Source organism: Curcuma longa, chromosome 4 (genome assembly GCF_044706935.1).
Source record: "Curcuma longa cultivar G26 ecotype Majalengka, Jawa Barat chromosome 4, ITB_CL_G26_1.1, whole genome shotgun sequence".
Lineage (NCBI taxonomy): Eukaryota > Viridiplantae > Streptophyta > Magnoliopsida > Zingiberales > Zingiberaceae > Curcuma > Curcuma longa.
This window is the reverse complement of record NC_133864.1, coordinates 13,519,889-13,579,087: the sequence shown is the minus strand read 5'-3', so window position 1 is coordinate 13,579,087 and position 59,199 is coordinate 13,519,889. Positions and strand designations below refer to the sequence as shown.

The 59,199-nt window shown below is 36.5% G+C and overlaps 6 protein-coding genes and 1 long non-coding RNA gene across 11 annotated transcripts; 5 read left to right on the top strand and 2 right to left on the bottom strand.

The window, feature by feature from the left end:
• Nucleotides 1–3,307: 3,307 nt before the first annotated feature.
• LOC141827355 (two-pore potassium channel 3-like) lies at nt 3,308–6,500 on the top strand. Of its 2 annotated transcripts, none has more exons than XM_074714577.1 (2): nt 3,308–4,576; nt 6,119–6,500. In XM_074714577.1, the coding sequence occupies exons 1-2, from the start codon at nt 3,321–3,323 to the stop codon at nt 6,264–6,266; spliced, it is 1,404 nt and encodes a 467-aa protein (XP_074570678.1). In that variant the 5' UTR covers nt 3,308–3,320; the 3' UTR covers nt 6,267–6,500. The 2 variants fall into 2 exon arrangements, with proteins under 2 accessions (XP_074570678.1, XP_074570679.1); XM_074714578.1 differs by having other exon boundaries at nt 3,308–4,580; nt 6,119–6,260.
• A 6,032-nt stretch (nt 6,501–12,532) lies between these two features.
• LOC141827831 (bifunctional nuclease 1-like) lies at nt 12,533–20,079 on the bottom strand. Its single transcript, XM_074715160.1, has 10 exons — nt 19,983–20,079; nt 17,963–18,266; nt 17,310–17,480; nt 17,182–17,231; nt 17,040–17,096; nt 16,675–16,740; nt 16,524–16,598; nt 13,900–14,018; nt 13,133–13,224; nt 12,533–12,846 (listed from the first exon to the last, which is right to left on the bottom strand). The coding sequence occupies exons 2-10, from the start codon at nt 18,255–18,257 to the stop codon at nt 12,794–12,796; spliced, it is 978 nt and encodes a 325-aa protein (XP_074571261.1). The 5' UTR covers nt 18,258–18,266; nt 19,983–20,079; the 3' UTR covers nt 12,533–12,793.
• A 5,940-nt stretch (nt 20,080–26,019) lies between these two features.
• On the top strand, nt 26,020–27,195 carry LOC141827331 (bZIP transcription factor 44-like). The gene has a single exon (XM_074714553.1). It carries the CDS (start codon nt 26,559–26,561, stop codon nt 27,030–27,032), a length of 474 nt encoding a protein of 157 aa, XP_074570654.1. The 5' UTR covers nt 26,020–26,558; the 3' UTR covers nt 27,033–27,195.
• Nucleotides 27,196–27,522: 327 nt separating this feature from the next.
• LOC141826722 (myb family transcription factor PHL7-like) lies at nt 27,523–31,702 on the top strand. 3 transcript variants are annotated; one of them, XM_074714008.1, is made up of 8 exons: nt 27,530–27,674; nt 27,758–27,831; nt 29,028–29,248; nt 29,725–29,801; nt 29,893–29,935; nt 30,049–30,106; nt 30,777–30,846; nt 31,035–31,702. In XM_074714008.1, the coding sequence occupies exons 3-8, from the start codon at nt 29,038–29,040 to the stop codon at nt 31,488–31,490; spliced, it is 915 nt and encodes a 304-aa protein (XP_074570109.1). In that variant the 5' UTR covers nt 27,530–27,674; nt 27,758–27,831; nt 29,028–29,037; the 3' UTR covers nt 31,491–31,702. The 3 variants fall into 3 exon arrangements, with proteins under 3 accessions (XP_074570110.1, XP_074570109.1, XP_074570108.1); XM_074714007.1 differs by having other exon boundaries at nt 27,758–27,836; XM_074714009.1 differs by lacking the exon at nt 27,758–27,831 and having other exon boundaries at nt 27,523–27,674.
• Nucleotides 31,703–31,855: 153 nt separating this feature from the next.
• LOC141828112 (protein DNA-DAMAGE INDUCIBLE 1) lies at nt 31,856–43,470 on the top strand. Its single transcript, XM_074715481.1, has 17 exons — nt 31,856–32,071; nt 32,153–32,185; nt 32,269–32,396; nt 33,800–33,908; nt 35,047–35,163; nt 35,504–35,554; nt 37,467–37,481; nt 39,720–39,782; nt 39,857–39,901; nt 40,046–40,107; nt 40,408–40,501; nt 40,800–40,892; nt 40,980–41,049; nt 41,187–41,263; nt 42,341–42,398; nt 42,575–42,600; nt 43,128–43,470. The coding sequence occupies exons 1-17, from the start codon at nt 32,006–32,008 to the stop codon at nt 43,254–43,256; spliced, it is 1,236 nt and encodes a 411-aa protein (XP_074571582.1). The 5' UTR covers nt 31,856–32,005; the 3' UTR covers nt 43,257–43,470.
• A 1,022-nt stretch (nt 43,471–44,492) lies between these two features.
• On the bottom strand, nt 44,493–54,911 carry LOC141828586 (uncharacterized). 2 transcript variants are annotated; one of them, XR_012601782.1, is made up of 4 exons: nt 54,775–54,911; nt 54,049–54,158; nt 53,531–53,641; nt 44,493–44,900 (listed from the first exon to the last, which is right to left on the bottom strand). It is a non-coding gene; the product is annotated as an uncharacterized LOC141828586 (long non-coding RNA). The 2 variants fall into 2 exon arrangements; XR_012601783.1 differs by having other exon boundaries at nt 44,493–44,825.
• Nucleotides 54,912–55,741: 830 nt separating this feature from the next.
• LOC141828076 (mediator of RNA polymerase II transcription subunit 22a-like) lies at nt 55,742–57,829 on the top strand. Its single transcript, XM_074715433.1, has 4 exons — nt 55,742–55,917; nt 55,998–56,063; nt 56,131–56,400; nt 57,607–57,829. The coding sequence occupies exons 1-3, from the start codon at nt 55,759–55,761 to the stop codon at nt 56,368–56,370; spliced, it is 465 nt and encodes a 154-aa protein (XP_074571534.1). The 5' UTR covers nt 55,742–55,758; the 3' UTR covers nt 56,371–56,400; nt 57,607–57,829.
• Nucleotides 57,830–59,199: the final 1,370 nt, after the last annotated feature.

Below are 59,199 nucleotides of genomic sequence, written 5' to 3'. Positions count from 1 at the left end.
CTTCCAATAACAACTATGATCAATTTTGTTCCTAAATCTTTCTAAAAATGAAACAGTAAAAAGTGTTTAAAAACCATAAAAATTATAATTGGGAGGCATCTTTCTGGTGCAGAACTGGAAATCGAGAGAGCTTCATTGAATTATCAACTTATGAAATAATAATAGTAATAATAATAAAATGAATGGTCGTACAGTTTGAGAAGTTGAATCTGGAAAAGACTTGTGAGTTGTATAAATTGCTGTCACCGTTCCACGTGCGGTGCCTTGAGATCGATGCATATTAACGTACTTTTTATTATTATTTATAAACTGGACTTCGATCTCTCCGCTTTGGATTCCAGTTGTGGGCCTTGTGGCTACTGGAGTGACTGTGCTAAGAGCAACTTTAATCCATCCCCAAAAATTTAAATTTAATATAAAAATTATATCAATTCTCTTCAATCAATTCCAAAAATACATCATCAAATTTGATGATACTACAGTGCATCACCAAATTTGGTGATGTCATTTTTATATTTTATTTTTTGTTATTATATTATATAATTAAAAATAAAAATAAAAATAAAATAATATATATTATTATATTTAAAAATAAATATAATATATATTATTAAATATCATAAATAAAAATAAATTTATAATTATTATTTTAATTATTAATTATTTATTATAAATATATTATTAAGTATTTATTATAAATATAAATAAAATATTAATTTTAAATATAATAATTATCATAAATTAATTATTAAATTAAAATATATATCGATAATTAAATTATGAATAAATGAATAAAAATAAATAGAATATTCTAAAGAATATTCCTTTTTGATGTAAAATAGTATGAGTGAGTTGGAATTGAAATAGTATTTGGTGTTGAAATTGCACCATTTTGGTGTGAAAATGATATCAAATTTGGTGATATGGATTAGAGATGGTCTAAGTTGGTTGAAGAAAAATAAACGAGGGCGAACTGGTGAGACTGCTATTAACTTAAATTTGATCGTAATCCATCGAAAAGATTTACTTGGACTTAGGATGGGAACGAGATTTAATCAGGTTCAAATTTATTTAATAAGATAATCAAATTAAATCAGATCAAGTTTAAATTAAATAAGTTATTGAAATAATTATTTAAATTTGACTTGATTTTTTTATGATTTTAAATTTGATTCAAATTGGACTTGAATTTAATTCGTTTAAATGTTATCAAACTCCTAGTTCAAACTTATTTGATTATTTAAATTTTTTTTATATTTTAAAATTTATTTGATTTGTATTCAATTCCATAATATAAATTTATTTATTCATTTTAAAAAAAATTTATCTAGTATATTAATAAAAATTTTTTTGATAAATATGATTCACTAATAATATTCATGAATATTAATAAATTGAATATATATGTGTTTAAATTTATTAATTTAATGAGTTATTAAATTTATTTATTTAATTAATTAATCTTTTATATATTAAATTAATATAATAAATTCTTACTAAATTAAATATCAAATTTAGTTATGAATATTTTATTCAAAATCATAAATTTGGATAAAGTTAAATGTGGTTAGTGTGTATCTTTTTCAAAATGGACCGACTAATTAATATTGTGGCGAGTTGTCTGCTTTTGTTTCGTGTGAGTTTTTGTAGTAATCCATGGTTTACTTGATTTTTATGATTTCCTTTTCCTGTTCTTATGAGATTTTATGATTATCTATATTTGCATAAGTTGTCTTTCACCGTCGCGTAAGTTGTCTTTCGCTATCAGCGGAGCAATTATGAGATCGTTTCCAATAATTCCATTCGGAATTTGGCCAGAGTCCGTAGGCTATGATTGATTTTAGTGGCCCCGCTGCAACGGTAATGATGACGATGCTCCATGGATTCTTAAAGTATTACGGTTGTCCCCGGGGCAATGATGCAACGGTAGGACATTCGGGTTGTGATCTTTAGCTACGAACCAGTGGTTTGATCCCTAGTTATGACGTATTTGTAAGATTTTTTTTTTCCAAATGGAGAACGCAATCAAAGGATGCTGGGCATCTGGATTGAGCCGCCGTATGTGCTTTACCCTGGTGGTCAGTGGAAAATTTTCGTGGGATCAAATCGACCATCCCCGATTAAGTCTATGAGACTGACTGAGATTTATTATTATTTTTAAGTATTACGGTTTGATTTTTGATTGGAGCACGTGTATACTTTATTTGATAGTAAAATTATGAAAAATATCTTAAAATATAATTATTCAAATGGGATTGGATCGGATAGATCCCACTTGAGACAACCAGCTGCATTACAAACCATGGCTCTAGTACTCAGGTAGAACATGATTTTCTATTCTGTAAAAGATGGAATTCGTCATTGTCTCACTTCGCTAGAATTCGAATCTTTAACAGGATTCGAACCATCTCTTCTACAAATCTGCTGCATCATAACCAACTCAGTTATGCCTCGAATACTAGAACATGACTTTCTAGAATGATAGATCGATTGTGGAAATTGATTGTTAATGATCTTCAACATGAACACTTTCAACATTTTCAATGGGCAAATCAAAAGGAAGATCATCCCTTTCCTAAAATATTAAAATTTCAATGTTCTTGTTTTGTGCTAACTACGTAGTCATCTTTCTACCGTCATACTTTATTTCATTATTAATTTTCTATAAGTTAAATAACAATCTATGATAAATAATTGTTTTCATAATTTTTTAATATAATCTAAATATTTAAAATCTTGAAAATAGACTGTCTTTAAATTCCAAATTATAATTTATATACATTTAAAAGTAACCTATAAAATATTCATCATATTTAAATTTTAAATCTAAATCTGCTCTGAGTACTTTCCTATTTGACCACTGACCCACAAAAGGGATTTAATGGTTTTTTTTCACAAAAGCAATGGTAATGGTTTGATATTATTGTAGATTAAATATTGTCATTGTTCATTGTGTTTACTGATTTTAGTTTTTTTTCTCCAAATTTCAGTTGCTAAATATAAAATCAATTAATTATCTACTATTTTCTCTCTTTTTCAATTTCTTTGAGTTATAGTTTATTTTTGGGACATAATTCAATTAATTACTATGACATAAATTTATTTTAATAGATAAAGATCGAATCGATCGTATTTATTATTTCATAAATAATTATAAAATTAATCATATGAAATCGCTGAAACGATGAACACCTGCACTTAATGAGAAATTGATAATCATTAATATTAATCGTCCATTAAAAAAACATTTAAATTATTTGTTCTCTTCTCTTGGTCAAGTTCGTCTTCTTCCTCATTTCCATATCCATCGACGAAGCAGCATGGACACAGAGCCTCTGCTTCCGGTAAGTATCGGCTCACCGACACCGTCTCCCACTCCGTCGCTGCCCTTTCACCGGTGGAGGCCTTCCGCCAGTTCCTCCACGCCGCCGTCCTCCGCTCTGTGCACTCTCCCTGAAGACGGAGAGATTTCTATCCCCGTCGTCTCTTCCCCCACTACCGCCGCCTCTTCTTCCCTCAAGGATCTCCTCATCTTCGGCCACTTCCCCAACGGAATCGACGACCAGCCCGACGCCTCCGCCGCTTCTCCCCCTCTTCCCGCCTCCCCTGTCCCCAACAGTCCCAACCCTAGCCCCTTCTCTTCCGCTTTCGCTGCCGCCGCCGCTGCCACCGATGTTTGGCTCAGCGATTCCTCCTCCGCGCAGTGGAACACCAACCTCCACCGATCCCGAACCGCCCCCGCGATGGCGACGATCAACGACGTCAGCCCCTCCCACTCCCAGCCCGACACCCCCGGTCGACCCCCCATCATCAGCCAGGCCTTCATCCTCCTCGTCGTCTACCTCGCCTTTGGAGTCTCCATCTATATCTTCAATCGCCATCACTTCGCTGCTACCGAGACCCACCCTGTGGTCGACGCACTCTACTTCTGCATCGTCACTATGTGCACCATCGGCTACGGCGACATCACCCCCGCCTCCTCCTCTGCCAAGATCTTCTCCATCTTGTTCGTGATCGTCGGCTTCGGTTTCGTCGACATCCTTCTCACCGGCATGGTATCCTACGTGCTCGACATCCAGGAGTCCCTCCTCCTCTCCGCCGTCAACAACCCATTGAAGGTTGATGCCAAGAAGAAACACAGTAACAAAAATTCTCACGATCAGCACCAGCGCGGCCACGACATCACCCGGACCTACATCATCGATGTCAAGAAGGGGCGGATGAGGATACGGATGAAGGTCGCGCTCGCACTCTGCGTCGTCCTGCTCTGCATCGGCATCGGCACCGGGGTGCTTCGCTTCGTCGAGCGGCTCGGGTGGATCGATTCGTTCTACCTGTCGGTGATGTCTGTGACCACGGTGGGGTACGGAGACCGAGCGTTCAAGACGCTCCCGGGCAGGCTGTTCGCGTCGCTCTGGCTTCTCGTGTCCACTCTCGCAGTCGCTCGTGCATTTCTTTACTTGGCTGAGGCGAGGATCGACAAGAGGCACAGGAGCATAGCAAAATTGGTGCTCTGCAGGGACATGACCGTCTCCGAATTCCTTGCTGCTGATATCAACAACACCGGATTTGTTACGTGAGTGAGTTACCCTAATTTTTTGATGGTTTCTTCCTTGGTTGATATATTCCTGCTATTTTTTAGTTGATTAATTTCGTACTTGTTATATGTGCAAAATGAAGTTGAATGATTCCAGACAAAATTCAGGTAATGCATGCTGTTGGTTTGAGGGATCTAATAAAGCAATTGAAAGAACATTTAACATAAGGATTTGCTTCATTGATCTCCACTATACATTTCACCTCTGGCTTTTCTGGATCTGTTTGATCCTTTGACACCTTTGTTGAGAATTTTTTATAATGCTATCTATCAGTCCTTCATGCTCAGTTGGTTGCATAAAGAAATGGAAGGTTTATGTTAAGCTGTGAACAGAATTTAGGTGACTAAAAGTTGGTTGGATCAGAATTTTAGATTAATTTATTAGCATATTCTTATGAAGATTCAATAAAATTTGGGGAGTATGAAGAAAAAGTATAAGTTAGCAGTTCTTATATTTGTCTCTTTTAGTATTTATCTGAGAAATGGAGGAGATGAGAGAAGTAGACGACATTAATAGGGAATACAGAATACAAGAGTAGTTAAACACTAAGTCACTAAAATTGTTTCCTTTTAACACAAACAGCCAAAGCCAGAAGGTATTTCTAGAGGTTTGAAATAGTTGTGGAAACAGTAGGAATTGTGAGGATCAAGTATTTGCTACAAAAACAGGATGATGTTCTTATTCACTTCTTCAGCAGCAATTATTGGTCACCTGGTCATTTGGCTTGTCCAAGATCATGCATTTCTATCAAACCAGAGAACTGGAAACTGAACGAACTGATGTTTTTGTCACCACTGAAGAAGAGACGGATTTTGAAGTCTCTTGCTAGCAAGTTGGCTGACAAGATATTAAATTGGTGAAGACCTTTATAAAGTGTGATGCTGATTGTCTGTGGGATGAATATTAAATAGTGGCTTCCCAGAATTTCCTTTGCCAAAGTTCCATTCATGACTGAATAAATTTTGAATGCTAGTAGATGATCTTCTACTAACAGTTCACTGGTTCATTCATTGAAGGGCCTTTTAACTTACTAGTGAAACTAGTTGCTATCTTGAATATGATAAGAAGCAACAAGACTTGTGTTCTTCTGTATGAACTATATCCTAAAATCTTTGATACACTAGGTGCTTAAAACTGATTATGAATCATAAGCTACTTAGATGGGCTATTTGTTGGTTTATTTAATCCTAGTGAGTTTGAATTGCCATGCAATGATTTCCCAATACTTTCTTTATTTGTTATGATTCAACTTAGAACTTTCACTCAGGTAATGGACATGTAAATGAGTTTTAGGATATAATCTTTTAGAGTCAACAAATTAGCTTAGGCACCAATATTGTGTATCAAAATTGTTCAACTATTGGTTTTTTTCTTCCTAATTATCAAACCATTCGAAGCTCAGGCATGTATGCTTAAAATATGTTTTCATCAAATTTAATGCTGATTACAACTTCTTCGGTCCGTTGGCTACGCAATAGCTATTTTTTTTTAATCATGAAAACTCAACTTTCACACTGCAGTAAATCAGAATATGTGGTTTACAAGCTCAAGGAGATGGAAAAGATCTCGGAGAAAGATATCATACCAATCTGCAACCAATTCGACAAGCTAGATGCTGGAAAATGTGGAAAAATCACACTCTCGTGTCTCGTTGCAAGTCAGGATTAATATAATTCATTTTAGAATTAAGTATTGCAAGTTGCAGCTTGTAAAAAATTCTCTATTTGGCTTGTGCTTCTTTATGATTCTTCATTTCTTTGTAACGTAGTCAAGTCACTACGGCGATGTATTGTGTCAGAAACCTTGTAAATAGCTAAGCAGTAGTTTTTATTAGTGGTGTAAATTTATGGTTTATTCTATAATTTCCAGGCAAATCATCGTTTGTACTGGACATTCGATTAACTCAAGGAATCACAAACCAGCTGGTTCTATCGGAATCAGTAAGAATGTATAAAATTTTGATATTAATAAGTTCATTCTATTCGAGTTAAATCATGAAGTTTAATCAAGAACAGAAAGCTAGTTCTGTCTAGTTGCGTGTATAAACCCCTGTTGAAATAGAGAAACCAAACCTATTCCATTGTAAAGCCGGTTTAGTCTCATATCAATAACATTGGTTAATGAGAGACTAAGCTCTATAAAGTCTCCAAATATATATGGAAAATATATGACAACGTCCATTTTTTAACCTTCAAATTCAGGGAAGATGGAATGGAAGAAATAGATGAATTTGATCTAAAAGATAAGTCTGTAGCTCTTTGCTCCTCTAAAATGACACTTCACAGAAAAAAAAACAGAAAAAAAAACATTGCAGTCATCTAAAATCTGAGATTTTCTCAAGTTGCACACCGAAGAAAGGAAGCTCGAGATTTTGTATTGGAAAAAAGAAACTAAATTACTACAAACAAAATAGATTTAGATGATTTACAATAATATAACTATGTCCTTAGAAGGAAGAGAAGAATCCACAAGCATGTGAAAATAATGGATCTTAGAAGAACATCAACAATGCTTCACAGACACCGAAATATCAAATCATTTAGCGCAACAAGACTCAAAACCAAGAGGACGGAATACAATACAATTCTACGACACCTTGTAAAGTGTAACAAGAAAAGGGACTTGTTTCCCTTCAAGAACTCTTATGGAATGAAAATGTCTGAGCTCCTAAATAAGTTCTAGAAAAAGCTGTAAATCTACTTAAGTCAGATTGTGCATTCAATCCTAAATTTGTGATGTATATTTCTATTTTTATCCTCATTTAACATGTGAAGAATGAGTTCCACGAAATCAACTTTTTAACACCATAAGACCAACTAATAAGTCACCAATGATCATAGGTTGTGGAAATTTAGTTGATGATTTAAATCATCATCACAAACTATTTCAAATCTAGAAGATAAGTGATTACTAGGTGTGCTTTATTATTATAATACTAATTTTATATTTCATGAACATTCATGATTAGTGTTAGTGGGTCGCAAGAATTTTTTTCCCAAAAAAAGGGGGAAATTAAGTTTTCAGTCCCTCTCTACACTATATGATTTCCCACTACTTTAAAAATATTGAATTATCATGCAAAATCAAAACCGTAAAAAACAAAATCCAATCTAGTTCTCCTCTACGTGAATTCCAGTAGTATCAGCGTACCATAGATGGCATGCATCCTTTTAGAGAGAAATTCTGAGCAAAATTGTATCATTGTAGTATTGAACCTTGTTCTTCAATCCTTATGAATGAAGTAACTTGCTGGTACTTGTCACCATCCCACTAGAGCTTTATATAGATTTGTACGGTTAGAAATACCAAGTAATTAAAAAAAAAGAAGAGAAACTGAATATGAGAATGTCATTTAGCTGAACGAGAAATATGAGGATGTCAATTATAATGACCCAAAATATATGATGTCTGGCGGACCAATGGCTTCATTCCCTAATTCTCCAAGCATGACATTATCTAAATGCATTTGACTAATATAATCAAAAGGATTAGATAATCTGGCATCTTGATGAGAACATGGTTTCTGTAGGGATCATCGTCATTTTGATACCTAAAAATGAGGAATGGAGAATTTAGAGGCATGAAAGTTACAAAGCCAAACTTCATTTGACTACATATTACAGAGAACAACTATACAAGCATTAAATCGTAAATAACTGTGTTTTCTCTTTGTGACTAGAAACTTGAGCATGGTTCAGCAAACCTAAACTCTATTGGGCAAGTGATAGATGAGCAATTATTATGGACAAGAATCATGTAACCATAAACTACCAGACTACCGGTGATAGATGAGCAATTATTATGGACAAGGTTTAAATTGATAATGATATTATCATATCAAAGTAAATTAGCCAACGCTCAATTTGAAACAAGCTGCAAAAGTGATCAGAGTTGTCTACCAGCATGAAGAAAACTTGCTGCATAAGCAACCCTCATAAAATATACGTAACCATATACTATTAATCTTCAATTGTCTCACCTAGTCAATTTAAGTGCAGTTTAAATTCATTGCCAAGATATAATCAACAAAAAAAATGTCCAAAACCTTTAGCTAAAAATGAGACAAATTAAAAAATGATTGACTGGAGGCTTGAGCTACAGGTGGGATACAGCTTCAAAAGCTTCAAGAGCTACCTAATTTAGGTTGTTAGCCCATCACATTTTTTCACATTTGAAAGAAAGAAATCCGCCTTTTATTTTTAATGTCATAGTAACAGAAACTCATCAATGGAGTGCCCCAAAGTGTGTTGGCTACCAGGAAATCAATGTTGCTTTTCATAAGGATGGATCATTGACTATTCCCTACCAAACTAAAATTAACAACTTATGCCAGTCTGAAATTTTTTGTGTAACGCACAAGCACTAGGCATTTTGTTTACTATTTACATTTTGTTATTTGGCTCATTGACCACCAGTAGGTGGAAGCAAACCATTTGTACGGATTATTTATAATGATGAACTCCTTATCTATTATTAGTTATAATTATATAAACATAATCAGTTCCAAACACTTGTTAAAGTTAACTGAAAATGTATGGATATATCCTATGTTTTGTTTCTGCACATGTTCCCACCCTTTCCAATAGTGTTATAGTGGTAATTTCTTATAATTTTTTATTGTTATTATGTTTCATGAGTTTTGTAGGATCTCGTCTGATAAACCTGAGAGGCTAAAAGCAAAACTTATAATTTGTGATCAAAGAAGGTCCATTTATGTACAAGTCCTTTTCTCTTTCATGGCATCTATAACACCTTGCATTCATCCATTGTCACTAGAACATCTCAATTACTTCAGAATATGTACATTCTAGTGTTTGCATAATCTTATCCCACTTCCCAGCATCAGCATTTCATCTCCAGTTTATCATGAAATTGCTCATTGTATTTCTCCAATTTGGAGTCGGCAAGAATAAAATTTGCATAAGTAGCCCATGCATTAAGAATTATATACCTAAGCCAACCAATGGATAACTTAGCTGCCTAAACTACTTCCAACCCGCTGCATCCGATAAACAATGATCATTAACTTCAGAAAAGGAAAAGCAAATGGACTATCAAACTAATTCTTGAATCAAATTCGACTAGGCGATTTTGAATTTGTACAGCAATCCTGATTTTCACGCTTTTAATCTCACTCCGTATGTACGAACTAGGAGTCGCGATCACCATGCATGCATGATGTATCGCAGTTCGTAGTTTGCACCATAATCTTCTATTTCACCTACCTCCAAATCGAATGCAAACAAACTTCGATACCGAGATCAGTCTATCATCTAAATTCATCCAATCCGTACTCAAAACGGAACTATCCTGACGATGGGGAAAAAAAACAGATATATGCATTTATTTACAGTCCAAACTCTGCATCATATTCCATTTCACTACCCACCAAATTGGGACGCAAACACTCTGCCACAAAAAAACAACCGACAGCCATAAAAACAAGTGAATAACCCACTTCCTTTTCTCTCCTCATGCATTTCCGCTTTACCCTAGTAATTCCTCGTCTCCGTCACAAACACATTTACTCCCTTCCGCAAGACCTCCCACACGCCTCACAGAGGAAGGAAGCAACATTAAAACTTACTAGTCTTCTTCTTTTTTTTTTTTTTTTTTTGAAAACAGAACGATGATATGATACGAACACCTCATCGCAAGAAGAAGGACGAGTTCGCTAACCTTTTTTCTCCTCTCGTGCCGCCTCCTCCCCGGAGTCGGCGGAGCGGCATCAGCGAGCGGCGGCGGCGGCGACATCCGATTCGGGAAAGCAGGATCAAGCGAGCGGAGAAGGAGGAGGAGGAAACCCTGGCGACGCCGTCCTCTCTCTCTTACCAGTTGCTCTCGCTGCTAATCTCCATGACTCTCTCTCTCTCTCTCTCTCTCGTGCCTCTCCTTGTTTTTAATGAGGGAGGAAGGAGCTCGGGAGGGGAGGGACAATAAATAGGGGGCAAAGAAATAGTGTCAGCTGCTGCGATCTCTGCTTCGACGGAGCCTGTCTGCTTTATTCCTTTTCCTTGTTTTTTTCCCTTTCTCTTTCTTCCTCGTTCCTCTTCCTTTTTTTTTTCTATTTTCTCGAGACAAGAGAAAAGAAGACGTGAATGCCAATGAGAGAGAAGCCAGGCAAGCCAGCCAGCCAGCCATTGCTGTGGCCTGTGGGTGTGTGTGGGGTTTGCTGGGCGGGTGCGGGCATAGAAGGCAGGGCTCATTTTGAACAGGGCACCGTCGCAAGCTCTGCCTGCTTGCGCGCACGCGTTGACGCGCGTGCAGAGACGAGCCAGCGCGGCCGAGGCGTGTCGCGCTGCGTGCGTGCTGCCTGGCGGTCTCGGGCTGCCAACGGCATGGCCCGGCCTGGCCCACTGCCTGATCAAACATCGTGCAAGCTAGTGCTTGCTTCCGCAGCAAGTTGCCCAGCCGTCTGAACTACTCCAGAGCCTGCAGGCGACCAAATTTACTCGTCGCGCAGCGCCGGTTCACCTTCTGCGAGGATTAGCAGAGTCCAGTTCAGCCATCGAAGTTAACCTCGAGCCTTCAGAATGCCAAAATCCAGGATCTTTCATCGGCCCTGCATGGCAAATGACAAGCTTGGCATATAACTTTGGATGGGGAACAGATTAGATAGAAGGGAAATCCAGGATCAACAGTCACCATCACTCTCGCCTCCTTTTCGCTGCAGTAGTTTTGTTTAGAGCAGGATGGATGGATGGATGGGGTGGTAGTGGTACTGACCACAGTTGACGTGAGGATGGAGTGTAGGGTGTGCTGATACTAGTGACATAGGCTCTGTTCAGGGCACAGTTGAATCATGCCTGACGAAATTGAATCGAGGATGGAGTGAGGATGGAACTGTAGGTACTGCAACTCTGCAGCATGGGTTGATCACTGATGGGTCACCATTTGCCACGATCCCTTAATTGAGGTTGAGCATTGATCGCCTTCATCGTAAATGCTCGTGTACCTTAGCGTTTGGTGGTACTGTAGTTTATAATAGCATTGAAGAATATTTCCAAATAAAAGTATGTTTCTTCGTGTCGCCTACGTGAAGTCGCAAGAATGTTATATTATCTTCAGGCTGCAGACATGATGAAATTTTTCTTAATAGAACAGCAGGAATGCATAAACAAAATAAGATCGAGTTAATTTAGGAACAGTGAGATAGAAAGTAAATCAAATATTTCACAGGAAATTATGGGTGGAATTAATTCTCTGATTGTAACTTCCTCCTTTGTCATGGAATATGGATGCAGACCCCAAAATTGGAGGTCTTTTCCGTTTCAACGTGACTGACGAGAGCGACAAAGATTTCAATAGAAATTTAGCAGAAAATTATGTCGATCAATACAATCAAAATCATGTAAAAACAATAAAAACCAAGTTTATCAAAATTATTGATTTTGAAACAAAATCTTATACATAAGCGGCCATCTTCATCCAAACTCTTAGTAAACTTTTAAAAAACTCGATCAGATTATCACATTCACAAAACACAATCAATTGTAGACGTTACGAAGGAAGACCATCATTTCCAGCAGATAGTGGCATGGAATGGTCAGAGACTACCTTCTCACGAGTTGTCAGTGTGCCACTGAGGGAACATTAATAACCAACCACTTTGCAACTCTGGCAAAACCATACTGAAGGACGAGATGGTTGGCTAGCAGAAGAAATAAGCCTAAAAATATAAAATTATGGGGGCATACTCACCACGTTCAATCACTTTCTCTGCATATTAAACTAAATTCTAATGATATACTCACTGCTCACTCAATCAGTGAATCAGTCCGCTAATTAGTAATTTGTCACTTTTACTTTGAAGGGAAGAAGCTTTTCCCTTTCTCTTTATCTCCTTTTCCCAGATATCAACTGCAATTTGTTGCGAGTTGGGCATCCAGGGAACAGTCCCATTTTGAAATGGAGGTAAAACTAGTAAAAAATGATACAATTTGTCAACACTTGCATGCTAAGTAGCCAAACAGTGGATGTGAAACGTATAGATCGGCAGAGAGCCATTGACTCCCAGCAATCAGGTCCCAACGTTATACACTGATATATGAACATATATCTGGCAAATGCTGCCAACATGGATTTAAACACTAGAACCATATTCACAAGATTGTTGTCCATCTGTTACTTACATCAAGTATGTGCAGTGAAGCTCTGAAATTTCAAACGGGAGTATAGGATTGCAGTGAAACCTCTCATGTCCAGTTCTTTTTCTTCCTGAGCTGATGAAGCTGGTCCCTCCACTGAGCTGCAAGATGTCAAGAAATTAGAATAATAAGCATGGACAAGTTAATAGGCTGCTATGCAGTTTGGGTTGGTTTGGTTAATTTCCATCGCCCCTACTGCAACGCAACGAGCAATCTAAGTGCCTTGGGGGTCAGATTATGTATATTAGAATTTATATGGCCCTTTATGAGGCATTTTTAGACAATGAAAAAGGTCAAAACATCTCAGGCAACTTCTTATTTGTCAACCAAGTACTATAATAGTGTAATCTGCAACATGACAAAGTAATAATAGTAAACGTGTTTTACCAGCATCTTTGTAACGTTCCTCAATAGCTGCAGTCAACATGTTTCGTATCAACCCGAACTCTTCCGTCTCCATGCAGGGCTGACCATCAGGCCTGGTTGGAGAAACAAGTGAATTGTATCAAGACCTTAAGAAAAAGACATGTGAAAAAAAAAAGGCAGAAAACAACGAATTAGAAAAACAAAATGCAAAACGAATTGTCTCAACTGTGACATAGGTTACAGATCTGATCACGCTATTGAACAAGGAAATATAACTGGTTATTACTTTGATCTTTCAAATCGGTTTTAATTGTATAGAAGTAGATTTTTTTTCTCCTCTTTATCCATCATATGTTTATTCCTAATTAATTTAACTTGCCTAATTACAAAATTAGTTGGGTATGATTCAACATGTTCATATCATCTAAATTTATTTTCTCTAATATTAGCATGTATTGGAATAACATCTAACTGCTCCTGCAGAGTAATAGTACTTCTATTTATCTTTTCACTCTCACACATTCATTCTAGCAATCTTATAATGATCATGGAAGAAAAACAAAACTAATTGATCTTCAGCCATTAGAAACAATCCTAGGACCAAATCATAGCAGTGAAACTTTTCCATATGCAGCTTATGATAAAAGGGAATGGAGATAAGTTTTACACGGGGGAGGAAGACCAAAAACTTGTCTAAAGAAAAAAACAGTAAGATACTGCTGGGATGCAAAATTTGGATTGAAAGAAGATCTCTTTACGGTTTCAACATAAATACAAGATGTCTGTACCTATCAAATTCCATAAACAGCATTCCATCTGATGGAGGAGCCTGCATTACTGGCTTGCTAGGCTCAACAACTCTCAACCCATCAATGAAGGCAAGATGTCTGTTGACTTGTATGGGAACCTGCATAAGTGAAACCACACGCAAGCACATACAAACATTAAGCATATCTTCAAATTACATGCTGTACGGAATAAGAATTGCACCAAGCAAAAAAAAATGTTAGACAGTAAGCGTGTCATGGACAGATTAACCAACATAGGTTTTCACTAACAGAAATAAAATTCAAGTTATTTAGTGGCTATCTAAACAATGATTAACTAATCAAGTAAGAAGAAACAAATCAATTAAATCCACAGCACAACTTAGATGGAAAATATTATTTTAAGCAGTCATTTCCAGCATTCTGATGCTTTGCCAATGGATTTTCTGGTTCTAGACACCCATCAGGTTTATGGCTATGGTATGCCAATTTGAAAAGTTCAAGTTAGGAAACTTTCATTCATGCCTTGGCATGAGAAATAGGACTTTTGGACTAATGAATTAGCCTAACTTAAATATACTGTCAAACATAAAAAAGAAAGATTGTTGGTGCAATCGGGTCCAGGTTGACCAAGCTTGAGTTGACTCGAATTGGATTTAGAAGTTTGATCGATATGTTAGTTGGTTGAGCAAGAGTCAAATAGATGATGACTAGATAATTGACGGTGGAGAAGTCCAAGTTGGTCAATGGTTAACCCGACACTTAACGGTCAGAAATTCAACAGGAAGTTGACATGAGATGTGAGAAGTCCAAGTGCGTCATGATTAACTGGACACTTGATGGTCGGAAGTCTAACAGAGAGTTGACATGAGATAAGAAGTCTAAGTCGGTCACATTGACCGGACACTTGGCATGAGAAGTGAAGTCCAAGTAAGCCATGAAGGACCGAACACTTGACATGAAAAGTAAAGTCCAAGTCAGTCAAGGTTGACCAAACACTTAGCATGAGATGGATGAAATCCAAGTAGATCATAGATGGATGAAAGTGGAGGACCAGATATTAAGTGAGTGTGGAAGTCCAAACAAGCAAGAAAGATCAAATATTTGGCATAGGAGAAGTCCTGGCAAGTCAAGGGTGACCGGATGGTAAACGTGTGAAGTTTCGGTAGGTCAAGGATTGATCGGATGTCAGACAAATAAAGTCCTAGTAAATTAAGGACAACCGGATATTAAGCAAGACAAGAATCCAACCTTGGTAAGGCTAAAAGGAGTATCAGTCGATTGATAGAATATATCGATCGATCAATAGACTCTAAATACCAAATTTGAGATTTGAGAGGTTTTTTAAGATTTGCTACAGTAATTAAAGTTTGCTACAATATTAGAGTTGCTACATTGTTTTGGGGTTTGCTACAAATCACATACCTTAAAATTTAGGATTTGCTACAGTAATTAGGATTGCTATAGTATTTTTGGGGGTTTGCTATAGTGTCGGGGTTTAGGATTTCTACCACAATACCAGTCGATTGATGAGTTTTAGCAATTGCTTGTTGGCACTGTAACAGCAAACGGAATATTACAAAATCGATTGTTTAGTTCGACTGTTGAGGTAGCAATCGATTGCTAGGGTTTAGTAATTGATTGCTAGAGTTTAGCAATCGACTGATGGCACTGTAGCAGCGAACAGAAAGTTCAGAAATCGACTAAAAATTCGACTAATTGCCTATTAGTCGATTAATGAGGTTTAGTAGTCAACTGATAGTGGTCAAATTGAGTTGGAAAGAGTTGTTCTACAGGTGCAAATGTCAAATTCAACGGGACAGTCGATTGATGAAAACTGACAATCGACTGATAGGCGGAAATCAACCCAACGACAACTCCATAAAAGAGGATTTCAAGGGATTTGAAGCCGCTGATTTTTTGAGGGTTTGAGAATGAAGTGTTGCTGCATTTCCGGACCAACAAAAAACATCCTAAAGCAATCAATAGTGATCAAAAGCAAGATTTGTGTAAAATAGTTTACTTTCATTGTATTTGCTTTTATATCTTGTATTGCTTGTATTTGTTTCAAGAAAAAGTTGTAAGAGGTTTCTCCACCTCCGGAAGGTATTTGAGAAGGAGAAAATTTAATGGTGCTAGCATCGCTAGAACTAGGCCTTAGAGTAGGAACTAGAGGTTCCGAACTAAGTAAAATCTTGATTTTTATGCATGTGTTTACATTGTTTTACGCTTTTATCTTCCACTGCGCATTAACGCTTTGTAGACGAGCACAACTATCGAACAAACACGAAAGAATCGAAAGGAGCTATTCACTCCCCCCCCCCCCCCCCCCCCCCCCCCCCCCCTTCTTCTAGCTCGCACCGGTCCAAACACAATCCTCTTATCAATTTGCATTAAATAAAGGATGGTCAGCCACAAATTTCATATCAAGCAACAAATGAGTTGGAATCTAATTGTCAAACACCACCAGATATTAGACAATACCAATTTCTGAAGGAAAGAAGTTTGGCAAGTCCAAAGATTGAACCCTTTCCAACATTACGAATATAGGAATCTTAATCAGAAAATTTACAAATCTCTAGATATTGATGCTAAATTATGCTGCAAGATTACCTAGATTCAAGTTTTTGAGAGCTAGAACAAACCTTACATCGAACAGCCAGATTTATGGCATCAGAAGGTCTCAAATCAAAGCTAATAATCTCTTTTTCATTGCCTACCTACACATGAAGAAAGTGTTACTTCAGAATCCATTCACTATAAAGTCGATAGCAAAAACCATATAGTGATATAGACCTTTGAGAGATACAGCTGAGCAAAGTAAGCCTCATTCACTCTCTTGGTGACCCTAACAACTTTAACCTGTTACAAGCAGTGTCATTTCATCAATAGGTTTACAAGAAATAAAAACTTAAAACTGCAAGTGGAGAAGAAAAACAAAACAAAAACTGGCTAATCAGATGCTATGTTCGGTATAAGCAACTGACTTAACTGTCAAGAAAAAAGATCCAAAAGGTACAAACGTGGAGTCTGCACAACAAAGTTTGACTATAGCCTAAATACTACAATATGTTATTGAAAAAATATCTTAGGCACCTTTCAAATTGTACTCAAACACAAAGGATGAAGGATTTCAAGTGACTAGGAATACATCAACTTACCACCCACCCTAGCTCGTCAATCATCAGTTTGACTACTTGATAAAAAGTTGGTCTAGCCTGATAAATAAACATATATCAAATATTATTCTTTTCCAGAATGTACGAATTGATGATCACAATAATCCAAAAAATGCAGTCTTACAATCGGAACATCCCGAATCGCAGCCATCAGCAAAACACTAGGCATTTCCACTGGAAATAAAGAAATTTAAGAATCATTGTGGGGTGAAAAACTAGTATTTATAAGAAGCTAACAAAGGAAATACATACTAACGATAATAGGAAGCAGAAGACCACTTCCATCTTCCATCTTCAACACAATTGCGGGGTGAGGAGCATAGTCTAGTGAGCTCCCACCTTGGGGGCTATTATGTGTGCACCTTAAGTATCTACCATCACGCATTTTTATCAAAAAACCATCTGATCCACTTCTAACCTGAACTGCTTGTCCAACAGAAATATCATGTAATCTATGAACCTTACAAAAATCAGAAGACTTCAGCTTACAGGACAGTTTCCACAATAATACAAATCAACTAATATTGTTAGTATGAATGAATTACAGTAGTTTCAACTTTCAATGACTTGTAAGGTTATAACACTAGGTTCAACACAACCAAAATAAATTCTTTGTTGATCTAAATTCTAATGCCCTGTCCTTGCTGAGGAAGTGCATAAGTAGCACCAAATCATCCATCTTTTTCCCCTTAAATCATATAGTTAGAATAACTGAAACCTAGCTATATTAACCTGAAGAGTAAAGAAAAACATATATTAAATACCTATGGAGATAAGGGCTTCAGTCTGTTAACTGTTAAATGGGAAATTTTTTAGCCAACTATAAATATATAGATCTTCAGTGAGAGAGAAATATGCCAAGCCTCAAATATCTAAAGAAAAAAAATCAAGTTCAAGGATATTACCAGCTTCGATCACAGAAGAGTTTACATACTCCTCATCATTTGCATTGAAATTGCCAGCCATGCTTCCATTACCATCAGAGGAGGAACTGAAACTGCAACGAATGCACCACTGTTTCTTACCACAAGGTTTAAAAGATAGGCCACCAACATGAAGTTTGCTTTTGCATCTAGGTTTGTATCCCCAACCGCCAATAGATACAGCCTTTGTGCTGTGATTAGTGATAACAGAACCAGATATTCCAGAGTAACTTGCACGAATATCGAGGCAGTTAATTGCTCCCTCTAGAACTCCCATCTTAGTATCCTTCAGGACATGCATCAAACTTTAATGATGATGCAAAAACTTAATTGGAAAAAGGATAGATTAACAGTGATAAGAGACTACATATTATCGTGAAATATAACATTGTGATAAAGATAACCATAAATGCCTTGTTTTGCAAAATCTTAGCCCAAAATATGAATAGGCAATGTGAATCCCCAAAGTTGTAGCCTCATTTGGTGGATTCTCAAGTTACATTGTCAGACTCAAGTCCAAAAGTAAGACTAAATTATCACATAATTTTACGTAGAAACATAAATGTCTTGTAAAGCAAAATATTAGCATGAAAAATATAAATTGTCAAGCAAAGCTCCCAAGTTGTAGTGCATAGCTTCTCATTTGTTGGATTCTCAATATATAATGTCAGACTCATGCAATTCCAAAGACAGACCAAATTATCACATGATTTCATGTAGATCACTACAACAAACAAAGTAGATTCTTCAAGAACGTTTGCCAAAAAAATTTATTAATCCAATCTAATTTGGAGATGGGATATAAAAACAAAGTTGAATAAATTTTTAGCAATCACTACTTCACTTTGGACAGACTGTAGACCAAGATCATCTAGGGTACATGAAAAGGAAGAAGGCTTAATGTAGCTTTCGGATTAGAAAGAGTAAGATAGGAAGCTTTTTGAGAAGGTTTTCTACCATCACATCAACTTTTTAAACCATCTTGTTTCAGTCCCCCTGAAAAGACAAGTCAAACTGATTATACCATCTGGTTAGCAACAAATTTCCCACCATCGCATCTAAATACTTTCTCAAGAAGCACTTAGCAGAATTTCAATGACAGAATATTCATAAGAATGGTCAAGGGGATAAAACTTCCTTTGCTTCTTTATGTCCTAGTAACATCTTAACTGAGAATTTCAAGAAACAAATGCAATCTAATCCATATACAAGACCGCATAGAATGTCTCTGTCCTACTGTTCCTTATCTGGAAATAAAGAAACCAACTCAGCAAACTTGCATTGCTTAGCTGTAATTGTTGCACTGCAAATATCACAATTTAAAGCAGTCACAATGGAATGATTTATAGCACTACGTCTTTTATGATCTTTCCCACTCATGAGATAGTTTGGCTTTTTTCAACTTAGATTCAATATTAGCCAATTCTAACAAATTCTGACTGCCATATAAAAATTTTAAAAACTGTATTAACAAGGAGTCAAGGATCAAGTAACCAGGAAAACGCACTCAATCCAAAGTGCAATAATAGCACATATTTTACTTACCAACCCTTGGTTCTCGCAATTTGTTTGTTTAAGCTTCTTTCTAAATTATTTCCGTAGCCATACTGTGATCCTTGTCATCATCCGTAGTTCTCAAAATAAATAAAAACGTATATAAAGGCGATTCTTTTCTACAATTTAACCTGAATCGCGAAGGATCCGGTCAATTTATGCACACTGGGATCATACACAACATGATCCAGAAAAAATGCCACGATATTAAACTACTACAACAGGATCGAGGACTAATTGCAATGTTTCATTAAACGTAACAATCTTTCAGTGGATGTCAAAAAACGGGGACATCTTCCTTTTCGGAAAAGGAACACGAACACCTCAGGCCTACCGCAAAAGCCACTTAGGCAACTACATATCGGGCACTAAACAGGCGACTACAAAGATCAAAAGAGCGCCGATTAACCAGACAAAAAAGGGTAAGAGGATCGATGAACAAAAATACCTAGAGTTTCTGAAATTGCCAATCAAACTGGAGCGAAGAAGAATCTGGTTATCTCAAGTCCATATAAGGACAATCTGCTTTCCGACGAGCCGAGATTCCAAATTCGAAGCCCCATTCCCAACCTCCCACCCTCTGGTTATAATCAGGTAGAAACAGAGTTAGGGTGTACGATATTACTGATACACCCTTCCTATTCCTGATAAATAGAAATTATATGAGGTTATTTTTGTACTTCCAGTGCTTTTGTTCCCTGTCCTACGCCATCGTTTTCCACCGCAGTTCTGAAAGATTCCACTGAACTTAAAAGACATAATTGCCCTTGCATAAGTCTACTTCTAACTAGCTGCAGGGCAGCAGAGTTGGGAATTTAGAAGCATCTGAGGGCAATGTTTATCTTCAGTCAGCGTACCGAACAAGACAAAACGGGTAATCGCCGGTGAAGATATCTAGCAGTGCAACAATGGTTCCCTTGGTCAGCTAATGGCCGGCACGTGTCCACGCAGCTGAATCCCGGATAAAAATCTTGTTCTATATTCTTTTCAGTTTCAGAATTTATTTTTTCTTTGAATGCAGATATTTAAAGTATTCAATACACGTCTTTGCTTCTTTATTTTTCCTTTGAATGCAGATATTTATTAGGTATTGATCAAGACACGTTTTTATTATTATGATATTTAAAATTATAATTATTATATTATAGTAATTACGATTTCATAACTGCTATAATTGAATTATTACATAATTACAACAATTTTAATTTTATAGTTGTTATCCAATTATGCATACGAACTGTAAATATTAAATAAATTTTGAGATATCATAATTTTTATGTCGGATTGAACTACAAGATACACAATAAATCCTATAAAAAATATTTCAAACAAGTTAACTTACATGTAATTGTTGTTATCATTCTATACTCTGTCTTTACAAAAGAACAAGAAATTGTTGTTTGTTTTATTTGTCTTCCAAGAAATAAAAGAGGGATAAGGAAAACACAATATATAGACACTGATTGCCTTATAGTAAGATAACTTCCCCAATCAATATTACAATAGCCAATTAATTTAAGGTTATTTTTGTTTGAAAGAAAAATACTTTGCTCAGGTGTTCCCTTTAAATATCTTAAAGTTCAAATAGTTGCATCAAAATGTGGTTTGTGTGGATGATGTATAAACTAACTAAGAGATGCATTGAATAAGTGATATCTCGACGAGTAAATGTTAAGTACATAAGTTTTTCAATAAGTCTTCAATATCGTGAAGGATCTTTAAGGATTTCTTCATCTGTTAGTATGAATTTAAAATTTTATTTCATGGGACAATTGATTGGAGCAGCTTCAAGAAGACTCATCTCAGTAAGTAAATCTAATGTGTATTTTTATTGTGATATATAATTTCTTATTTTGATATAGCCACTTCTCCTAAAAAGTATTTTAATTTTTCAAGATCTTTTATTCAAAAGTGCTAGTATAGAAAGCTTTTAAGAGTCCTTTTAAGAGAATTTTTTCTTTAAATCAGTCCAAACTTTAGCAACTGACTTATCATAAATCACATTATTGGCAAGATTAAATTTAATAAAATTGAGGATCCATGATAAAACTATGTCATTGCACCTTTTCCATGAGAGAAAAGTTTCATCTGTCAATGTTGATTTCTTGATACTTCCGTCGATAATTATACTCAATAAACGATATTCTAACTGTCATAATTATCACCATTAAATGTTTGGTGATCAAAACGATTCCTTAATGATCCGAGCATTGAAAAAGAAATAAATCAGAAATGTCAACAATAATATTTCCTCCAACTTTATTTAATAAAGAATAAGTCGAATCTATACGGATATAAGTTTTCCGGAAATAAATTGCTCTGATACCATATAAAAATATATAGAGGAATGAAAAAACAATAGAAATCTAAAAAAATATTTTTATTTGTTTAATTTCATATAAAATATTTTACATATATATAAATTAGCTTTAAAAAATAATAATAATAAATATTTATATTTATTGTAACAAAATAAATACATAAGAAAAATAAATTAATCTTTTTCAAATAACATATTTTAATATAATTTTTATTCCCAAATATATTTTCAAAATAGTATATTTTAACATTCTCTTACCTGCACACAGCACACGGTAACACAGACTCACACACACGGTAACACAGACTCACAGAGGAAGGCTGACTTTTTCAAGAACCAGTGTCAGAAGTAAAGCATATTAAGAAACTATGATGAAAAATGTTTATGTTGTTTACTTATCTGTGTGGTGAGTTTAGTCTCTTGACGGTTATTAGTGTTACCTGAAAATATAGGCCAAAGATTTGGGTTTTGACTTTTGCCATGAAATTAATACCCCATTAATCCCCTCTTAAGTGATCATCTCAACTTTGATGTAGCCAACAACTGAAGCCCACAAGTTTTATTCAATCCGAGTTGCATTACTGACACTAACAGTTTGTGAGTTTAGTCTCTTGACGACTATTAGTGTTACCTGAAAATATAGCCAAAGATTTGGGGGCCTCGAACGTCTCAACTATGTAGCCCACAGTCAACCATACTTCTCCCAACCAACTCTCAGAGTGCAACACAATGAATTAGCCAAGGATCTAAGCTATAATGGCAACAAGAAGTTCTCTAGTGAGAACAAATGCAAACGACTTCTTTTACTTGATGGAGTAGAGGAGGTTGAAGGTGCAAAAGAAGAATGACTCTGGCAAGATATATAAAAGTAGTCATGCAATGGCCTATTCCCACCTCCATGACTCAACTCCTTACAGGAAAGTAGCCACTGACTCTAGCAAAATAAAAGCTGAGCAATGGCCTATTCCTACCTCCACAACTTAACTCTGTTGATTTCAGGCACACACGACGATTGGATGAGCAAAACTTCTAAGGCACAACGACTTCAAGATACAGTATCGAGTAAGCAACCATGGGAGCTGACATGTAGGGTTATTCCTCTAGGGTTGTCATGACTAACTCTTTCTTTTTCCCTTCTAAATTCCATGCTTAGGGTGCATTGCGCAGATGGATACCATAATGCAAACACAAGGAGAACATACAGTTTCCAGCAACTAGGTAACTATGAATTCTCTTTCAGGTATAGATACCTGAGAATTTAAATAGTTTTCAGGATTATGTCATTCAAAGTAGAACAGTATATTAAATTCTGCATTGTTACCCACAAGTATGCCTTCTGCATTGATCTTAGTTTACTATGATGACCATCAGTGATATCATCCACGTCCCTGTAGATTGATTAGACTTCCCATCAAACCACTGTACTTTTATCTGTAAGTGATGAACTTCTGGTTTGCTATTCTTGTTTGTAGCGACCTTCAAATTTTCAAGCCCATCACTGGGAATGTGTTCTCCAACAATATGAACTTACTGAATATTAAGGTAGAACAGTTGCTTTGGCACTGCTTTGGAAACAAAATGCACTCATATCATGGTTGCCATTTTTTATTTCACAAGCCTCAATGGCCTGATGTATATTCTGCATATATTTCGCATTTCTTTTATGGCACTCTATTTGATTTGCATGTTACTGCTTGAGAGTGTCAGATTTGTTTTTCTCTCTAAAGTCAAAGGCTTAACGTTGATATGGCAAGAGAAAAAAAAAATGAAACTACGCACGTTCGTTGAACTTGGCCTAGTATCTTTCTGGTCCAGTAGATGGCTTGCACTAAGTCATCAAATCTGACTTTGCTTTTGCATGACTGACTGCTGTTTATCTTGTGCACGGGCACAGGGTGAGTCCTTCCATGCCAATGAACTCATTGACCAAGTTTTAGTCATCTCCTGAACATCTCCTGAAAGCATGTTGCAAGCAATGGTTAATCAAGATGGTGGATCTTCCCACCAGTTCATCTAACCTTAAAACCCTTTGCACCAAGCTTTCGCCCTGTTCTCCCTCCTTTGTAAAAAGCAAGGTACTGGGGTGGTCCTTGTGCCATGCAGGTTGAGCTGACCAAGTGCAGTGCATCTTAATTTCTTCATTGGCTAAGTGGAAGAAAACTCCCTTTGATGGGTCTAGAAAGTTTTTCCAAAAAAGATAAAGGCTCGATTCTGATTGCCAAATGCTCTGCCACTACGGGGCACAAGGGGGCCACTGGTGCAGTGGAAGATGAAGTGGAGGTGGTAGTGGTGGCTCGCTAAAAAGTTAAAGGAAATGGCATCACACCGCCTTTCCTCTTTGATGTCGAGATCAACCTCTCATTCAGAAGCAGACAAACAGTGTTCAGTAGTGGCTTTATCTTCTTCCATAAAGAAAATTGTTAAAAAGGACTGGAATAGACCGAAGTCTTTTGGATATGATCATGAGAAAAGATTTCCGATGCACTGTTGTGCTTTATTCTTCAAAATTCTCAGGTTCCATCTTTAGTTTGCAGAATCCTTCGCCACACTCAATCACAGTAAAACCTTCAGTAGATTAGACATGGTTCGACTTCTTCTTTGAGATCCTCCTGAGTTATAAAAAACAAACAAACAAACAAAAAACAATGCGAGAGATTTGAATATGGGTTTAGCTTGGTTGTTTGTCTTACTTGGTATAGAAATTGAGAATTCAACTTCAATTAGAACTCTTCATCTACCTTCCAATGATTGTGACAGACGGACTGAAAGCTCGTCACTTGAAGCTTCCCCTGTTACAATCACACTTTGATTATTTATGGGAATATTGCTCTTAATTTAGTTCCAGTTTTGTCAAAAGTTCCATGTTTTGCCCACCTCTTTGTGTTTTCTAGGTTTTTTTATAGCCAAGACTAATAGAAGAAAATTTCTTGAGCTAAAACTTATCCTCGATCGTGATCTTGGAGACTTTCAGCTTCTTTTATTCTTTTAGTTTCTTGAAGAATTAACGCTCTCATGTCTGCTGTTCGTCAAAATAAACACACTGCATATTTTGTAGGGAATTAAGCAACTGTTGAATGGCTTTTTAAAGTCTCCGTGGCTGCTCCAGTAAAGCACTGATAAGCTTATTTCTTTATTTCAAGTCAGTTCTCCATCAGTATTTACTTTTCAGTGAATTTATAAAAAGCCAACTCTTCTTTTTTTTTTTTTTTTTTTAGTGAAATCCTTCATCCCAACTGCTTCACACGATCAGTCTCACAATCATCTATAAGAGGTAAATCGAGAAACTACAGTTGACCACGACGGAAGAGGATATTGCTCGACTTCATCGAGATTCGAATTTTTATCCTTTTCCCTTCTGTTCCATCGTAACTAACTTAGTTATGTCCCGAGATTATTAAAACAACTCTGTTCCTCGATAATGAAAACATATTAATGGACATGATAATGCATGCTTCGCAAAGACCTTATCAACTCTGATCTAAAACGCTATCTTCAATCCTTTTTTTAAAATTTTTTTTTATTTTCAAGAATTAAAACATCTTTTAAAGAATAAAGTATTGCACTATCATCAAATATCTAGCTCACAAAAAAACACGTGGAATGCAAGTTCGTTCTGAAAGGCGACGAGAGCACTTATCACAACAATTTTTTTTTTTGAAAAAAAAATGAAAGTGGATTATCTGTCCCTAATCTCCAGAAAGAAAATGATTTTTCCATTTGTCATTTGATGAAAAAAATAACACTAATCCAAAATATTACTGTTTAATTGAAATCGACGTCGAACCAAAATCGTTTGTCCGGTCTGCAGCGAGACCGGGATTTATGGTTTGGTTTTAGTTCATTTCTGTATAATATTGCAGATTGAAAATATTTAAACAGTGCATTCTCTGTCAGCAATAGCATCAAATATTTAAGGTTGCGTGAAATAATGGAACTCAATTCAACCTAATGATTGGATCTGAATGTAGTTAAAGGTAATTAATGACTAAGATTTTTTTAATCTGTTTAATTAATATTCAGTAACTGTGAAAAGAACATTATTATTGTTTTACACATTAACTAATAAATTAATTAAATGATTAATTAAGTCTCTCAACTACTCTCTATCCAGCTTTCCCCTATAAATTCCCTTCTCCGCTAAGTTCTAATTCCCTTTCCTCCTCTCCTCTTCTTCTTTACTAAGCTTCCTGCAATCTGCAGCTTTTGCTGCTTGAGTATTTCTCCTCCTTCAATCTTCCTTCTCACTGGAGTTTTGCTGGTTTGTCAATCAAAACCAGAAACTAACTTCTGTTTGAAAGAAGTAAAAAACATTCTGTTCAGGGAAGAAGCTCTGTCAAAATTTTCTTCAAAAATATTGTTTCTGCAATTAAAACCTCTGTCAAAATCCCACCTTGCCCTGCGAGAAGATCTCATTTTGTTTCTGCTCACATGCATCACAAATTTCTCTTGACGTTTCTAATTGATGTCGTATCGTAAGTGAGATCCTTCTTGAATTTCTGGGTTTATGCTCAGCTCGACGATACTCCGGCGCATGCCCCATCTCGTTCAATCCTTCTCCGTTGTCTTCCTCTACTGGTTCTATGTGTTTTCATGAGCTTTCTCAAAGTCTAGTACACTTGCAGTTGTAATTCTCGACGACTGCTAACTAAAAAGTAGCCAAAAGGATTTTAACTGTGATCGAAAGACCACGAAGCTGCAGCCTCCATGGCGTCTCCTAGCACTGTAACTAATAGTTCAGGATCCAGCCTGCTCCAGAACTCCGTCTCCGGCGAGGACTTGAAGGCAGTGATGGATCAGAGGAAGCGGAAGAGGAGGATCTCGAACCGCGAATCCGCGAGGAGGTCGAGGATGCGCAAGCAGCAGCACTTGGACGATCTGAACTCGCAGCTGCACCAATTGAGGGAGGACAACGCCAAGGTCTCGGCGTCCTTGAGCCTCATCGCGCAGCACTACTTCGAAGTGGAGGCAGAGAACTCTGTGCTCAAGATTCAGTCGATGGAGCTCGGCAACAGGCTGATGGCTCTCAATGACATCCTTCACTGCTGCTTGACTGGATCCAACGCCGTCTCCCGTGGAGCCTTCCTTCATCAGTCCATGGAAGCAGGTCGTGGCTTCGGCGGTGCAAAACATGCTTCAATTCTGACTTCTGAGGCACAAAGGCGAATATTTTTGTACTGATTGATGTGACAATTGGCCTCTAAAGAGGCGTTTGGTGCATGGGATGAGACTGATGGGCTGGTTCTTTGTAGTATAGATCATGTTCTAAAAGCTATGAAAAATCTCCTTGTTGATCTTTGCAGTAATTTTGATTATGGATGAAGGAATTTTATTTTTACAGTTTTTTCAGTTGTGTTCTCCTTTGTTCCTTTGGTTAAGAATGATACGCTTCTGAATCGGCCCAATCCATAAGCCCTGAACAGGCCGCGGCCGCCATTGGTCGTTCGGATCGACGGCCCCACTTATCTTCCAATTAAAAGCTGGTGTTGTCGTTAGTGCGCAATTTATCATTTGCCGTCCACCAGCTACCGCAGTGGATTCGACGGTTACGATGGCACGCACAGTCATCAGGTCAACGCAAGGAGCAGGGGCTCGGTGCCACGTTGCGCATCCGATGGTTGTTGCTGCAAGAGCTCGTAGGGCCGGCGAGGGAGCTATCCGCTGCAGCAGCCCGTGACGAGAGAGAGAGAGGAGAGAGAGAGAGAGAGAGAGCTCCGATTGGTGGATGACCGACGAATCTTCGAATCCGTGGAGAGAAAAGGGTGGGGAATCAATCGGGCAGATTGTTTTGGGGAAGTCAGTCTAGATTTCGCGTAGAAAAAGGTATCGATTTTTTTCAGAGACTGCTTGATGTGATCCAAATTCTGTTTCGTTTGCTTATTATCTTCGCGCTTGTTCTGTCAAAGTTTCCAAGTTGCGACGATCCCGTGCCTTTCTTTCCAATTATTTCGGAGCGGGGATCTCGCAGCTGGCGGTGCTGGTATGGTATGGGGTTTTCCTATTTCCTATCAGATGTTTGGTGGTTTTGTATGCGTTTTTTTGGGGAGGTCCAAGTGGCATATGCTGATTTTTTACTCTGTGAAAGCGGAGATTTGGGATCCATCCCTAGGGTTTTCACTTTTTATCAATCGGGTTCCTTACATCTGTCAATTTCCTAAATTTAAGACTTATTTAATGTAGCATAGTCGTGATGTATCCGGATCTGAATGTGTTTCTGTCGGCGATAATAATTTTGCACGATCTGGGGCTAATTGGAGCTCAAAATACCTACTTTTGTGGAAACAATAAGGCCTAGGTTTTCTGCTTATTACTTGTATCGCGTTTCGGGCATCAAATGCCTGCATTTACTTGAGCATGCCATGTGTATTTGGAGCCAAAGGGCTAAGTAAAGGTCTGGATTCAATCCAAACGGCCCAGTGAATGAAAACTCAATTTGTGAACTTGCTAGGCTTAACAGACTGATCATGCTAGTGTAAGCCCTAGTAGAGGAGAGTGTCGGCATGTATCGCACCAATCGACCCTGGCAGATAATGTGTCATTCTAAAACCTATAAATACCAGCCTCCATGGACAGGAAAAAGGGAAAGGTTCTTGATTGAGAACCATACATGCTACTCCACTCTTCTTCTTCTTCTTCTAGAAGCTATTGTAGCAGTTTGGTGAGGAGGAAAACATTTTGGTCAGTTCATTCAGCCTCATTTCGACAGTTTGTTCGAGAATGTTTACTCCCCCCTAAATTTTTTATTCCCTTTTGACCATTATAAAGGATTTTTTTTTTCAAAATTATTAATCTTTTATAGTATTTTGCCCTCTAAAAAAATAATAAATGTAATTTAGCCTCCTCAACTCATAATCTTGCATCCGGCACAGTTGGATCCAAAGTAATCCTAGCAATTACTTTGGTGTTATTGCATTTTCAGTAGGAACTGTATCATGTGTGTGATCTTAATCCGCCCACATTTTTACATAGAAATTTAGCAATTTCTTATTATTATGTTTCAGGCTTACAGCCGAAAAAGAAATGTATTAACTTGATCCTGTATTATAATGAATTATCTCGTAGATATGATATATAGAAACAACATTTATCTATAATTACCTTACTGTGCTATATTATCATTATTACCATTATCTTTATTATTTTCACTATTACTATGTTCTTTCATTGATCTCATAGATAATGGCAAATGCATCAAGCAACGGTTTTCTCAAGTATGGACTTGGCGCACAGCAATCCAGTCTCTCATGACCAACAAATAGAATCCAGTAACAACACCATGGGGCCTATCTCTGGGGTGAACAACCACAATAATTTAGCTTTGAGGCAGCGTTTAAGGTGGACCAATGAACTCCATGATCGCTTTGTAGATGCTGTGACACAACTTGGTGGTCCAGATAGTAAGTGCTTCTAGTCAATTTTTTATGACAGATTTCATTGTAGTGAAGTTATGTTAACAAATTGACTATCTACTTAGAATTTTATTTTCTAAAAACAATTCACTTTGAATTGTCATACAGTGTTCTTCATATTTTGTGTTATCTTAAAGTTCACATGTGAGTTTTTTTTTTTTTTTTTTTTGCATAGACATTGTACAATACTAAATGAGGTTAATGTGGAGATTGAAAAATATAATCCTGCACTCCTCCGTTTTGGCTACACGGTTCTTATTCTTCCATTTGAGCTCTCTTAAAGGCTATATCATTAGTATTTGAAAGAACATATATACATTTTTTATAAGTGGGCGTTCAGGCTTGGTTATATCACAACTCCAAAACTTTCAGTTACTTTTAGTATTTATCTCTTATCAAACTAACTGTTTAGCAACTTTTTGAGATATGATATTCATTCCACTGATAAATTGGATTCTTGGCAGGAGCAACTCCTAAAGGGGTTCTTAGAATCATGGGTGTACAAGGGCTGACAATATACCATGTCAAGAGCCATTTACAGGTACTTGTTTGCGAGATGCTACATTTTAACTATATCTGCGTTTGCTACATAGTTTTTTTCCCTTCTTATTTGGTTTCTTATGTATGACCAGAAATATCGACTTGCAAAGTATGTACCTGAAGTTTCAGCTGATGGTAGGTAACTATTTTTTACTATCCATCTGGATATAGCATTCTGAAACTAATGTCTGTGCTCTCTGTACACAAGATGACAAGCACTATATTTCACTTGGTCATGACTTCTGCAGGTGCGAAGTCTGAAAAGAAAGACGACGGAAACTCAATTGCAGGCATCGAAAACTCTTCGTAAGGATAAGATTTATACTTCTTTGAATGAATATGCATGGATATTATGATGTATTTAACAACTACGATATCTTTTACTGTGTAGCAGTGTGCACAAATAATTGAGTGGCTACTAGACTGGCTTACTATGCAGACTTCTTCTGTTTATTCTCCCATCATTTTTACCCCAATAGATGCTTTTGATGCATAACAACCCATTATAATCATAATTTCGTGAAGCATGGTGTTAACATCAATGGTTGAGAATGAGGTTAGTTTTAGGGTTATAATCTTCCTGTAGTTTCTTGTAGATGGGAAAAGGAAGCAGTTGATCCATCATCATATGGCCTGCCATTGGACTTATTAACAAGACAACTGCATACTTTTGAGTCTATAATTTTCTTGGTAGAAGAACAACTATTTCAAAAATCTCTTCTAGTTTTTTGGAGCATAAGCAATGTAGATTGTAAACTAATCAGCTAATTACCACCAAATCCTTTGTGCTTTCTCATTGATAAATCAGCCTTATCCTCTGCTCCTTTTAGCTGTTGCTACATGCTTATGGTTTGCAATTTGAGGAAATCATTAACTTGGTCTGCTGTGATCATGTACTTTTTGTCACATCCTAACTCTTGGCTCGCTATGGAGATCTAGATTGAGTGTGATAAGCTGAAAGAATAATTTTGCTCAGGGGGATTCAAATAACTGAAGCGCTCAAATTGCAGATGGAGGTGCAAAAACGTCTTCAAGAACAACTTGAGGTAAGAATAGTCATAAATTTCTCCAAAATAAAATCGAGAAATGATATGTACACACTCAACTGCATGCCTGCATGCAGTATGTCATGTTGATTTCATATTGGACTTTTTCATGCTATATATCATTGCTCTTTCACGTGAGAGATGAACATCATAAATTTGAACTTTCATGCTTGTCGATACGATAACAGGTGCAAAGGCAGCTGCAGCTAAGAATAGAAGCCCAAGGGAAGTATCTTAAGAAGATCATCGACGAGCAGCAGCGTCTCAGTGGCGTACTGGCTGAATTTCCTGGATCAGACAATTCAGCACCCAACTCCGGTGGTCATTGCCTGGACTCTGGAAAGGCCGACCCTTCGACCCCAGCTCCAACCTCAGAATCCCCTCGCCAAGATAAGGCCACTGGAAGGGAACACGGAGACACTGATGGCCTCTACAAAAGCATTTCATGCGATGATTCGTTCTCCTCTCGCCAGGAGCCTCTCACCCCTGACTCCAGCTTCCATGCGAGCTCCCCCTCAGCCAGCCCCAAGCACGCTAGCTTTTCCAAACGAATGCGAATCGGCAGCATTGCGGGGAAGAACAAATCGGAGATTATGGTCGCTCACATTCTAGAGTCAAGTTCAGGCTCAGATTTTCACCATTGATGCGTGTAAGATTGCAGGATTTGCAGCTTGGAAATCATGAACCCTAGAGACCAACCCATGAATTTCATGTAAATCTATTTCGCTAAAGACATTAATCCTGATGTAGATTGAATGTTGTTGGGAGTAGATTGGTGTTATGGTTATCAAACATTGACATGTGATCTAGATCATCCTCATTTTTATTTGATTTGGGCGACATATTACTGCAGTAATGGGTGTGCTCTCGTGTGTTTATTGTGAAATTGTCCAATTCTGACCCATAAATGTTTCAATCCGGCCCAATACCAATTATCTAGTAGCGTGATGATTGAAGCACTTGACGTATTCTTTGCAATTTCCTTTATATCTATAGTCGCAGACCGCTTCAACTCCTCGATCGACAACCGATAAGATCTCTCTTTACTGCCTCTTCGATTCCTCTTTACTCCCCCAATTCCCATCTTTCTGATTCTTCTCTGGACATCCTTCCTTCCCACAAACCCTAAATTTCCCCCTCCGACGCCTGATTAGGGCCAATGAAGATCACCGTGATGACCCCTGACGACCGGTTCGTCACTCTCGACGTCGATGCCGATGAGTCTGTAAGTTGAATCTCTGAAATTCGGCCCTTTTCGTTGAATTTTACTTGGTTACGGGAAAGGTTTTGACAGTTTTTCGTGTAGGTTGAGAATGTTAAGGCCCTGCTTGAGGTGGAGGTGAGAAAACGTTTCTTTTTTTTTCCCCCAACTGTTGGGAGATTTTTGGTTAATCTGACCGGATGGTGTTTGGAGTATGGCAGACGAATGTGTCGCTTCACCAGCAACGTCTGCATTTCAACGGGAAGGAGATAGGTAATTCGCAACGGTTGAGTGCTCTTGGCGTCGGTGATGGTGATATGATCATGATGGTTTCATCGGCAGCGGCAAGGTAGTTAACCGACTGCTAACTCTGTTCACGTTTCTGTATTCACAGTTAAGGCGATTAGACAGTAGGTGACCTAGCTTGTGTTACGTGAAATGTTTTATTTGTTATTGAACGAGATTTCAGAGTATGACTCTTCCAGAGCGGTATCAGTGGGGATCTTTTGGACCTACCTACTGTGCAAAAAAATCGTTTTGAAAGCTTGATCAGGTCATGATGTACTAGAAAACAGGGATCTTGGATCTGCCCTTGCATTGGATCCTAGAGTGCCTTTTGCTGTCCTTAACTGTATTTGCAGAGAGAGCCCTATGTTTACTGGTGTCATATACTATACAGAATCCAATCACCATTGAAGCTATATGCACTTGCTTGTTGAAAAGATAATGAAATGACAAAAAAACCAAAAGGAGTCTAATAAATTGAGACTCTTAATTATCTGAACTGAACTTTCGAGTAAATGGCAAAATGATCCTTCATAGGCGTGCTTACTTGCCCACTATACTTAGGATTTTCAATCATCTGAACTATGCAGGCCGTGAGGCCGGCCTTAGATGTAAACGACTAAGAACTGAGTTTCAACTCCTTACACATTATTTTAATAATTGCTGTCATTCACGTACTATTTTAGCGATATGATTAAGGTGAGAAACCAATGTTAAAAATGCTCCGTTCTTTCTTATGTCAAATGCCATACTCCATCGACCATCCCTTCAGGATTTCTTAATTCAGATTATTTTTATACGTATTTCCCACTTTCTGCTTCCAAAGCTAATTGGGTTTCACATGTACAATTTTCTGCCTTGTCTCTGCCACTGGAGAAGAAAGCACAATGAATGACAGAAGTTGGAACCTTCAAAGGATTGGTTTGTTCAAAGGGTTTCACTTCTCTGCTTCTTCCACGCTAGTAGGATTTTATATGTCTGCCATTAGGGACAGAAAAGGCAGATTAAACTGGATTAGAAGTTGCTTTTTGAATTATCAGGGACTCAGGGTGATTCAAATGCCAAATGATTACTTTTGATATACAAATAAAATTGGTACCTGTGCCAGTGCATTCAGATTTCAGATGGACTGGTGGGTTGGGTTGGTCTGTGTACAGTATGCTTTTTGTTTTTTGGTTCTTTACACGAACTGATGGTATAGGCTTAGTAATTTGACATGAGCTGAGCCAGGGTGCTAACATTTGAATTAACAGAATCCTTCATCACCTGATAGATCTATTACATTTCCAAAAAATATGTGCCTTGATTAGGGAAAAATAAGAGGATATGCTAGGTTGATTAAGAAAATAAATGTATGTGCTAAATAGATTAATTAACTGTATTTTGATTTACCTTGTAGATCTTCTCTTGAACTAGTTTGTACTTTTTAGAAAATTTATGCTGACATGATATTTTCACTTGTCTCAGTGCCTCATCTGCTGAATTGAGATTAAATGTGGATGGTTCAGCTGTCAATCCTGCTGCCTTCCAGCAGCATATTCGGCGTGATTCTCAGTTGATAACTCAACTTCTTCAGGTAGAGCTCACATGGTTTTCCCTCTGATCATTTTTATATGGCACACTTTCTTGGAACTTATTTGAGCAAGCAAATCTCTTTGATTTATTGCGACATCTGAAAGATCTTTGATTCTACTTTAGTTGGTTACTGAATCAGCTTTGTTTATTAGTGCCTCATTATGTAAGAAAAAATGATAGCTTAATTGAGACACTTGCTTTCTAAGGGTTCTACTTTTGCAACCTATATAAGAAAATGGCGCAGGTATTTTACCATCTGTATTGTCTTTTCACTTTGGCACACACTTTGCTTTAAGAATAATGCAATTGTGTAATTGATTTCTTTGTATTATTAATTAGTTAAATGGTTCATGATCTACATTGGCTTATGCCTAACAATTTCTATTATTGGACTTGTAAACCCTACCACCCCACGTTGAGTTAATCCAATCAAGAACGGTTGTCACAATAATTATATGTCATGATCAACATTTAAGATCTGTATTGGTGGCAATGTTAGCGATGGGTGCTGAAGTAACACATGAGATCTCAGTCAAAGGGGATGTGTTTTTTGATATACATATCATAGATTGTTGTAAAAGGCATATAAAAAAGGGCAGCCCGGTGCACGAAGCTCCCGCCATGCGGGGTCCGGGGAAAGGATCCATTGTACGCAGCCTTACCTTGCCTTTGGCAAGAGGCTGTTTCAGGATTTGAACCCGTGACCTCTAGGTCACATGGCAGCAACCTTACCGTTGCGCCAAGGGGATGTGTTTTTTGATATAAATATCATAGATTGTTGTAAAAGGCATATGACAACAAAAATACATATGCAGTCAATGATGCATACGCTAAACTCTCTATCACATTTTCTCACCTTTCTTTTACCCAGAATCTAATTACTTTTATTCTAGCATTCAGTTGTCTAATGGCCATATTCCATATTCATGAGCAATAAGTTGTAAATAGAAAAATACAGATAAATAATCTAACATCTTCTGGTTCAGCTAGAAAACTTAGTATTGTTATATTTAGCTAGGAAATTCCAATGATTATATTGAAATATATAGTTTTTGCTAAATTATTGCAGTGCTATTAATACTTTTAGTATAGCTTTGAGGCACAAACCCCAGTTAACTAATAGTCTGTTTTACTTACAGAATGATCCAGCACTTGCACAAGCTATACTTGGTGACAACATTAATGAACTTCAGAATATCTTGCGGGAGCGTCATCAAATGAGAATGGAACTACGCAAAAAGCAAGAAGAAGAGCTTGTAAGGAGTTGGCATCAACATCTGTGATATTGCCTGAATTTGATTTCTTTTTGTTCTTCTTTTTGGCTATGTACTGTCAGTCACATGATTTGAGATGCCATATAATATTGTTTAAGGTTTAGGGTTTAGGGTTCTAGGTAGCACTTATTTTAGGAAGCCCGTCTAGACTTATAGTTCAGTAACCCACCTATGATACTTGAATTATTATAAATTTTTGCTCTTTTGTCATGCAAAAGAACATATTCAGGTATTTGTTTTGTTGGTCGGGAATCACTCAATCTATTGCTTATTTTTATATTCTTACACTGTTAAAAGACTGAAAATAGCTGCATATGTGCAGGCTCTGCTTTATGCCGATCCTTTTGATGTTGAGTCTCAGAAAAAGATAGAGGCAACCAAAATAACTTAAGAAATCTTATTCCAATTGCAACATATAAGGCCCTATTTATAGTTAGAGTATAGGGCCTATTCTAGAAAATATCTATAAAAAAATAACAGATTTTTAACAGATAATTAACAGATATTTATAACCAACACTCCCCCTCAAGTTGGAGCATAAATGTTAATCATGCCCAACTTGTTACAAAGATAATCAACTCGAATCCCATTTAAAGCTTTTGTGAAGATGTCCCCCAATTGTTCTCCAGTTTTTACATATCCTGTAGTGATCAAACCTTGTTGAATTTTCTCACGAACAAAATGACAATCAATTTCAATGTGCTTAGTCCTCTCATGGAACACGGGATTCGATGCAATATGAATAGCAGCTTGATTATCACACCATAGTTTTGCTGGTATTGAAATTTTAAGTCCTACTTCAGTCAACAATTGATATATCCACATTACTTCACACACAGATTGTGCCATAGCCCTGTATTCTGATTCTGCACTGGATCGCGACACAACCTTTTGCTTTTTACTTTTCCATGATACTAAATTTCCTCCAACAAAGATACAATAACCTGAAGTAGACCTCCTATCCATTTTCGAACCTGCCCAATCTGCATCTGAGAAACATTCAATATGAGTGTGCCCATGATTTTTATATACAATACCTCGTCCAGGTGCACCCTTCAAGTAACGCAAAATTTGCTCTAATGCTGCCCAATGATGAACCGTTGGAGATGACATATACTGACTAACAACACTAACCGAATATGCAATATCTGGACGAGTCAAGGTAAGATAATTCAACTTTCCAACTAATCTTCGATATCTCTCTGGATGTTCAAATAATTCTCCATCTGCAGTAAGATCCCCGTTCTGAGTCATTGGAGTACTACAAGGTTTTGCCCCTAACTTTCCCGTTTCAGTTAATAAATCAAGAACATATTTCCTCTGAGATAGAAATATACCATTTTTACTCCTCATTACTTCAACACCTAAGAAATACTTTAACACCCCTAAATCTTTTGTATGAAATTGAGTGAGAATGAAAGATTTGAGAGATGAAATTCCCGTAGTATCACTACCAGTAATCACAATATCATCCACATACACAACTAACAGAATAATACCAGCTCCTGACTGCTTGTAGAACACAGAATGATCAGACTCGCTTTTCTTCATACCAAACTTTTCAATAACCTGACTAAATTTTCCAAACCAAGCACGAGGACTTTGTTTCAAACCATACAAAGTCTTTCGAAGACGACAGACTCGCCCTATCTCCCCCTGAGCAACGAAACCAGGAGGTTGCTCCATATACACCTCCTCTTGAAGATTACCATGAAGAAAAGCATTCTTGATATCAAGTTGATGTAAAGGCCAATGATGAGTAGCAGCAAGAGAAATAAATAACCGAACAGATGTCAATTTTGCAACAGGAGAAAAAGTATCAGAATAATCCACACCATATGTTTGAGCATAACCCTTAGCAACAAGACGAGCTTTTAGTCTGGCAACTGATCCATCTGGATTGACTTTAACATTAAATATCCATTTGCATCCAATAGCTTGTTTTCCTGGAGGTAAATCAACCAAGTCCCATGTATCATTCTCATCCAAGGCTTTCATTTCCTCTATCATTGCATCTCTCCAACCATGATGAGATAAGGCCTCACGGATAGTTTTAGGAATAGAAATAGAGTCAAGTGAAGCAATAAAAGAACAGGAGGAGGATGACAAGCCATTATTAGACACAAACGAAGAGATAGGATAAGTACACTGGCGTTTACCTTTTCGTAATGCAATAGGAAGATCATCATTCGGAATTGGATCTGATGACGAAGTAGTAGGTGCAGGACATGAATCAGGAGGTCGACGCCTAGAGTATATTTCAATAATAGGAGGCTTGACAAGAGCTGGTTCTGAGACAGGTGTAGAGGATGTAACAGAATATACCAATAAATCATCATCTTCCTTTTGAGAAGTCGGGATATGTGAGGATGAAAAATAAGGTTTATCTTCCATGAAAGTAACATCGATTGAAACAAGATATTTATTAATACTAGGACAATAACACCTATAACCCTTTTGAAGACGAGGATAACCAAGGAAAATACATTTCAAAGATTTGGGGTCTAATTTAGTAACTTGTGGACGAACATCCCGAACAAAACAAGTGCTACCAAATATCCTAGGATTAATAGGAAACAATGACTTGTTAGGAAACAAAATTTTGTAAGGAATCTCACCATGAAGAACAGAGGATGGCATACGGTTAATAAGAAAACATGCAGTAGAAACCGCGTCTGCCCAAAAAGACTTAGGAACATTCATTTGAAATAAAAGAGCTCGTGCTGTTTCAAGAAGATGTCTATTCTTCCGTTCAGCCACACCATTCTGGGATGGAGTATCAACACAAGAGGTTTCATGAAGTATACCATTCTGACTCATATAAGATTGAAATATACTGGATGTATATTCTTTGGCATTGTCACTTCGTAAAGTACGGATGGACATATTGAACTGAGTTTTGATTTCAGCACAAAAAGCAGAAAATAGAGAAAATAACTCAGAACGATTTTTCATTAAGTATAACCAAGTTACACGAGAATAATCATCCACAAAAGTGACAAAATACCTAAAACCAGGTTTAGATATAATAGGACAAGGACCCCAAATATCAGAATGAACTAACTCAAAAGGACTAATAGCACGCTTATTTATCCTTGGACTTGAACTAAGACGGTGATGCTTTGCAAACTGACATGACTCACAATTTAATGAAGATATGCTACTATATTGTGGACAGAGTTTCTTGAGTGATAGAAGAGATGGATGTCCTAACCTACAATGAGCCTCAAAAGGAGAATTTTCACCTGAACAAACGAGAGATCTTGGGGAAGGTGAATCAAGAATATAGAGACCTCCATTTTCATGTCCTTTACCAATAATCTTCTTTGTCAAAAGATCCTGAACTAAACAATGATCGGGAAAAAATGTAATGCAACAGTTAAGATTGCGAGTTAATTGACTAACAGAGAGCAAATTAAAGGATAAATTAGGTAAATGTAGGACAGAGGATAAGGAAAGCAAAGGAGTGGGATTGACAGTGCCAGACCCACGAACGCAAGATGAAGACCCATCAGCTAAGGTAACAATCGGAGTGTTGGATTTGTGTGTGAAAGTAGAAAAGAGATTAGAATTACCTGTCATATGATCCGTGGCACCAGAATCAATGACCCATTTAGAGGATGAGGAAAGAAGACATGTATTGTGGTTACCTGAATCAGCAATAGCAATGATAGAGGAAGATGAAGACTTAAGTGATTCTTGATATTGAGAGAACTTGGCAAATTCTTCTGCAGAGACAAGCACCATATCCATCACGATAGAATGAAGTCCAAAGATATGTAACTCTCAAACACCGAACTTGGTGCTGTGCAGGGAGAGCGGCGGCGCTGAGCAGGGAGGGCGGCAGGGCGACGACTGCTGGTCCTCTTCACGCGACGGGCGGTGAAGACGCGACGGAGGATTGCTGGTCTTCACGCAGCATGACGATGGCAGGGCGGCGGCAAGCAAAGGAAGAAGGCGACGGAGAAGACGTCGCAGCGATTACGGTGCCCACAGTTTGACGAGAGGGAGCCGCTTGATTTGATGCTTTCCGCCGGTGATAGGCGAGCGCAGCGAGCGGCGAGAAAAGTCGGAGCGAAAGCGAACTCGGAGCGGCGCTTGAAGCCGGGAAGAAAGTCGCGAAAGAGGAAATCGCGAGTTAGGGAGAAAAGTCGGCGCGAAGGCGCAAAAGAAAAAAAACCTAATTTTCTAAGGCTCTGATACCATGTTACCAAAATAACTTAAGAAATCTTATTCCAATTGCAACATATAAGGCCCTATTTATAGTTAGAGTATAGGGCCTATTCTAGAAAATATCTATAAAAAAATAACAGATTTTTAACAGATAATTAACAGATATTTATAACCAACAGTACCTCATATCATGTCCTAAAATGGGTCACGGATTCAAATTTACGTTAATGTTTTGTATAAAAAAATATAAACAGAAAGTTCAGTAAACATTAACTCACTCACTTTTTGGTCAACCTCTGGCTAATATTTAATAATATGCTTGGTAGCTGATATGTCTTTTATATATAAATTTTAATAAATTGCAGAAAGGAATTGAGGAAAATTGGGAGGCTGCTATAGAACACAATCCTGAAGCTTTTGCAAGAGTGGTATGGTGTATTCTTGTTATCACTCTTAGCAAAAATTACTTTGGTTACATTTGATTCAACATTCCCATTTGTAGGTTATGTTGTATGTAGATATGGAAGTCAATGGAGTACCTTTAAAGGTAATTTCAAATTTTAGCTTTTTTTTTGTGCTACAACCATTGCTGAAGATAATTGTAGAATACAGTTATTTTTTAGACCATATTTATCATGTATTGTTAAATGCGTATCAACTAAATTTAGTTCTCTTATCCTTCTCTTTCCAGGCTTTTGTTGATAGTGGAGCACAATCTACAATAATTTCCAAAAATTGCGCTGAAAGATGTGGGTATGATGACCTCCTCTAATTAACTCCTATTTAGCTGTACAAATTAGTTGCTGTTTAATTTTATCTTCGATTGAGTAAAAGGTGTATTTATGAGGGTCTATGCTTTATAAGTTGCTACAACAGTATCAGGAGCCTCACGCATTAGCTTTCATTTCATTATTTAGAATATTTCACCACCACATTTTTTATTATGACATGAGGATTGGTGAATGGATTTTCTTTTTCATACTATTTTGGGAAGTTAGGGTTAAATGATAATCTTCTATTTCCTGAAGGGGTAAATTTCTGTTCTTATATCAGGCTCTTGAGACTCCTTGATCAGCGCTACAGAGGTGTTGCTATTGGTGTTGGCCAGTCAGAGATATTAGGTCGAATACATGTTGCACCAATTAAGGTAGGTTTATTTGTTGATTTTTCTTGAACAGTTCTTTCAAGGATATTATTTTTTGCAGATATTTAGGCGATTGACTGGTAATCTGGCAACCCAGTTGCTTTCAATACCATCACATAATAAACACTATATTTCTACTTAATTGGCTGATTTGATACTATAAATTTACTTATCTTGACACATTTATATGATAATGTGTGATATTCGAGTTTATGATAACTCTAGTGATAATTGTAAATACCTAAGGAACCTGCTTATAATATTTCATTAATCAGTGGCTAATTGTCTTTCTACGTCATAGATCGGCCATGCATTCTATCCTTGCTCCTTTACTGTGTTGGATGCACCAAACATGGAATTCCTTTTTGGGCTCGATATGCTTCGTAAGCATCAGGTAGTGGTTTACCATGCTTTGCTATCTTTGCTGCCACCCATAGTATATCTTGACCTTTAAAAATCCTCTGCCATTAAACATGTGCAGTGTATAATTGATTTAAAGGAGAATGTTCTAAGAGTGGGAGGTGGAGAGGTTTCAGTGCCTTTTTTGCAAGGTTTGTTTGAACTCTAGAAGCATCTGGAATAACTGTATTTGTCTTATTTGTGTTCTTGCTGATAGTTTTGTGTTTAAGTTCATTAACTGCTTAATTGGTCTTATCTTTAAGGCTTAACTGAACTGTGTCTCTTCCAGAGAAGGACATACCAGCTCATATCCGTGATGAAGAAAGACTCTCAAAGCAAGCATCAACAGGCCAAGGATCTGCTCCTGTAAGCAACTTCTCACACAGATATGCTTTGTGATTAACTTGATTTCTTGCACCATTAGACTAATGCTTTTGAACCTGTATTTATCCTGGATATCTGAAACCTTAGTATCTTGTTGTACAACCTATCCTGGAATTGTGAGTGGTTAGTATTATATTGTATTGACTAGTGAGCAAACACTTTGGAGTACTATGATTTATAGATCAATTGATCATGTTTACTATGGAAATGACAAATGTCTATGCAAATAAACATCACTGCATAGAAACAACTGATGTTATTTTCTTCATTACCACCATGTAACCATATAGAATATGTGTAACTTATTTATGAGCTATAGCTCTGATGACTAAGCCTTTCTCATCCTTGGATCCTGCATCTACTTGTGTTTATGTCTCAAACTACTACACTTGCAATCTTCTTTCTGTTCATGTGCACTGCAAATTGTACTAGTTAGAATAAAAAAAGCGTAATAAGTTGACAATCACACTATCAGTTAGTGGAACCGAACTATTTCTGGTTTTGTTTGGGTTTCATCCACACTTTAGTTATAGGCTGACTATGGATGGCTGCTATTGATGCAAGAGGATACGCGTGCTGCATGCTTCCAAATGATTTTCTAATGCCTTATTCCATGGTTTCTTTATTCTCATGATCTTAATGTTAATTGGGGTAATGTGAACAAAGGATTTGGTTAAGTTGGAGATGCTACTGCAATACCACAAATTCTACTCTTATTTGGCAGTACACGTCTGAAAAAGCAACTAAATGTATCAGCTGGCATGTATCAATCTGATTGGGAAATGGAGCCATAACATCAATACAAAATATTACTCATCAATATGTTTTATTATTAATATTTTTTCATAGATGCGGTGCTATAGTATACTACTAGTCTGAGCAAGTATTTAGTTTGTTAATCGGCAACTTTAGCCACCACTCAAGCTCACATAAATTGAAATCTTCTCTCAGTTTGTTGCACCTAAAGAGATTCTTGACTGTTGATAGGAGTTGCTTCTTTCATGTGGAATATCAAATTTTGTATCCAAATGTAGTTAATTCGTAATCTGTAATGTTTAGGAATCATCAGGAGCAAGAGTTCAGACTCCAAATATCTCAACACAAACCCAGCCCTCAGGTTAGATTCACAGCGTCCTCTAACTAACTTGGTTTCTGTTCATTTAGCTTATCCTAAAATAGTGTCTTGTTAAGCCTCTTACTCTCTTTTAACCATATGCCCATCTTTTAAACTTTCTAACAAGCATCTTCTGCTGAAAATTTCTTTTTAACTTATTTTAAATTTTGCATTCTCAGGAACTCCATCAATTGGTCAAACACAGGTGAACTCCTTGAACTGCATTTCTTGCCACTCCATTGCACGTGTACTGCAAGAAACTTCTCTGACATAAATACAACTGCTGATTTTACATTTGCGATCTATTGAAAATAGTTTTCAAGCAAGTTCACATAACTCTTTTTATCTCTTATAACCATTCATTCGCCTCATTGATAAGGCTCTGATTAGCAAGAACTGCAGAATTAGAAAGATACAGTATCTGCTCAACCACTAACCTTTTTGTGCTACATTTTTATGTGAAGTAATATATTCTTTAGCGATTCCACTTTTTTTTTAGCTGACCCACTTGACAGCAAACCAACCATAAATTGCTACACCTAAAAACCATAGAGGTTGTGGTCAACATGGATGGAATTGAGCTTTGTTTTCCGTATTAATTGGTACTGTTATACCTGGTATTATAGTTACTAAGTAAGCAACTTGCAACTTTGTTCTTTACTCCTTTTTTTTAAATAAAAAAAAGGAATTCTAATACTTGACGCATTGGCTGGTAATCTGTTTACTTAACAGGATGCTGATTTTGAAGCTAAAATTGGCAAGCTTGTGGAGCTTGGGTTTGATCGGGCATCGGCTAGTCAGGCCCTTAGATTGTTCAATGGCAATGAAGACAAAGCAGCAGCATTCTTGTTTGGGGGTTGACCATTTCTTTTTCAACTATGTTCTTGCGGAAATCAGACCCTGTTTGCGGACATCTTCTGATGTTTGCAATTGGAATTTGGTTATGCTAAAAAAACTTATCAGATTGCCCAAAAACACAAATGAAGGCACTACTGCATTGCGACATTGTAATCATATGATGTATCAGGATGGTCAATTAATTTATTTCGCTGGAGTTTTATAGGCATTCAGATAATTCTGAAGAATATTTGTGCAACTGCCGCAATTTTCATTATTATTGTTACTTTTTGGATGATGAGAACTCCGCGTTCCTATTGCTGAATGCTTATTCTCTTAATAATGTTTAATCGGTTTTTTATTTCTGCAAAGTTTTTAGGTTTCGAATATTTATTATTGCATCCCCAAGTGTTTGTTAAAAAAAAACAAACTAGGTCCCAATTGTTATATTTTTACCTCAATTAAAGATCCTTTAAGATCTTATATTCATTTTTTAAATGTTTGGTTAATATGCGAATAACCTAGAATTCTTGTCTGTTGCGGTGCAACATTAGTTCTACACCTGCCCCCGATCAACTTATTTGACTTCTCATTCGTTTATTGAAAAAACAAATTTGCCACTATCAAATATAAAAGAATATATTCAAGAACAATGTCATTTGAGATAAAAGCAAGAAAATTTGAATCAAAATAACACTCCTTACATGTTCACTATAATTTATTATACTCTGATTTGAAATGTAAAAAAAAAAATTAAAAATATTTTATTTTAATTTTATCTCTATTTTAAAATATTAATTCTTAAATTAATTCATCATCTTAATATTCAACCGCTTACATTTCACAACATTAACATCAATCATCACCACAAATATCTAAGAATAAGACACAAGAAAACAGAAATAGTTAACTCTAATCTTATTCTTCTCCACCAAAGATAAAAATTTTTCCAAAAAATATACATCATCTATTTTAAAATCTTTCATATCCTAATTTTTATATACAATATTAATAAAATTTTATAATTTCTCATCAATCCTTTACCTACATTATCTTTTTTAAAAAATAAAAATATTTTTATAACTTAAATATTTAATGTATAACATAAATATTTCACTTTCCTCTCTCTTTCTTTTTTCTCTATCCAAACTAAAGATTTATCATTAGCCTCCAAAGTTACAATACAACGATCGAACCCTTTAACGATTAATAGTATCTACGATTTAAATCTTAATTCTAAATAAAAAAAATGGATGAAATTCATAGTCAATTCCAAATAATTTGCCTAAACATGATTTAAAAGGTGTTCAAGAACAAGCAAGTTTGGAGACATGAATATTAAACATGTCATGGCATTATAAGCTCCAATCTGTAGTCCATCATTCGGATTCCCAAAACCATAAGCTCATAAATTTTTGTATTCCTCTTGTGTGTGCTTCTCAGTGGCATAGCTTTAATCTTCTATTGCAAGAACAATAGACAATACTTGGGATTTACATTGCAGCATGCGGCGCACTGCAGTTCAAACTCATCGAGGTTCTACATTGGATCTTCCTCCATGCTTGCTTTCCAAGATCACCTCCCCTAGCTCACCTGCCAAAGAGAAAGGATCATGCCTCTACCTTAAGCTGGAGCATCAACACGGTCGCATAGTTGGAACATTAACCCCTGTCGACAAGATTGAGACTCAAAACATAACCAAGTAATTTTTGTCTATTTTGCAGGTAGAAATGGTTTCATTCCTGTGTTCAGATTCATTTTATCAAACTATTGGTTCATGTTTATTGATCAATGGAACTTCTATCACATCCTACTAAAGTGTTCGATATAACATGATGAACATCAGATTATACTGTCAAGATAATGTTGTGGAATACAACAAAAGTACATCTCTTGTTCCCATCAAGATATGCAAAACAAGTTTTCAAGAATAAAACTATTAATTAGGTTAAGCAAAAAAAATATAACTGTTCTATTAAATTTTCTTCTCTCCCAGTCACCTTTTGAAAAAGTTAAGAACATTTCTTACAATTTTCTTTTTTCTGAAACGTAAGTTTCCTAGTCAAAATCAATTGATGCAGCAACCAATAACTGTGAATGGGTTGTTATTTCTCACACATAAAATAGTTGACAATCAACTAAGAATTACATATGTTAGCTAAATCAAAATTAGAGAGGAAAAAAAAAAACTAGTCTCTATCCAGATGGCATTATGCAAGTACTTGAGAATCAACTTAGAATTTTGTACATTAACTAAAACAAAAACAATTACTCCCCCTCTCCCTTCCTAGAATCAGCTAAGAATTTTGCATATTAACTCCACAAAAACAAATTATAGTGGGAATCAGCTGAAATCTATAATCCATAGATACTCAACTAGGAACACTGATCACCATGTTTACTATTCTCATTTCCGCTGTGAAAAGGAACATGCATCACATTTGGCATACGGGATGAAATTGAGAAGAAATAGAACTGTTAATCTTAAAGAATGGTATAGAATAAGAAATTAAGAATAATAATTCTGCCATATCAGAAAGTATTACTAGAGGTTGATGAAAGAAATAACTAAGAGGAACTCAGAGGGAAAAACAATTGTGTTAGAATTGGTATTCAAGATGGATATTGCAACCAAATGCAAGAATAACAATGTGCCAAAATTCATGTAGAAGGAAGCATAACCAAATATGTTATTAACCATCTATACAAGAATGACTAGTTGAGAAAGGTACTAAATTGGTTAAAAATATATTCGAGCAAAGTTATGCTAAGCATGATCACTAAACACGTTGAACTCACAACTTGGTCACACATAATAAAAATGAAACTAACCGGGACAATAAATTAATTGAATAATTCATTGCATTTGACATTCATATTATATCTAAATTAGATATGATCTAAGATGAAAGGAAAAGAGGAACTAAATTCATTAGAAAAGTGATAAAGTATATATATATATATATAGAAGATTTTGATATGCCAGACACCATCCATGAAAGTTTGTCATGGTCTGAACAAGGAGAGTCCTAAGAACCCTTTGGTGGAGTTGATGAATGAGTATGACATGCTTAGGTATTCTAATGAGCTTATGATAAACTTTCAAAGTTATGAAGATTTCAAAAACTCACAGCTCTCAATATAAATTATGGAATAACAAACTTGATTTGAAGTATTTATGAGGTATCTAAGGCCATCAATGAGTTTTAGTCAAAAACTCATTGATGAACCTACAACATCCAGAATTTTAAAAGTTTGATATGATCTGAACTAGTTGAAGTCCTAGGAACCCTTTAATGGTGTTAATTAGTGAATATGATAGGCCTAAATCCTCTAATGAGTTTATGCCAAATTGTCTTAAAACTGTGAAAATTTCAAAAACCAAGAGCTCTCAATCTAGACTATGGAATCAAGTATCAAAGCATGGTTACACTCAGAAAGATACAAGGAGTGCAACGAACTTAGTTTAAAGTGTTTATAAGGTACCTAAGACCACCAACGAGTTTTGATCAAAAACTAGCCAATGGACCAATGGTGTTATGAATTTTAAAATCTTGACATGATCTAAACCAGAGGAGTCCTAGAAACCCTTTAGTGGAGTTGGTAAGTGAGTATGACAGACCTCCTCTAATAAGCTCATGATAAAACATCTCAAGGTTCTATCAATTTCAAAAACACACAACTCTCTATCTAGATTGTGAAATCCATGTCTGAAAGCATGGTTACACTTAGGAAGATGGAAGGAATGCAATGAACTTAGTTTAATGTGTTTTTAAAATGCCTAAGTCAAATTCATTGATTGACCTATAGTATTCAAAATTTTAAAATCTTGGCATAATCTAAACCAAGAGAGTCCTAGGAATCCTTTGGTGGTATTGATGAGTGAGTATGACAAACCTAGACCCTTTAATGAGCTTATGCCAAATTATCTCAAAGTTGTAAAGATTTCAAAAATCCACAACTCTCAATTTAGACTTGGAATCTCGGTTTGAGGACATAATTACACTCAAAAGACTCCCAATAGTGTAATGATTTTGGTTTGAAGCGATTCTGAGATATGGTATTGGTGTGCGAGTATGACATGTTGGTGCAATCTTGCCCCAAGCATTATTGGGTTTTAATGTTTGGCTAAAACATGTTTAAGTTAGGCAATGTTGGTGATCTAACGTGTGTGAATTGAGTTCACAGGAAAGTCCAGGTTAGAAGACTTGGCAAAAGGTGAAGTCCCGGAAGCGCGACCTCTTGGCAAAGGTGAAGTCCCGGAGGCGAGGCCTCTTGGCAAAGGACTTAGCACGACGAAGCTGAGGGAAACGTCTCAAGCTAGTGCAAGGAAGGGCACGAGGCTTGTGGAAGGCGTTTGAAGGTTTGCGTTAAGGCTAAGGGCTGAAGAAGAAGCTGAAAAGGGAGTTTCAGCTTGGTCAGTCAACTGGAATTGTGATTCAGTTGACTGATCAGAGTATCAGTCGACTGGACTGTATTTTCAGTCGACTGATCAGAGTATCAGTCGACTGGACTGTAATTTCAGTCGACTGATGGCTGAATAAGTCACACACAGAAAGATCAGTCGAGCCAGAAGAAGGCAGTCGACTGGCACTAGTCGACTGGCCTATAAGCAGTCGACTGGAATTCAAACGTTGGACTAATTAATGCAGCAATTAATGCAGATTCTGTAGCCGTTGAAGCCCATCAATCGACTGACCATGGGAGCAATCGACTGATGTCACGAAAAGCATAAAAGACAGCTGCGAGATTGAAGAGAGCACTTCTTCTTTTCGAGTACATTTTTGTGAGATCTTCAACGCTCTGTCTTTTACTTTTCTACTCTTTCTCCCAAAGCTATTTTCTATTCATAAGAGGAAGAGATCAAGTGTAAAGGTTTCTCCGCCTTCAAGAGTTCTTGAGAAGGAGATCTTTTTATAGTGAAAAGGGTGTGTGGGCTGTGTGGATCCTTGGATTAGTCACCTCTGCGGAGGTGGAGACCAAGTAAATCGAACCGGATTAGCGTTGTGATCTTTTATCTCTTTTATTATTTTGCTTCCGCTAATCTCTGTGCAGAGAAAGATCAAGAAATATCGAAAAACGTTATTCACCCCCTCTAGCGAACGCACCGATCCTCAACATGACAAACCTAGGTCCTTTAATGAGCTTATGTCAAATTGTCTCAAAGTTATGAAGATTTTAAAAATCCACAACTCTCAGTTTAGACTGTGGAATCTAGGCCTACGGACATAATTACACTCAAAAGACTCCCAGCAATGTAATAGTCTTGGTTTGAAGTGATTCTAAGATGTCTAAGGCTATTCGCGAGTTTTAGCCAAAATTGACTAATGACCTTAGAAATCTCAGAATCACTTCAAACTAAGTTCATTGCATTATTTGCAACTTCCTGAATGTAATCATGCCCTTAGTCATGGATTGGAATATCAAGATTGGAGTATTAAGTTTGGGGCATCTTAGAAACACTTCAAACCAAGTTCATTACACTCCTTACAGTTATAGGATTTTGACAATCAACTAGTGCGGTCAACTAGAGTCCATAGATGGAGCACAAAAAGCTTAGGAATTAATTGAGGCAGCCGACTGATGATGCAACAGTAACCAACTATTGGTGAAATCCTATAGTATAATGGGAAATAGGTACATGTTTTGGTATATATGAAACTTGAGCACGCAGTTTGGGTATTAGGGAAAGTTAGCTATGTGGTAAATTACCAATGAAAAAAATGAAAAATAGAAAATAATGGAAATAACCCAATATAGCATCATAAGTACATAAACAAAGCATGCACACATGCACAAAGGGGTTCCAATAGCAGCTCCTAAAAGAGTAGAAATCCAACGTCTACTTTGGAAGGGAATAAAATATGATGTTGGAAGAGAGAATGTAACTACTTTTTGTTTATCCTACACTCAAATAGATAAATGGAGGGAAATTTTATAATAAAATTATGAGTTTCATTTTGAGAGTTGAGACAACCACATAATGTATTGCATGAAGATTTTTGAGACCAACAAACACAGGACAATTGTGAAAGAAGAAGACAACCTAGTCAAGTCTGTGAGGCCACATTCTGAATATAGGAGATTGTGACAAACTATGGGAGATTTGTGCTTCATGTGGTAGTAGATGATGGATAGAAGGCAGGATGAGTTCACTTGACCTGAAGCCAAATCATACAATAGCAACGAGCAAAGGTATCAATCACACTGCAGGAGTAGAGACAAAATCAAAGGAGTTGCTGCATATTGTGTAAGCAACGGAAGCACACAATTTAGAATATTGTTCAATGTTGTTTGGCATGGACAATACTTTTCATTTGGCTCATTAATCGACAACTATGATAGGTTGCCTTAATGGAATGAGACAAGTGAGTAAGTTAGTCTTCCTTTGCAAGAAAAAGAGACAATGAGGGTTCCACGAGGCAAACCTAGGGTTCCTTTGTGATGATAAGGCATAACCATCATTACCTCCATGAGGGGAGACATTGGCGAGGGTTATGTGTAACTGTGATGCTTCCTCTTGGTTTATTTTCTTCCTTTAAATACATAAAAGCAAGTGAGATATGCACTAAATCCCTCCCTATTCCTATCTCCTTGATTCCTTCTTCCTCATCTTGATCTATACCACTCGCATTACATGTTGGTGCATTGCAGTACAACACATCATGCCGGTCAAGGACTGATATTCTGGTTTGGAACAATACTTAACCCTTGAGGAGGCATGATTTGGTTGGTTGTCAGCACACTCTTTGTCGAAAAGAGGAAGTTGCAATTATTAGGTCTAACCTGCAAAGAAGACAAGTTGCTGCAAAGGTTGATCATATTGGCAAAAATAATTAGGTGTATTATAATATGTTAGGTTAGTTTCTTTTGATGGAGAACCAAGCTTGTTCATTTTGGAGCTAACATTAGAGAAGACATAAATAGTCAGAGGCAACCTATTATAATGAGATGGTTGCCCAAATATACAAAGGCACGCCTCACATGACACTCCAATCCAAAGGTCTTGAAAATCATAGAGGATCTCTTGGTGGTAGAGCACAGAAGGACTGGTTGCCCTCCTACGGGATGTTAGGATAAGTTGTTGGTCGTTGGAGGGTGGTGTGCCATATGCTTACTAGTTATTGCATAAGATTGTTGTTGTTTAAGGGGTCAAAGACTTTGATGGTGTTGGTTCATAATGGAGATCTGTGTTGACAATAGGATTGGGAGTGGAGATGATGGCATTGAAGCTGGATATGCTGTTCTTACTCCTATGACACAAGCATCCATGGGAATCAGTATAATGAGGAGGATGACAAGATCAAGTAGAGTAAGATAGTCACTATGTCCTATCCTAGGAGACAGATGTGTTATGGCTTACAAGTTACCAGGAAGGTGGTTACTAAGTTAGACCTTGCCAAGGGCTAGGTCCAAATCGGACTCAACCTGGAACCGGATCAACAGGCCGATTACCTATTGATCCGATTCAACAGACCCAACCTGTCTAAGAGTCAGACCCCAAGTAAAATGGTGAACCAACAATTTGAATCGTTAGTTAACCACCTATTTATTTTATTATATTTTTTAAAAAAATATTTTAGATTTTTAAATTATTTAATAATATTTTAGTGATATTAATGGTGTAGTTCAATATAAATTAACTCCTTTGTTTAAAATTTTTCAATGTGGGACTATTGTACATTTCTATTGATTTTTTTTAAACTTATTTGCCTTAAATCTTTTAATGTGGGACTATCATACCTTTAACTTGTTAAATTTATTAATCTAACTCTCTTAATAGGTTGCTTATTGTTTTATCTTTTTATCATATACTATTTGACTTGTATAATATATGCAATAATAAATTTGTCAAACGATAATTTATTCAACACTAAAATTATATATATAGTAAAGATTATAATCGAACATACAAAATTAATCAAAAAATATAACTTATATGACTCATCACACTAAAATATAATAATATTAATGTTACATAAAAAAAATCATTGGTATCAAAAAACGAAGATGGTTCAGGATTTAGCATAATATTATTCTCGATCTACTTTGACTCTCAACTTTTTGGAAGCTCAATTGAAAGTTATAAAAATAATAAAAGGAATGCAATTTTCAAAGGATGAAGTAGAAGATTTTAATACCAAAAGACTAACGAACTACGTGATTTTAATTCCCTTATATCCTAAGTGGATAGATAGATAACTTAAATAAATGCACAGTTTTTTTAAAATTTTTATTTTACACATTTATAAAATTTTAAATTAAAAAAAATAAAATATAAATAATAATTTTGGATCATCACGAACTGTGAATCAAACCACAACCAACGGTTCTAAACCGTGAACCGTAACCACCTTTGAAAGTTAAGATTAAGAGTTGAGATTTTATGAACTGTCGATATTAAACTGTTGATTCCGAATCTTGGTCAGGTCTATACTAAATTGTTACATGACGATGGTATACAGGAAATGAGGTTAAGAGACAACCAAACACATACTAATCTATTAGCTTTATGTGATGTAATTTAAGTTATATATCCAATAATCTAATCACTTGTACTACACATAACTTAAGTTGCTATTATTAATCTAAACCTGACTTATAGTAAATATAAGACTATAAGTTATATAGGTACTATTTGTGGTGATTGCAGGTAGCCCATGTATTTCCCTATTATACCAAATCAGATCAATATTGATATCAATCCCCAAATCGTATTTGAAACTACCAATGATGTGTGATAAAAAAAATAGAAAGAGATAAGGATGTTGTCAAATTCTAATATCTCTCTCAATTTGTCAAGTTCACCAAAATTGATGGATCATCATCAAGCCGTGTTTGTCCCATTTGTATGGATGCAATTGTGAACTCACAAATCTGTAGACCCAATCATCATTAGAATGTTCAGAACACAGGTGTTGATTTAAATCAACAAAAAGCTTCAAACAATCCTAATGATGCTAGGACAATACCATCTATAACCCTAAAAACTAAGATCATGCAAAAGGCTGCGGCATTCTACTAATTAGAAACACAAAATTGTGTTTTTTTCCTATGACTTGGAAGTAAGGATAAGAAAACAGATCTAAACCGAACTTAATAAATTTAAATCTTCTGTTCAGATGTACTCATCAGTTAAATAAATCTCAGAAAAGATCAATTCCTGTTCATCAATAGTCATTATAAACAAAGAATTAAAAGATACAGGAAAGAATATTCATTGCTAAAAATTAAAGTTGTATTGGACCGGAAGCAAAAGATATCATGATTATTTGACGGTTAAACCTAACAGAAGCTAACCCTCAATCTTATTCTCTTGTTGATCGGCTGATGTGGGAGCTTGCATACAACAAATAATGGCATATGGGTGGGAAGAATCTACAGTGAGTTAACCCATGCCATATGTTTTCAAACAACAAAGAAAGTTATTATTTCCTTCACAAACAAATACTGCAATCAACCGAGGGAAAAAAGTATAATATTTACTGCCAAACAGTAGGAGAATTAAATACAATGGGTGAGCTCCGCGAACTGTCTCTTGATTTTGGTAAAACGTAACGACTCAAACAACTACAATCAAAATATAAGTTAGAGATAGAGCAAAAAGTATGATAAACATCCTAAGATGAAAGAAGCAAGTTTCGAGACGTATGAGTTCCTTAGCAGGCAAAGGGAGGAAGAAAGATTGAAGGAAAGGGAGAGACGCAGAAAGAGGAAATGGTACAGATTCATCAGTGCAAATTGTAAACCTAATATTTCAAACTCAAAACCAGCAAGATGAGTTGTATCTAGACGTCGGAGCAAAGACAGACGAACTCAGCCACCATATGGTTGAGGACTCGCAAAAAAAACAAATCACCTGTTAAACCGAAGAAAGATGATAGCTTTTCTTCCTCAAGATACGCTCCTGAAGGAAGTAAATCGTAGAATAAAGGACCGTCTCAAGCTTCAAGATTCAATATGACATATCCCAAAGTAGATGGAGCTCTATCGCATTGGAAACAAAGCGCTACACCAGTCTTCCGAAAAATGACAACAACAAAAAACAAAAAAAATACGACCTTTGGCGAAATGATGACGCGAAGTCTAAAAAGGCAAAGACCGCACAAGAACTCAAGAAGGATAGAGTAAACAAGAACCTGGCGGCCCTAAAGAGCATCAACAAAACAAAAACTTTCTCAAACAAAAACGAAAAGAGAGGAGAAAGAAGGGTTATTCAAACACTGGTTGTCGTTGAGGTACAGAGAGAGAATGGGAGAAGAGACGGCAGCAAGAACGGAGGTGCATGTATGATGTACCTGGCGAGCGGACGGAGTGCATATCTGCTTATCCGGATTGGTACTCTACTACTCTCCTTCTCAAAAGTCACGCTTCCGTTCCCAAACGTAATTGATGCCCAAAATCCGCTACTGCTGATACAAAATCAATAAAAGGAAGCAAGAAACTAGTAATCGCGAAAGACGGTAAACAAGTATATCTCAGTGTGAAAAAAAAAACGAAAGAAAGAGAAAAAAAAATCATCCTTTTGAAAATCGGGAGGGTAGAGTCTCCGCTACTACCGAGGTTGAAGATAAGGATCAAGAAGAAGACAAGGAAGGAGCCGAAAAGGCTGACAGGAAGAGAAGTAAGCACGCAGCGAAACCAATAGCTCCATCATTTCTTGTTTAATTTGTTCTCTCTCTGTGCTCACTCTCTCCTGTCAACCTTTCCTTCCTCTCCCCATGGAATCTTTCTTCTTCCTCCTTCCTCTTTCCTCTTTCTCTAGATCCGAACGATCACCAACTCTGATAAATTGGGAGATAGGAGTGAAGCGCACCCACAAGCAGCTGCTACAGTATAGACACGAGATCCGAGCCCCCCTCTTCACCTGCCAGCTGCTGGAATGGTACCCGGGACTTGGGAGCAATGAATTGGGTCGGAATAATACTACATAATTTAACAAATTGATTACATTTTATTCCTTGGATCTAATAATATGATCCAACTTAATCTTACTCCACGGAAAAAAAAATCTAAATTTGTGAAAGTAAAAAACACAAGAAAATTTAGATAAACAGTGCTAACTCTGCGTGCACAAATCATCTCAATCCTTGTTAATTCTCATTTCCTATCATAGTAAAAAGGAAGAAAAATGCCCTTGCATCAAACTTCCATAACCTTCAGACATACACTGGAATTGATCCGAAGAGGATTTTGTTAATCAAATATCACAGTTAAAGAATATCAAACCCTATTTCCAAGTCCTAGCTTCAAAATCTTTGCTCTTTGAAATGTGAACCGAATCGAGAACTTATATATACACGCATCATCCAAAAGAGAAGAAAGATAATCAATAAAACACGCCGAAATAAAAAGGACCCCTCTCTACACAAACACTGTAGTTGGAGGAGTGGAAGGATCTGACAAGAAAAAAAAAAGATGAGTAAAACATGGCATCACAAACTCAAAATTACGACAAAATCCAATCACGTTATCAATTAATTGCACGGAGAAAAAGAACGACTACGATTCTATCAAGGAACTAAGTGGTATGGTACCAAACCTTAGATGTGACTGGGTGCGACGGTGGTGTGTGGGCGAGAACAAGCATGGAAGGTGAGATCGAAGAGGAAGAGGATCAAATCATCATCTTCCTAGCTCGGTTCCCACCTCTGCCTCCTTATTCTCCACTCCCGGAGTACGATCGGATTTGCTTTTTTTTCCATTAAAAAAAACAATCTTTAACCTGAATTTAATCGTGGGAGCCGAGCCCAACCTTCCCACCGCTTGCATTTATCAGGTTATACGGATCGAGCCGTCCCTCGCAGTTGCTCCAATTTGGCGGACCACGTTCATTCATCCTTTTTGTCGACTTGCGCTCGATACGCAAGCGCATTGATGTGGCGGCTAACGTGTTCTTCCGTACCTTAATTGACGATTCATCGGAACACTCCCCTCTGTTTTTTTTTTCTTCTTTTTTTTATTATTAACTCCCATTAATTTGATGATATTTAACTCAATTTATATCTTATAATCACTTAAAAATATAATAAAAATTTTAAAATTCTAATGGGAAGAATATTATAAAGATCGATTTTAAAATAATTGAATGAAACTTAAATATTTAAAATATTAAATCATAATAATAAATCTAAACGAACTCTAATCTCCATCATAAGAAATATAATTCATGATTTTACCATTCTCAAACATAATTGAGTTGGTTAGTATAAAACAGATTTAGTAAAATGGGCAAGATTGAATCTCGACGAAATTGAAATGATACCTTCTCCTGTTCATCGTTTGATTAATTCATCGTTTGATTAATAAATTTTTATTTTTATTTTATTTTAAAATGAATGCATTTTTGAAAAAAGAAGCATCGATTGAATGTTCTTAAACATCTGCAAATAGAACAATATAAATACGAAAACATGGATATTAGTCGTCAGGCCTTCTGGGCCCTTAATGGGCCTTATTGTTTCTACTATTTGTTGAATGGAGGTGTCTCTCTGCGACGTTGTCTTTTTGTCGTTGTGGTGGAAGAATGAACAAAGCGGCGGTTGGAGGCGGTGGGGGAGGGGGCGGCCCGACGGCTGCCGCCGCGGTCGCGGCAGCGCAAAAGCAGAAGACGCTGCTGCAAAGGGTTGACACCGACGTGTCCAACCTCGTCGACAACTTCAGCCACCTCGTGAATCTCGCTAGGGTTTGTAATAATTTTATCGTCCTTTCATCCTCGCCCTGGGGGGATTTTTTGATCCTATGTTTTCGTCATGCTGGGTTTAGGTGAACGATCCACCTGTTCGGAACTCGCAGGAAGCCTTCCAGATGGAGATTCGTGCAGCAAGAATGGTAGGGTGATCTTCTGTGTTCTTTGTTGCTTTGGTTTGTGATGTTCGGAGTTTCATTTTGATGGAAGGTTCAAGCGGCTGAGTCGTTGAGAAATTTGGTGTCAGAGCTGAAGCAAACAGCTATCTTCTCGGGGTTTGGCTCTTTGAATGACAACGTGGATCGGCAGGTCGCTGAATTCAACCGCCTGGAGGAGGGCACTGAGCGGCTTCTGGAAAAGGTTGGGGAGCAAGCCGCCGCCAACCTCAAGGAGCTCGAGGCACATTACTATTCATCGGTCTTAAGGTCAAGCCAGGGAGACGATGGATGAGATTTGGAGCTTAACTCTTTCTTTCAATAGGTATTCGATGATGCATGCTTTGGTTGGTTGCTACTTGCTGTTTGAGTACCAAATTTCATGTGCTTTTAAGTGAAAGAATAGTAGTACTAGAGCTAGCTTATGGTGATCCAAGGTCATCTTTTTATGCTTGAAAGCCTTCAATTTGTTGCGAAACAAGAGGGCTTAACCGAATCATATCAACTCATTGACTTTCAAGTGAATATTTTGTTGTGCTAAATTTATGTTTTTTGTAAATTGAACTTACTCTGATTCTTGTATTCTATTTCTACTAGACTTGTATGGAGAAGAGTTCATTATAGTTGGATGGATTTTTTTAGTTGTGTATAGTGTGTTTATTTAATGGCTGATAGTGAAATTCAAGCAAGGAGTCAATTCCACATGTCATAGATTTAAAGTTTTGATTAGAAACCAAGTAACAATTCATCTCATTCCCAGGCGGCATCATTGTTTTTGTAAAACATGAGTTTGTGCAAAGTTAACTTACTTGCTTGGTAGTTCTAATCATGCTGTGAAATCAATTTATGCAGCATTGTTTATGTGGTAGACAGCTAGTATGCTCATGAAACTCTTAATAATATCCCATTTATTTATTTGTTTTTTTTTATCTTGATAGTACTATGAAGGTTTTCATCCTGAAAAAGAATGTTAAGTTAAGCTTGAATTTTCAGGTGTGAATGGATATATTGTGTTTTCTAGTTACACTCAAAGTCGAAGTAGTTCTCCCTTGCTCTGACATTTAAGTCCTTCCTAGTAATGTGTTAAAGATAGCATCAACTTATCCGGAGTAAAAGGAATTATTTTTGCTTAAACCTAGTTCTTGGATCATGCTTGAATGTTGAGCACCTCTTCGTGTTTGACTTATAGTCTTTGTAATGCCCCATAATTTCTCTCATCTAATCTAATGCCATTCTACTCTAGTCTACAACTGAAGGTGGATAATATATGGGGTATTTGCTATTATTGTAATATCTGTATGCAGAAATAAAGTTTCCTCATTCACCTGAGATGTTTATGTGCAAACAAATTTCTATTATCCACAATGAATTTGTAGTTCAAATGTTGGCTGACAAAAATTGTATTGCTCATTAAAAAAGTGTCATTTTTGTCACCTCATTTCTGAGTTTTTCATTTGGATAATGAACTGTGCTTGCTTGACAAGATTCTAAATATCTTAATTAAACCTACTGACGATATCGTATCGTGTAGGGAGGCAACTTGCATCTAGCAGCTTATCTCATGCGTTCTGCTCGCTGAGAAAAGAATGGTAATTTTCCTTCAGTAAAGCCGCACCGAAAATTGCAAGCACACTTAGGAGATTGGATGGGCATCTCCAAAGACTGCACTCAATTGTCTTATCGCATTGCTTATTCAGGATTGGAATGCTATTTTGATGCGTAATTAACAATTATGTATTTCTTAATGTTTGTAATAATATTCATGATGAGTTTGCTTGTCCATTCAAAGCAAATGCCTACCAAATAGATTAGTTTGAACTACCATTTGCTAATCCTCTGGGCTAATGTGGGGTTAGAAAAACTCACGTCTTTTATTTATTATTCTTTTTCTTTTGATAATTTAGATGTTCGGATTTAATCAATTTATTTTGAAAGTAGATGATTTTTTTTGGGGTTTGTCTATTTAGTAAATTCAGAGTTAATTTGTGTACGCTCACAGGTTGAACTTCAGAAATGTCTATTGAGATTTAAAATTTGATCTTTTCATTTGCTCTTAATGTTTTATCATTGCATTACATCTGTAGGAGCGTTTATTTATTATTCTTATTGTCTTGCTTAGTTCATCGTTTGAGTTCCTCTCAACTGTTTCTTTAATCTTCATAAGTAATTATCTCTAATAGAAAACTATTATGTTCTTGGCTTCTAAATAATATGGTTAATTGGAATCTAGCATAAATGAAGAAAGCTCCTGAGTTCGCTACGTGATCTCATCCATTAGAAAAGAAAGGTCCCGATTGGTATCTCCTTTCTTTCTTGTATTTCTACGATCGTTGTTCGGTATCGAGAGAAGTTTGTCATTTTCAATCGGTTGAGATCTTTGTCCACTTACAGAAATACCTCCAGATTCCTATTGAATGGCTTTAATTTCTACAGATATTTATCTAATCAAGTTGTTTCTTAGGTTTTTTTTTGTTTAAAATTTCATAGAACTAATGTTTTATCTTTGTAGATATTAACAATACTATTATGCATGTTCGAGAGCGAGTATTCAAAGTTGTATTATAAATACAGATTCCTCTACCTTGTGACATCGAAAATTGAGATATATCTCCATAGAGAGGATAAAAAGATGAGTAAATGATGTAGTATTTGATATTTTAGATTTTGTTAATTTTGAGACTTGTGTGTGAACTACATAAAAGGAAAATAAATTAACAAATTAAAAAGGATGCCCAGAGAAATATTCAAATATTGAAGATTATACATTTAAATATATGTTGTTCAGACATGGATATATATGCATGATCTGAAATACTTTATCTTTTTCATTGATGATTACTTACAATATATATACATATCTCTACCTAGTTTATAATAAAAGTGAAGTATTAAGTACTTTTAAAATATTTAAGATTATAGTAGAATAATAGTGTGAAAAATAAATTAACATCGTGAGAACAAATAAATGTGGAGAATACTATGATAGATATACAGAGGGCAGACAAGCCTTGGTTCATTTGTGAAGTTTCTTCAAAAAAAAAAAAGATATTTGCCCAATACACCATGACTAATTTATCGAACCAGAATGATGTGATTGAGAGAAGAAATCAAATATTAATGGGCA

Coding starts and splice junctions, on each gene's coding strand:
- LOC141827355 (XM_074714577.1), top strand. CDS start 3,321: ATGGACACAGAGCCTCTGCTTCCGGTAAGTATCGGCTCACCGACACCG. Junction 4,577..6,118: donor AACAACACCGGATTTGTTAC/GTGAGTGAGTTA, acceptor TTCACACTGCAG/TAAATCAGAATATGTGGTTT.
- LOC141827831 (XM_074715160.1), bottom strand. CDS start 18,257: ATGGGAGTTCTAGAGGGAGCAATTAACTGCCTCGATATTCGTGCAAGT. Junction 16,741..17,039: donor TTGACGAGCTAGGGTGGGTG/GTAAGTTGATGT, acceptor TGCTTGTAACAG/GTTAAAGTTGTTAGGGTCAC. Junction 13,225..13,899: donor CTGTTTATGGAATTTGATAG/GTACAGACATCT, acceptor TTCTCCAACCAG/GCCTGATGGTCAGCCCTGCA.
- LOC141827331 (XM_074714553.1), top strand. CDS start 26,559: ATGGCGTCTCCTAGCACTGTAACTAATAGTTCAGGATCCAGCCTGCTC.
- LOC141826722 (XM_074714009.1), top strand. CDS start 29,038: ATGCATCAAGCAACGGTTTTCTCAAGTATGGACTTGGCGCACAGCAAT. Junction 29,802..29,892: donor ATGTCAAGAGCCATTTACAG/GTACTTGTTTGC, acceptor ATGTATGACCAG/AAATATCGACTTGCAAAGTA. Junction 30,107..30,776: donor GCAGGCATCGAAAACTCTTC/GTAAGGATAAGA, acceptor AATTTTGCTCAG/GGGGATTCAAATAACTGAAG.
- LOC141828112 (XM_074715481.1), top strand. CDS start 32,006: ATGAAGATCACCGTGATGACCCCTGACGACCGGTTCGTCACTCTCGAC. Junction 41,050..41,186: donor TTCAGTGCCTTTTTTGCAAG/GTTTGTTTGAAC, acceptor TGTCTCTTCCAG/AGAAGGACATACCAGCTCAT. Junction 42,399..42,574: donor AACACAAACCCAGCCCTCAG/GTTAGATTCACA, acceptor TTGCATTCTCAG/GAACTCCATCAATTGGTCAA.
- LOC141828076 (XM_074715433.1), top strand. CDS start 55,759: ATGAACAAAGCGGCGGTTGGAGGCGGTGGGGGAGGGGGCGGCCCGACG. Junction 55,918..55,997: donor ACCTCGTGAATCTCGCTAGG/GTTTGTAATAAT, acceptor TGCTGGGTTTAG/GTGAACGATCCACCTGTTCG. Junction 56,064..56,130: donor AGATTCGTGCAGCAAGAATG/GTAGGGTGATCT, acceptor TTTTGATGGAAG/GTTCAAGCGGCTGAGTCGTT.